Here is a 72,089-nt window from a genome sequence, read left to right as displayed (position 1 = left end):
TTCTAATTTTACCCATTCATGGGTAATACCCTTTAAGAGTGCACCCATATATAAATATGTATATATTTGTTCATGATTATAGTGTCTTCAGCACAGTGGAATATAATCATGATTATATGTTCAAAAGTTTAATTCCCATGATTTGTCAGTTCACTGGATTTAAACTGGCATGATAATCAGCGATAAGGTATACTTACACCTTGGATAAGTGTTATGTCCTTTCCAGGGTATTGGCAAATTTACCAGTATCGGATGTATGGAATATACATTGGAAAGGACCGATATTGATCTTACATAAGATATCATAAACTTACCGTTATATCTTTCTAAGTCAATATCAATGGTTGATCTTAGATCTATGGATCTTAATCTTGATATGGTTAGGTTCAATTTAGTTGTATTATTTATGTTCTTCAAGTTGTTCGTGGAAGCTAACCTATGGTTCTGGCGGATATTTATATCTTGGGAACATTGTAGTTCAATTGAGTGGGAGCGTTGATCATAGATATGGAATCTATAGCTTCTATAAGTATTTATAAGTGAACGATAATTTCCTTTGAGCTGGCTGAATAGAGATAAATGATTGAGATCTCATTTTAGTAATTTTATTAGTTTACGGAAATATCATTTATAGGTAGCTAAGTATTTTAAGGATGAAATACATTGAAGGGTGGAACGGTAAATTTATCCCTATTCAATGTAGATCATCTATAGAGGATCTTTGACAATTAGGATTGTAACAATAGATAATCATAATGTATCTATATTGTGGTACATATAGAGCGTTCTATATAACTGAGAGTGTATTCAATTCCAAATTTATAGTGGCGTAAGGCAGAATTATAAGTTAGAGAATTTACTTGGTGAATTCTAGTTCTACTTATTTAAAGCTCGGCTATATAGGCACATGGTCCCCTCACTAGTTGAGATAATAATGCTTGTAGACTCAGTCAATTGATTTTAATTAATCAATTATAATTCTAAAATTAGACTATGTCTTATTTGAGAATTTTCACTAAGCAAGGGCTTAATTGTGAAGAAAAGAGGTTTTGGGGTCAATTTGTTAACTAAGAGACTTTGTATGTTCTAATTAATAAATTACATAAATGATAATTTTATTAGTGATTAATTATAATTATTAAATAAATAGTTTTGGCATTTATAGGATTGAATTAGAAAATATGATATTATTGAAAGAAGAATATGTGGTTGAAAAAGTGGCAAAATTGTAACTAGAGATTGGTCCTTTATGGTCGGCCCTAGTGTTGAATTCTTGCCCAATATTTTATTCTTTTTCAATCCATATAATTTAGCCCTCAGCCCTAGTTGAAACACTATAAAACGAGCATGATGCTCTCCCTCATCCACTTGATGCCTTCAACCAAATCAAACCTAGTTGTCATTCTCTGACAACTAGTAGATGAGAGAGTTCCTTCTAGAGTGATTTTAGCCTCCTTCATTGTTCTTCCATATTCGAACCTTGAGTGATAGAGTGCCATGCCCACACATAGCAAGTCAAGTACTCAATCATAATGAGTAAGATGCCGGTAACCAAACCTGAAGGAGGGAAAGAGATCCATGTTCAGATCTTTCTAATGCTCTGCTACATAAAGGAATCAAGGGCTAGAGATCTTGAACGGAAGGAGTCATTATATTTCGCTGCAATCAATGTAAGGTTTTCGTAAAACCTTATGTGTTTAATTTCATTGTTTTAGAGATATTCATATTTAGGATGTTAATTCAACATACTTGTTAGTAAATCTAGATCATGGTAAAATATTTCCAACAGACATGACATCATCAAAAGCTTCTCTGCCATTGCTCATCCCCAGACGAATGGGCAGGTGGAAGCTATAAACAAACCCTCAAGGACACTTTGAAAAAGTGTATAGAAAAGGCAAAAGGAAATCGACTTGAATTACTCCCAGAGTACTCTGGTCACATAAGACCACCGAGAAGACGGCGACCAGGCAAACACCATTTGCATTAGCCTATGGGTATGAAGGAATGTTGCTCGTAGAATTGGGGCCACCATCTTATAGGAGGACAACCTATGACCAAGAGGTAAACAACACCCTATTGGTGGAGTCCCTTGACGAAATAGAAGAAAGGAGAGACCAAGCCAACCTTAAGTTGCATGCCTACCAGCAGAAGGTTGCCAAGTACATCAATAAATAAGTCAAGGAAAGGAAATTCTTCATAAGAGACTTAGTGCTCTTAAGAGTATTCTTGAATACCAAAGATCCTGAAGCAGGAGTGTTTGGACCAAATTGGGACGACCCGTACAAAGTTACAGAGATAACAAGCAAATGTGCATACAAGCTTGGTAGGTACAATGAGAACATGGAGTTAATTCTCCTACCAAGATATTGGAATGGGAAACATCTCAGAAATTACTATCAATGACCAACTTGTAAGAATGCCACTCTTCAGTAGTAATTTTGTCAACTCACTTATGAGAGTTAGTTTAAAAAGAGCTAAGTATTCATCACTCTTTAGTGATGGCCCCTGCCTGGTATGTCGGGTAGGGGTAGCCATAGAATGAGTTCTAGAAGTAGATTTTTTTTTTTATTTTGCAAGCTTTTAGAATCAATAATTGTAAATTGCACAACAACAAAACATATTTAAGACTAATTAATCAATAAAAATAATATTTTCAGTTCAATATTGTGTTAAAAAACTTGCTAACAAGATAACTTCTTAAAGTTAATCTTTAATTTTAGTTTCACATGTGTACAACAGGTCCCTCCAAAAAGATACACAGGCAAAGGTCTATAATACTTGATGAAATGTAAGTTACCAAGAGACCATAAGTCTGGTTGATCACTTGGGGGCACCCACACCGTACAAGCATCGAACAAGTACAACTAAACTTAAGCAAAATTTAAAGCTTTTTATAAGAGAAAAATTGAAAGCTAAGTGAAAGATGCATACTTCAGACGAGACATAAAAAGTAAGTCTGGACACTTATATGTCTAGCAAAAGAAGGTAAAGCCAGGATTAAAGATTGCCTGGTCGATCATATATCCAAAATAAAAGGCCTTAAGGCCATATACAAATAGTGTTCAAAAGTAAAAGGCGTACATGCCATACAAGAACATGCAAATGATGCAAAATAAAAGCATGAAAAAACTAACAAAAGTGCCTAAACATCAGCAAGTGCAAGTGGATCTAAGCTAGTCAAACCCTGAACAACGGTATCAGCCTGGGTGGAGCTTGAGAAGAAGGCTTTGCAGCCTGGCTGGCAACAACCTCAGTATGCTAGCTAGCCACAGCCTCAGTATGCTAGCTAGCCACAACCTTAGTATGCTAGCCAACAATAACCTTAATATGCTAGTTTGCCCCAGCGCTTAATCGAAGAGTAAGGATAGAGCGAGTGTATGTGGGTACCCTCTACAAGCGGTGACGAACATACCTGTGTTGGAAATTATTTTACCAAGATCTAGATTTACTAACAAGTATGTTGGATTAACAACCTAATATGAATTCTAAAACAATGAAAATAAACACATATAAAGTTAGAAAACCTTACAGTGGGTGCAGCGGAATAATATGACTCCTTCCGTTCAGATCTCTAGCCCTTGATTCCTTTCTGTCGCAGAGCATCACCAAGATCTGAACCTGGATCTTCTTTTCTCATTCTTTGATACAGAAATTCCATAGTCTTCCATACTATGATTGAGATACCACTTGATGTGTGTGGGCACTACTCATCTCACAAGGATTTCAAAATTTCTCTCTATTTTTCTCTCTCAATTTCGTGGCTTTTCATCCATGCAAAGATGTGCAAGAGCAGAGAACAAGGGCTGCTATATATAGGGAGAAGGGAGAGCACAACTTTCCAAATAAAACAGTTTCCTTAATTACTGTGTAATCAATTAACTGCCTTATTTAGTGTGATCAACCATTTCCTATTTTTGCTAGGCTTTGATTAGCAATTACATGGCAATTAAAATTGAAAATAATAATTGGGAAACAAGCAAAGAGGTGTCGGCCATAGGGTGATATGGGCCTCACTTGGATTTTACAGTTTCCTCAATTTTATTTCAATGCCATTTTTCCAATTCTAATCATTTAAATGCCAAAACTAATTATTTAATAACTAAAATAGATTATTAAATAATATTGTCATTTAAAATAATTATTAATTAGACATACAAAGTCTCTTAATTAATAATTAAACCTAGAAACCCTTTTCTTTACGATTTCATCCTTAAACTGTGAGAATTCATAAAGTAGACATAGTCTAACTTTTAGAATTATAATTGATTAATTAAAATCAATTAACTGAGTCTTACAAGCAGTATGGCCTCAACTAGTATGGGGACCATGGGTCTATATAACCGAGCTTCCAATAAGTCGAACCGAATTTACCAAGTAAATTCCCTAACTTATTAATTCCTCATTGAATCCACACTTAGAACTTGGAATTGCACTCTCGGTCATATAGAAACGCTCTATATGTTCCACGATATAGACACGTCATTAGTTATCCATTGTTATAACCCTAATGTGATCAATGATCCTCTATATAGATGATTTACACTGTAGAGGGATTAAATTACCGTAACACCCTACAATGTATTTTATCCTTAAAACACTTAACCCTGTATAAATGATATTTCACCTAAGTGAAATGAGATCTCCACCATTTATCTTCGTTTGGTTAAGCTCGAAGGAAATCATCCTTTACTTCTATTTGCCAAATAGAAGCTATAGATTCCATATTTATGTTAGCGCTCCCACTCAATTGCACTACAATGTTCCCGAAATGTAAGTATCACCCTGACCCAAAAGTAGGCTTAACTAACAAATTAAAGAACACGAGTAACACTCTTGAAATTGAGCCTAACCATATCAGGATTTCGATCATGTGATCTAGGATCAACTTATGATATTGAATTGACTAGATGTTTACGGTAAGTTTCAAAATCTAATTCAAAGTTCAATATCGGTCCATTCCAATGCATACTCCATGCATCCGATACTGGTAAACTTTGCCAATGTCCTGGAAAGGACATAACACTTTTCCAAGGTGTAAGAATACCTATCGCTGATTATACCATGTCAGTCTAAATCCACTGTTCTGACAAATCAGGGAATCTACTTTTGAACATATAATAAAGATTATATTCCACTGTGCTGACAACACTATAATCTTTAACCAACCCATATGTTCTGGACTTAAAAAGAATTCATACATTATATACATATAACCATAAAATAAATCATGTGAACCATGCAACATAAAATGTTATTTCTGATCTTTATTAATGAGTAAATCTGATTATATGAAATGAGTTTTATTTAGGGCATAAAACCCAACAAACTCCCACTTGCACTAATATAAAACAAAAAGTGCATTTCAAATAATCATTAACACCTTGATATACCAATCAAGTGTAATAGTAGTAAACTCCTCGTAATAGGATCTGACAGATTGAATTAAACACAATCTCTTCTCCACTATTACTCTTCCTTAATCACAAAATCCTTGATAATGTAAAATTCCTCTCTATATGTCTACTTTCTTGGGATACTGGATTCTATACTTTTGGGCAACTACTCTTTTGTTATACAGGAAGTAACCCTAGTAGTTAAGGCAAGTTGGAACACTGCCACAAATGTATAGAACTTTCCTTAGACTGAATAAGTATCTTTCCTGCAACTTTTAACATTCAGTCTCTCTCTGGTAGACCAAGAGATTTCAGATAGGTTTTTACACTTTTCCAAAATTGCTACTCCACCCCCAAAGTAATCACCATCTCATCAGCAGACTTTCTAGCACAAAGGCAAGTCTTGAAATCTGATGTGGTGTAGTCTAAGAGTTTTAAACAAACACCCTTATTGACTAACATATATTTCCTCTTCTTAATCTTAAGATTTACTTGATTGTCTTCCAATGTTCCTCTCCTGGATTAATCTGATACCTACTCATTACTCCCACTCAACAGCAGGTGTCTGGTCTAAGGCATACTAAAGCATATCTGAGACCTCTCACTGTTGATTTAAGAATTCTTTCATGGCTTTATCTTTTCTGGAATAGTTGAGACTTTTCCTAGATAAATAAAATCTATGTCTAAGAAGTTGTGAAGCTTCTATAGATTTCCATTGGAAAGAAAATGCATCAGCATCTCATGCTTGCATTAGAGTAAGTAATTACCAGGTATACCACAAGCCATAGGTTTAGATAAACTCAAACCTATAATACTAGGAACAGGAAGTTTTGTTAAGTCCATTGAATAGACTCATTAACGAAAATTTCCTTTCATGTCCTTGTAATAGAAAACTTTAGGTTACTCCATGTGAATGGATCAAACCATAGTTCTATTGGCTTTCTTCTTAGTTTCTTATCTTGACAATCCATTACTTGTTTAAACTCACAATGGATTTTAATCACTAGTGTCATCCAAGTCATAAGAAGGTGAGTTCCTAGAAACTCTCCCACTACAACAAGGTACCGTGAACTATGTCAAAGAAAACTAAATGGTATAGACCTCTTCAGTTGTGTTAAGACAATAGAGGCAGTGGGATCATCTTGTAACGAATAAGATGATAGAACACTTATGGAATCAAGAAAAAATATCTCCTTTATTTGCTACTTTACTTTCAGACTTAGTCATTTTCTTAGAAATGTAGTATTTGTTTAAACAAACACTTTCTTATCTAATGACTATGGGATGCTCCACCCCTAATCACTTAGAATAGCTAACAAACATGCAAACCAAGGTTAGCAGTTCTAGCTTTTCTTAAGATTTCGATTAGGTCATCCATGAATCTAGTAATGATTTACATTAAGTATACAACCATTACATCATTCTGAAATTTTATTACCATAGAAGGATTTAGGCAACGACTAGTAACTAATCATCAATATGCAACTCGAATTTCTGGGGAGGTAAGTTTGGATATTATTCAAAATCAAATTAATGATCTTTGAACTGCATATCTACTAACTTTTTCTCCACCCCTATCAGTTCGCAAGATCTTTAACCACTTACCTTCACCATTGCTAGAAATTCATGAAATTTTTCAAACATTTCAAATTTCTTTTGCATAAGGTAAAATTTAGAGTGATCGTTTTAAGAATACAACAAAAACTCATATCCACCCCTGAATGTACATCCATCTGCGAATGAGATGAAATTACTTTCAGTGGATATAGGCATATTAACTCTTTGCAGAGAATGATCTTGTCAAAACCACTATGAACAAGATACAAATGCCATAGATTTATAAAATATGTGGTTGTATCTTTTGATGACTTAAGTTTAGTTACATCAAAGAGTTCTTAGAATAGTGCAAGTGGATTCTGGTCACAGAATACTAAACTCATACAGTTTAAATCCATTGAAAGAAAATGGTTATTAAACACTTGTGAAAGTGTAACTGTATAATTAGTGATTCTCTCTTGGACCACCACTACTAATCTAACTCTATGATTTGCCTTTTACAAGTAGGAGATATCTAAGATTGAGGATTTATATCATTTAGGGATAGAATTCTGGGAATATAATCATATGCGTCATCTAATTTCTTAAGAGAAAATAAGACTTTATATGATTTATAGACCATTCATCCAATGATATGTCATTAAGCTAATTCGAAATGAATAAGCTAAGAGGAATTAGGATAATTTCGTTTTAAATAAGAATCCAACGATGCTCCGATTAGCGAGAGTCAAAGTAATCTTATTTATACAATCTTCTTGTTTCATATTGTAAAACACTAGTCGAAGGTGTCATCAATTGATGAACAGCTAGATGTTGCATTTACAATATTTATCTTTCGAGATCTAACACTATTATGTTAGTCTAATGGTGAAAATCCATTAGGGATTTATCTCATTAGAAAAACAAGTTAAGTTAGACCAACAATGAAGATTCGGAATTAAACTACAATTTAATAACAGAAAATAACATGGTTCAATAAAAATTCATACACAATTCAGAAATTATGAAGCACATAGCAAGTAGGAATGACAAGTGAAAATACTAAAACATACAATCCTAAATAATTTCCAAGGTTTTCAACAAACTGATATCAGTGTCCCGTTTAGGCGAGAGTCAAAGCTACCATCCATTGAATAGAGTTGTCAGCTCATCTAAAATGATCAACATTCTAGGAACCTTTTATTCGATCAAGATGTGAATCTGCGTTGTCCCGTTTAGGCGAGAGTCAAGGCTATTCTATTTATGAGCTTCCACCATTGTTTCATATTCTTGCAAGTCTTATACAGTCGCCACCATTAGGGTGATCATAAACTATATAAAAAACTTATAAGAATACTTATCTTTCGAGATTAAACGGTGCTAACTTGCTAATGAACGTTCCTCCATTAGGGAGGATTACTCACTGAAACAATAGTTATGTAAAACCAACAATAGAGATCGAATATCCTTATAACAAAAAGCTCATTATTTAATGAAGGGTTGTATTTTCTTCTAATATTTATTTTAATCCATTTATTTTAAATATATATTTATTTAATTAAAATTTCCAATTTAGAATGAAAAATTCTAAATATAAATTTCAATTTAATATTTATAAATTATACTTAGATGGATAAAAAATAACGTGAATTATTTCCATCTTAGTAATAATTTCCATAAATATTTAGAAAATTATTCAATTTAAGTTGTTTCAAAATTAATTTGAATTAATTTACAACTCAAATTTAATTTTCTATAAATATATATTGTATTTTGAAAATGCTTTAAAATAAAATAAAATAAATCCTGGAAAATTACTCTAATTTTATGTTGGCCCAAAATTAATAAAAATTAATTTTCAACAAAAAATATAATTTTCCTATTTAATCAAATATCTAAGAAAAATTTCAAATATTTAAGTATCATGATTAAAAAATCAACTTAAATATTAATTTTCTATTTGATTAAATACACTAGAAAAATACTTCAAGCAAAACAGATAATATCTATCTAGACTTTCATAGACTAATTAATCCAATTTCTAATTACAATATATTTTAGTTCATTTATTTTAATTAATCATTAAATGAAAAACTCAATGATTTAAGTTGGTCCAAAATTAAATAAATAATTTTCAACTTTAATCTATTTTTCAAATAAAATTCGAAATTTATGCATCAAGGTGATGCAATTTCGAAATTTTGGGAAATGATTAATAAAATAAAATAAAATATATTTTGAAAATTATTCAAGCTTAAGTTATTCTGAAATAAGATTCCAAACTTAAAATAATTTTCAACTTTAATTAAATAACATGAAAATAACAATATTAAAGTACCATGATGAAAATCAACTTAGATATTGAAATTTTCAATTTAATTAAATGTATTAAATTCAAGAAATAAATAATTAAGTAAAGAGGAAACTTAATTATTAATTCTAGTTTAATACTAGGAAAATATTCTAAACTTAGATTGTACCAAAATTAATTATGAGACAATTAATTTCACAATCAATGATATTTTCCTATATTAGAAATAATAACTAGTACTAGAAATAACTATCTAGAATATATCATTGACTAAGTGTTTTTCTAAAAATTAACTTTAAAATATTACATGAAAAATAAATTTCATATATTTTAAAAGTTAATTATGTTGCTAATTCAATTTTAATTAGGTTAGACTAATATAATTAACCTAATACAATTATTTAAATAAGGCAAATGGGCCTTCATAATTGGGGTAGTTCATGTGAGGGGGAGCTGGGTTCAGTATGTCGTACCCACTTCTATGGCCCCCAACTCTCACACAAGGCCCAAAAGAGAGGAATTTAACCTTAAAATAAACAATTGTTATTCATTGAATAAGCCCAAATCTAACTGGACCTAAATAAATTTCCTTATGTCAAAAGTTATTTTAGCAACCTAGTCCATTTACTTAGTAAAAACTTAAATGGGCTCCCTATATGTATCTAAGCCCAAAAGCAAACATATAGGCTCACACAGGTCAAATGATTTGGATGGACCCTATCATGTTACTAGGTTTACACAGATGAAAGAAGTACAAAATTTACCTGTTACAAATTATTTATAAGATCTATCGTCAATTGGACTATGATTAAAATCAGATCATTGGATCATGATCTGTCAACAAGTTAATCATAGCAATTTAGATCAGATAAATAATAGGTTTGTTAAAAAGTTTTGAATAAACAATATTAAATAAACAAACATTGTCCATGTAACAGATGTGAATCAAGATATTAATATAATTAAATTATTATTCTTAAACTAACCAAATAAAGGAAACTAATTTTAAAATATCTAGGTTTATTTGAATCAAATCAAATTAAATATCTAATAAGATCAATGATTTGAAAGGAAAGAATCTCCAATATCACTTTCAGATCTTATAATTTAATAAAATAAACCAATTTAAAATAGATTTGGTTAGATAATTATTATTTTAGGAATAAAATAATAAATGAATAATAATTACCATAATTATATGTCAAAATATCTCAAATTAAGCAATATTCAAATCTCTACAAAAATATCTATGTTATTTAAATATTTAAGATATGATTTATAAATTTCTAATAAGGAAAAAATGATATATATATATAGAAAAAATATCATTTTTATACTTATAATTTATAAATAATTAAATATTTAACAAAATAACAAATTTTTGAATTTGAAAAACATTGTGGTAAGTATATCTATAAAAATATCTATGTTAATTTCAAATTTATTAATTATTTAATTTGCCATTAAAGATAATTTTAATATAATATTTTAAATAAAAAGACAAAGTTATCTTTTAATTTAAAATATCTTAAATATCAAAATATCTAATCTTATAATTAAATAACAAATAAATATTAAAGAAGTTAACAAATTTTTAAATATGACCATAATAGGAAATATTTAAAAATTGGAAACAATCCAAAATAGAAATATTTAAAATTGGAAAAAATTCCAAATTGAAAATATTTAAAATTGGAAACATTTCAATTTAGAAATATTTTAAATTGGAAAAATAAATTTTGGAAAACAATCCCATGAAAAAATTGGATTTTAGGGGAAAAACCCCGAAAATTCGCAATTTGGGAAACTGCCACCCAGGAGGCTGCATGCAGCAGCCCAGGAGGCTGCCAGCAGCCCCTTACGCGCGCGGAGGAGGGGGTGACGCCGAGGAACTTCGGCGCCTGCAGCATGCCTGACCGAGAAAACTCGGTCAGCTGCAGGGTGCGCACGGGCGGAGGTGCAGGGTGCACACGGGCTGGATGCACAACCCACGCGTGCGATTGAGCACCCATACATACCCGAAATTCAATTTTTCCAAAAATCATAACTTTTTCTTTTTTCATCGGAATTGAGTTCCGTAAAAACGAAAATTGCTCAATTTTTCACAAGGAATCCAAATAAAATATTTTCAAAAATTGAAAAAAAATATTTCATGGAAAAATTTCGTACAACATTAACATTCATCACATAAGCACATAAACCAACATGAAACCATCCAAATCAACACAGAACATATCAATCATCGTTTTAATTCATATTACATGAAAGTAAATCATTACCATGGCTCTGGTGCTAGTTGTTGGAAATTATTTTACCAGGATCTAGATTTACTAACAAGTATGTTGGATTAACAACCTAATATGAATTCTAAAACAATGAAAATAAACACATATAAAGTTAGAAAACCTTATAGTGGGTGCAGCGGAATAATATGACTCCTTCCGTTCAGATCTCTAGCCCTTGATTCCTTTCTGTAGCAGAGCATCACCAAGATCTGAACCTGGATCTTCTTTTCTCCTTCTTTGATGCAGAAATTCCATAGTCTTCCATACTATGATTGAGATACCACTTGATGTGTGTGGGCACTACTCATCTCACAAGGATTTCAAAATTTCTCTCTATTTTTCTCTCTCAATTTCGTGGCTTTTCATCCATGCAAAGATGTGCAAGAGAAGAGAACAAGGGCTACTATCTATAGGGAGAAGGGAGAGCACAACTTTCCAAATAAAACAGTTTCCTTAATTACTGTGTAATCAATCAACTGCCTTATTTAGTGTGATCCACCACTTTCCTATTATAACTAGGCTTTGATTAGCAATTACATGACAATTAAAAAATAAAAATAATAATTGGGAAACACAAAGGGAGTGCTCGACCATAGAGGGAATATGGGCCTCACTTGGATTTTGCAGTTTCCTCAATTTTATTTCTATTTCTCCAAAAATGCCATTTTTCCAATTCTAATCATTTAAATGCCAAAACTAATTATTTAATAACTAAAATAGATTATTAAATAATATTGTCATTTAAATAATTATTAATTAGACATACAAAGTCTCTTAATTAATAATTAAACCTAGAAACCCTTTTCTTTACGATTTCATCCTTAAACTGTGAGAATTCATAAAGTAGACATAGTCTAACTTTTAGAATTATAATTGATTAATTAAAATCAATTAACTGAGTCTTACAAGCAGTATGGCCTCAACTAGTATGGGGACCATGGGTCTATATAACCGAGCTTCCAATAAGTCGAACCGAATTTACCAAGTAAATTCCCTAACTTATTAATTCCTCATTGAATCCACACTTAGAACTTGGAATTGCACTCTCAGTCATATAGAAACGCTCTATATGTTCCACGATATAGACACGTCATTAGTTATCCATTGTTATAACCCTAATGTGATCAATGATCCTCTATATAGATGATTTACACTGTATAGGGATTAAATTACCGTAACACCCTACAATGTATTTTATCCTTAAAACACTTAACCCTGTATAAATGCTATTTCACCTAAGTGAAATGAGATCTCCACCATTTATCTTCGTTTGGTTAAGCTCGAAGGAAATCATCCTTTACTTCTATTTGCCAAATAGAAGCTATAGATTCCATATTTATGTTAGCGCTCCCACTCAATTGCACTACCGTGTTCCCAAAATGTAAGTATCACCCTGACCCAAAAGTAGGCTTAACTAACAAATCAAAGAACACGAGTAACACTCTTGAAATTGAGCCTAACCATATCAGGATTTCGATCATGTGATCTAGGATCAACTTATGATATTGAATTGACTAGATGTTTACGGTAAGTTTCAAAATCTAATTCAAAGTTCAATATCGGTCCATTCCAATGCATACTCCATGCATCCGATACTGGTAAACTTTGCCAATGTCCTCGAAAGGACATAACACTTTTCCAAGGTGTAAGAATACCTATCGCTGATTATACCATGTCAGTCTAAATCCAGTGTTCTGACAAATCAGGGAATCTACTTTTGAACATATAATAAAGATTATATTCCACTGTGCTGACAACACTATAATCTTTAACCAACCCATATGTTCTGGACTTAAAAAGAATTCATACATTATATACATATAATCATGAAATAAATCATGTGAACCATGCAACATAAAATGTTATTTCTGATCTTTATTAATGAGTAAATCTGATTATATGAAATGAGTTTTATTTAGGGAATAAAACCCAACAACCTGACGTTCTAGGCAATGAAGTAGTTTTAAGAATACATCCCAACCTTCTACATGGATTTGCTTTGGTGTTGCCTAACCATTGGTACACCAATTGAATAAAATAGAAGTATCCAAACTGGGGTTGCTTTGGAATGGATTTTAACTTTAAGAAGTATCCAACCTCGTAGGGTGAGGGCTAAGGCCAACCCAACTCTACATAAAGAATAAAATGCGTCAAAAGGTACTTGATGCCTATTGGGGTGATCTGAGTAGGTCACGGTTCGAAGTAGTTGGCAATGTCCCTAAAATAAGGATGCAAGGGTAATACTGCCCCTTGCTCCAAATGAGGATTCGACCAAGCCATCTAGTTAAATGTCAAGCGATGGACCAACTGTGTAACACCCTAACTAGCATAGGCGTATTACGTGATTTGTAAACATGCTGTGCAGCTCGTTGCTAATCAACGAGATTTATGGAAAACGTGATTAATTAAAATTTTTGCTCTTTAATTAAACTTGTAAAATATTTATACAAAAGACTCGGGATCCCGATTACAAAATCATTTACAAAAGTTTACTCTTTATACAAAATAATTGTCGCCTAGCGACTAGTTACAAAAATAGCCCCGCTGTCCCGATGATCGTACGCTCCAGGCCTAACCGCCCCGACATGTACAATCCTCATAGGCTCGTTCACGGTCCATCAGCTTTAGCCTTGCCTTTACCTACACATAAACATAGCACTGTGAGTCAACAGACTCAGTAAGAAAAGCATAATAATACTCATACATAAATCCCGAGCATGATCAGATGCCCATAGCCCTGATCATAAGCCTAACTGCCGTGTCCAACACGATACTGAGTCCCCCTAACTGTCGTGTGCAACACGGTACTGAGTTCTGAACGTTCATATGGACGGTACTATTGACAAGTCACAGCCTGATCGGTCGAACCGGTCATACTCCGGCTGCTGGTCATACTCCAGCCTGTACCGACGTGTTACAGTATCAGCCTGATCGGTCGAACCGGTCATACTCCGGCTGCTGGTCATACTCCAGCCTGTACCGACGTGATACGTCAAATAGTACAGAACCACCAACCTAAGTTTCAGCCTAATCGGTCGAACCGGTCATACTCCGGCTGCTGGTCATACTCCAGCCTGTACCGACGTGACACAGTTGGATGGCTCGAAGCCAACATACATATCTAATGTAATCTAACAGGCTTCCTACATGCACGCTAAACATGTAATCTACATATGCATACTGTTATACTAATCTAACCTGGATTCCGAATTCAGGTGTGCGGCCAACTCCGACCGGAACTATCTACGCGGCTGACATGTGCTCCTAAACCATAAAAATCACAACACTATAAGTGATACGCTAAATCACTTCCTGGGGACTTAAACTAGGAACTAAAAGTTTCCCTATCGATAAAAAGCATGGCAATACCCCAAATAACATAAAACGAGGAGAACTAGGGTTTCTGAAAATCACCCAACCGGTAGACCGGTTGCCCAACCGGAATTCTGGTTCTGGGAATTTTCAGAATCCCATCCGGAATTCCGGATGCACAACCGGAATTTCGGTTCCTCGCAGGCAGAACTTCAAAAATTCATATCTCAACCAAAACAAATCCAATTAACCTCAAACCTTCAAGACCTGTTCTATATAACCCCTAGAACATTTCTAAAGCATCAACACAGCCCAAAAAGTACAGAAATGAAAATCACCATTAAAGCCCAAGCTTTGAGTTCCAAACTCAAACTTGGTTACTAACATCAACAAACATGCATCCAAACCATGATTCTAACTCATATTCAAGCATAATAACACTGCAGAAAACTAACCCTAATTCATGCAAACACTACAGCCACAAATTCACACAATTTCTCTTTGAAAACCATAGTTTTGAGCTAAAACTTCCAAGCTTGAAATCAAAGCAATTAACATGCATTATACTAGCTCTAAATTACCTAAAACAGCAAGATTAATTCTCTGAAACATCACAATAAATCGCAGCAACAAGAACCACAAAAACAAGCATGCAACAACACTTCTTTTTCATCAATTTTTTAAAAAAAAAACTAAAAGAAGAGCTAGAGAGAACATACCACGACAAGAGTTCACAAATTCGGCTAGAGAGAGCTTGAAAATCAAGGAAAACTCAGCCCTAGAATCCCCATGCAACCGAGAGAGAAAGAGAGGAGAAGAGAGAGTGTTTTCCAAATTTTTTCTAACTTTGAAATATTGAAATTTTGTAAAATAAAATAAGGGGTTTTACTTAATCATTTCAGCCAACAAATAATACCAAGTAAACATATATTTCCACTATTAAAATCACTAGAAGACAAAATAATAATGGGGCAAAAAGACCATATTGCCCCTCCACACTAAAATCACATAAATAACAATAAAGGGGTATTTTTGGGAAATTCTAAATTCCCGGCCATTCCCGACATTCCGAATGTCTAAGAAACTGTCCCAAACTATTAACATACTAAGTTGTGATTTTACTGAGCCAAACACCGAGTTCCATGATACCGGGCACCGGAAATGCAAAATTATGAAAACTACTAAATGACATAAAAATGTATCTCAGAAATCAATAATAACAGTATAATAATTATTTAAATAGCTATAAATAATTTTCATAATTAAACGTGATTAACTGCTAATTTCCAAATTAAACTAAGCGGTCTTTATAACTATTCCCCCCTTAAAAGGATTTCGTCCCCGAAATCTAACCTGAATAACTCTGGATATTGAGCTCTCATATCTGACTCTAGCTCCCAGGTGGCTTGCTCCACCTTGTTGTTTCTCAAGAGAACTTTGACCAATGCTATGGTCTTATTCCGAAAGACTTTATCCTTTCTATCCAGGATCTGCACTGGCTGTTCTTCATAAGTCATATCTGGCTGCAGTTCTAGGCTCTCATAGCTGAGTATATGAGAAGGATCTGAAACGTATTTTCTCAACATCGAGACATGGAATACGTTGTGAACTGCTGATAAAGCTGGAGGCAACGCTAACCGGTATGCCACTTGACCTATCTTCTCGAGAATCTCGAAAGGTCCTGTAAATCTGGGGCATAACTTGCCTCTTTTCCCGAAACATTTGATCCCCTTCATCGGAGATACCCGTAAAAACACATGGTCCCCTACTTGGAACTCAACATCTCTGCACTTCGGATCTGCATAACTTTTCTGTCTACTCTGTGAGGCAAGCATTCTAGCTTTTATCTTCTCTATTGCCTCATTGGTCCGCTGCACTGACTCTGGACCTAGGTATTTCCTCTCCCCTGTCTCATCCCAGTGGATGGGAGACCTACACTTCATACCGTATAACAGTTCATAGGGAGCCATCCCTATCGTACTCTGATAACTGTTGTTGTAAGAAAATTCTATCAACGGTAGATATTTATTCCAAGAGCCTTCAAAATCCATAACACAGGCTCGCAACATGTCCTCCAATATCTGAATTGTCCTTTCGGACTGACCATCTGTCTGAGGATGGAATGCTGTACTGAATTTCAACTTTGTACCCATTCCTCGTTGCAAACTCTGCCAAAATTTGGAGGTGAACTTCAGATCCCTATCCGAAACTATAGACTTTGGTACCCCGTGAAGTCTTACAATCTCTCTGACATACAATTCTGCCAACTGATCCACTGTAAATGTTGTTCTAACCGGTAGAAAATGAGCAGATTTCGTGAATAGATCCACCACTGCCCAGATGGAATCAAACAAACCCGTGGTCCTACGTAACCCGACCATAAAATCCATCGTGATATCTTCCCACTTCCATTCTGGTAGGGTTAGAGGCTGCAACAACCCTGCTGGTCTCTGATGTTCAGCCTTAATCTGCTGACAAGTGAGGCATCTCGATACGAATTCTACCAAATTCTTCTTCATACCACTCCACCAGAAGTACGGTTTAAGATCTTGGTACATCTTAGTGGTGCCGGGATGCAGAAAATAAGGGGTAGAATGGGCCTCCTCAATGAGTTCCACACTATTCGGAACACAAACCCTAGCTTTATACAGAAGCATCCCGTTGTCTGACACTGAAAAGTCCCTGGCTTGACCAGCCAAAACCTCATCTCTGATCTTCACTAACTCTGGATCAGTCATCTGAGCGGCTTTAATTCTTTCCAACAGATCAGATTGTAGCGTTAAGTTGTGAAGCTGATCTACCACAAACTCAATGCCGGATCTAACCATATCCTCTGCTAGCTGAGGCGAGATCTGAACCATGCTAGCTACTTGCCCGGGACCCTTCCTGCTCAGGGCATCGGCCACTACATTGGCCTTCCAAGGGTGATAAAGAATCTCGCAGTCATAATCTTTCACTAATTCCAACCAACGTCTCTGTCTCATGTTCAAATCTTTCTGAGTAAAGAAATACTTGAGACTTTTATGGTCGGTATAGATTTCACACCTTTCTCCGTAAAGGTAATGCCACCAAATCTTCAATGCAAAAACTACCGCGGCCAACTCTAGATCATGAGTCGGGTATCGCTGTTCATAATCCTTTAACTGACGAGAGGCATAAGCGATGACCCGATCGGCTTGCATCAACACACACCCCAGACCCTGTCTGGATGCATCGCAATAAACAACAAATTTCTCGTTGTCTGAAGGCAAAGCTAGCACTGGAACGGTAATCAACCTTTGCTTCAGCTCCTGAAAACTAGCTTCGCACTTGTTTGACCAGACAAACCGCTGATTCTTCTTTGTAAGTTCGGTTAGGGGCATTGAAATTTTTGAGAACCCTTCCACGAACCTACGGTAGTACCCAGCTAAACCCAAGAAGCTTCTAATCTCTGTCACTGTCTTCGGTCTCGGCCAATCCCTGGCGGATTCGATCTTCCCGGGATCCACCTTGATCCCATCTTTGCTCACAATGTGCCCTAAGAAGGACACTTGAGATAGCCAAAATTCGCATTTCTTGAACTTGGCATAAAGCTTGTGTTCCCGAAGCCGTTGCAGTACCATCTGGAGATGTAATTCATGCTCCTCTTCTGATTGAGAGTACACGAGGATGTCTTCGATAAACACAATCACACAGATATCGAGGAAATCCTTGAATACTCTATTCATCAAATCCATGAATGCTGCAGGAGCATTGGTTAGTCCGAACGACATAACCAGGAATTCGTAATGTCCATACCTAGTGCGGAAAGCCGTCTTCGGAATGTCCTCCTCTCGGATTCTCAACTGATGATAACCGGAACGGAGATCAATCTTAGAAAAGACCGTCTTCCCCTGAAGCTGATCGAACAAATCATCCATTCTAGGTAACGGATATTTATTCTTCACTTTCAACTTGTTCAATTCTCTGTAGTCGATGCACATCCTCATAGTTCCATCTTTCTTCTTGACGAATAAAACCGGTGCTCCCCAAGGTGACACACTAGGCCGAATAAACCCTATGTCAAGTAACCCCTGGAGCTGAATCTTTAATTCCTTAAGTTCAGCTGGAGCCATTCTATAGGGGGCTTTGGAAACCGGTTCCACCCCTGGTGCCAAATCTATCACGAAGTCAATCTCCCGCTGAGGTGGTAACCCTGGAAGTTCTTTGGGAAAAACGTCTAAAAATTCCCGAACTACCCTGATGTCCTCTGGCCGAATGGTATCTGGCCGAGTGGTGTCCACTACCACGGCCAGAAACCCTAAGCATCCACCATGCAATAATTCTCTAGCTGACATGGCCGAAATCACCGGGATCCGAGATCCCTGAACTGAACCAACAAACACAAAAGGTTCCTCACTTTCCGGTTGGAAGATCACCATCTTCCTTTTGCAATCAATGCTCGCCGAATATTTAGATAGGAAATCCATTCCTAAAATAATATCGAACTCTACTAAGCTCATTTCTATCAAGTCGACACTTAACTCTCTACCATCTATTCTGATCGGCATAGACCTAATCCACCTTTTGGAGATAACTAACTCTCCGCCAGGTAATAGGGTTCCAAACCCTGATTCATATCTATCATACGGTCTATCCAGTTTACTAAAGACTCTGGCTGCTACATAAGAATGTGTAGCCCCAGAATCAAACAGTACTGAGTAAAGCGAGTTATTAACAGAAAGCTGACCTGTCACAACTGATGGGCTGGCATCTGCATCAGCCTGAGTGATGGCGAACACCCTAGCTGGAGTGGGTATCACCGGAGCCCTTGGTGCCTCTGAGCGGAGCTAGGGACAATCCCTCTTGAAGTACAGTGAAAGCATCCCTGACCCTTGCATTCACCCCGATGGTGCCTTTTGCAGCTGGGGCACTCGGGATAGGAGAACCGGGTCTCTGCACCACCAGGACGACTACCTCTATTCTGGTTCCCCCAGAACCTCTTGTTCTGACTCGAGCCTCCGGATACAGTGGATGCTCTTCTCTTCTGGTCCATGGCCGAACCACTACTCCCCCTGCTAAAGCCTGATGCAGGAGGGGTAGGAGCCCCGCCACTCGCCGGAGTACTGGTCGACTCCGACATACACCCAACTGCGCCCTCAGCTCGCAGTGCCTTCTCCACCATCTCGGCATTGGTGGTCTTGTCGTCGGTGGTGATCATCAAATCATGTTTAATCTTCGCATTTAACCCGTCCAGGTACTTCTCTTTCTTGCTGAAGTAGGTTGGCACTATTCCCGAGGCTAACCTCGCCAACCGGTCAAACTGAGTAGTATACTCGGTCACGCTCATATTCTCCAGCTGGGTCAGGTGAGCGAACTCTTTCCTCTTGGCGCTTCTAACTGCCTCATTATAATACTTGGCATTGAAGAGTTCCTAAAACCTTTCCCAGGTCATGGTGGTGACGTCGTGAATCTGAGACACCATGTCCCACCAGACCAGAGCGTCCTCCTGGAACTGGAAAGTGGCACACACCACTCTGCCATTACCGGTGACACCCATAAAGTTCAGGATTTTGGTGATCACCGTCAGCCACTGCTCGGCCTTCATTACATCTGGTCCTCCCAGAAAGACCGGAGGTGCTTGCTTCCGGAACCGTTCATACAAAGGTTCCAATCTGTTGGCCGCCACCACTAATTCGGCCTGAGCAGCAGGGGCGGGTGCCACTGGAACTACTGGCATGGGCACTGCAGGAGCCCCCTGCTGCCTCAACCTCTGTATCTCGAGGTCTTGCTCTTCAATTCGGGCTTGCATCTCAGCAAACCTAACCTCCCAATTCTGGGCTCCCTGATCGGCTTGGGGAGCCTGGGCAGCCTGTGGCGGGTTCTCATCACCCCGACCACGAGCCCTGCCCCGGGGACCTCTACCTCGGCCCCTAGCTGGCGGGGGAAACTGAGCTCCCTGACCTTGGTTCGACCCCACTGAATTGCACTGGCTCCTGGTAGTCCGCCTGGCGTCCATCTAGTCAGAACCGCCTGCGAAACCAAGAGTTGGCGTATCAGGTCGTATTCAAGGAGAGCTTACTAATGCCGCTTAATTTGGAAATTAAAAACGAAACATGCGCCTATTCTACTATCAGGCAACTAACATGCTTCCTATAAGGCATTTCTTATTCATAAAATAAATAAATAAACTACTAAAGCAATAAAGGCTTACTGAACCGTGGAACGAGCTAACTGCTGATGATGATTGTACATGTCGTGACGATCTTCGGAAGACAACTTGGCGGCTCTGATACCAAATTGTAACACCCTAACTAGAATAGGCGTATTACGTGATTTTTAAACATGCTGTGCAGCTCGTTGCTAATCAACGAGGTTTATGGAAAACGTGATTAATTAAAATTTTTGCTCTTTAATTAAACTTGTAAAATATTTATACAAAAGACTCGGGATCCCGATTACAAAATCATTTACAAAAGTTTACTGTTTATACAAAATAATTGTCGCCTAGCGACTAGTTACAAAATAGCCCCGCTGTCCCGATGATCGTACGCTCTAGGCCTAACCGCCCCGACATGTACAATCCTCATAGGCTCGTTCACGGTCCATCAGCTTTAGCCTTGCCTTTACCTACACATAAACATAGCATTGTGAGTCAACAGACTCAGTAAGAAAAGCATAATAATACTCATACATAAATCCCGGTCATGATCAGATGCCCATACCCCTGATCATAACCCTAACTGCCGTGTCCAACACGATACTGAGTCCCCCTAACTGCCGTGTCAAACACGGTACTGAGTTCTGAACGTTCATAGGGACGGTACTATTGACAAGTAACAGCCTGATCGGTCGAACCGGTCATACTCCGGCTGCTGGTCATACTCCAGCCTGTACCGACGTGTTACGGTATCGGCTGATCGGTCGAACTGTCATACTCCATTCTTGGTCATACTCCAGCCTGTACCGACGTGATACGTCAAATAGTACAGAACCACCAACCTAAGTGTCAGCCTAATCGGTCGAACCGGTCATACTCCGGCTGCTGGTCATACTCCAGCCTGTACCGACGTGACACAGTTGGATGGCTCGAAGCCAACATACATATCTAATGTAATCTAACAGGCTTCCTACATGCACGCTAAACATGTAATCTACATATGCATACTGTTATACTAATCTTACCTGGATTCCGAATTCAGGTGTGCCGGTCAACTCGATCGGAACTATACGCGGCGGATTACAGGCTCCCAAACCATAAAAATCACAACACTATAAGTGATACGCTAAATCACTTCCCGGGGACTTAAACTAGGAACTAAAAGTTTCCCTATCGATAAAAAGCATGGCAATACCCCAAATAACATAAAAATGAGGAGAACTAGGGTTTCTGAAAATCACCCAACCGGTAGACCGGTTGCCCAACCGGAATTCTGGTTCTGGGAATTTTCAGAACCCCATCCGGAATTCCGAATGCACCACCGGAATTTCGGTTCCTCGCAGGCAGAACTTCAAAAATTCATATCTCAACCAAAACAAATCCAATTAACCTCAAACCTTCCAGACCTGTTCTATATAACCCCTAGAACATTTCTAAAGCATCAACACAGCCCAAAAAGTACAAAAATGAAAATCACCATTAAAGCCCAAGCTTTGAGTTCCAAACTCAAACTTGGTTACTAACATCAACAAACATGCATCCAAACCATGATTCTAACTCATATTCAAGCATAATAACACTGCAGAAAACTAACCCTAATTCATGCAAACACTACAGCCACAAATTCACACAATTTCTCTTTGAAAACCATAGTTTTGAGCTAAAACTTCCAAGCTTGAAATCAAAGCAATTAACATGCATTATACTAGCTCTAATCTACCTAAAACGGCAAGATTAATTCTCTGAAACATCACAATAAATCACAGCAACAAGAACCACAAAAACAAGCATGCAACAACACTTCTTTTTCATCAATTTTCAAAAAAAACTAAAAGAAGAGCTAGAGAGAACATACCACAACAAGAGTTCACAAATTTGGCTAGAGAGAGCTTGAAAATCAAGGAAAACTCAGCCCTAGAATCCCCATGCAGCCGAGAGAGAAAGAGAGGACAAGAGAGAGTGTTTTCCAAATTTTTTCTAACTTTGAAATATTGAAATTTTGTAAAATAAAATAAGGGGTTTTACTTAATCATTTCAGCCAACAAATAATACCAAGTAAACATATATTTCCACTATTAAAATCACTAGAAGACAAAATAATAATGGGGCAAAAAGACCATTTTGCCCCTCCACACTAAAACCACATAAATAACAGTAAAGGGGTATTTTTGGGAAATTCTAAATTCCCGGCCATTCCCGACATTCCCAATGTCTAATAAACCGTCCCAAACTACTAACATACTAAGTTGTGATTTTACTGAGCCAAACACCGAGTTCCATGATACCGGGCACCGGAAATGCAAAATTATGAAAACTACTAAATGACATAAAAATGCATCTCAGAAATCAATAATAACAGTATAATAATTATTTAAATAGCTATAAATAATTTTCATAATTAAACGTGATTAACTGCTAATTTCCAAATTAAACTAAGCGGTCTTTACAAACTGGTCCCTGGTAGGTCTGTCACAACAGACTCCTCCAATGAGTCCTCCTCTCTTGATCTCATCAAGTGTTCTGCCCGACAGAGATAATGGAGGGGATATCCATCTCTAATGATCCCCCTACTTAAGAACCTACAGCTCGGGAGCCTCATGGTCTATCCCAACCTCAGATGGGTGACCAAGAGCATTTAATGGCTACTCGATTTCATCATAAGACCCTAGAGGGTTGTTCAAAATCACGGTGCAAGTCTTATATTGCCTCTCAACAGTACCCAGCCCTACACCAAGTATAGCCTCTTTAACTTCAAATACACTATCTATTCTAGTCAAAGCCTCATCATCTTGGCTAGCCATGGGCTGCTCGGCCACAGGTTCTTTAACCTCACTTGCCCTTGGGTGATAAGTTTGAGGTTGTTCAACCTCCTCAACAATGTGAGGGTCATAAGGGGGTGCCCTACGACACGTCTGTTTGGTCCTAGCCATGACTAGTTCGAAGAGTCTAGCAATAGTAATCGCAGTCTTTGTAGTAGGAAGATCTCTAACTGATGGAGTTTCCTAACGTGTGGGCAATGTATCGGGCACACCTTCCCAAACAATGTAGGTCCACGAACTAGGGAAGAACTGTCATCGACCGTAAAATTTAGTGCCTATTTTCTTTGAACAGCAATGATGCTAGACTTCAGGTTTTGAGGAACCGCTGCTAAACTCAAAGTCACTCGAGGGGCTACCCGAAGAACTCTCAAAAGGAGAATTAGGTAAAGAAGTTGGACGGTGGTCTTTAAAGAGAAGACTAAGTAAGTCTTCGTTGATTCGGTTATCACCTCCCCAAAAGTTGCGCTGGTTCATCTGCATACAAGACTCAAGTGGAGGTGAGCAACCAGACAAAATGAAAAGACTTGGACAAAGTACAAGTCAACTAAACCTAAGGGTACTAGCAAAATATTAAATGTACAAAGTTGTAGATCAGTAAAGTACAAGTTCTAGGTACAAAAAGTTGAATGGGCTTTGAGTCTTAATTTGTTAATTGACTAAGATAGACTCACCCTAAAGTATGCCATATAGAGTTCCTACAGGAATTAAGTATTAAATGATGTTTAAACGAGTTTAGAAGGTCGTGAGGAAGTCTTTGCTATAGTCAAAAGAGGGCCAAAACTGGCCAATGTGCTGGGATCAACGCCATATGTCGACCAGGGTCCCAAGACACAAAAACATGTCGGGTAGGGTCCCATGACCAAAGTAAGCACTGGCCAGGTTCCCAATCTAGAAGCCTAGAATTGGCCAGGTTCCAAGATTGGCCCCATGTGCTGGCCAGGGCTATAAACAAACTGTTGGGTTTTATGCCCTAAATAAAACTCATTTCAATATAATCAGATTTACTTATTAATATAGATCAGAAATAACATTTAATGTTGCATGGTTCACATGATTTATTTCATGATTATATGTGCATAATGTATAAATTCATCTGAAACCCTTTTCACATACTTGATCCTGTTTATTGTGCCGTCAACACATTGGAAAGTAAACATGACTATGTGAATAAAGTTTCCTAGATTTATCAGACATAGGGTTTTACTGATATGATAATCTACAACAAGAGTTTACTTGTATTTGGAGAAATACTATGTTCTTTCCAGAACATTGGTTAAAGTAAAGCTCAGGTTGGATGCATGGAGTATGCATCGGAAGGGACCGATATTGAACTTTGACTTAGATTTATTAAACTTACCGTAATATCTATTCAAGTCAATATCGCCTAGTTGATCCTAGATCAAATGTTCTTAATCCTGTTATGATTAGGCTCAATCTTGAAAGGCTATTCGTGTTCTTTGATTTGTTAGTTAAGCCTACTTTTAGGTCAGGGTGATACGTACATTTTGGGAACACGGTAGTGCAATTGAGTGGGAGCGCTAGCATAAACATGGAATCTATAGCTTCTATCTGGCGAATAGTAAGCAAAGGATGATCTCCTTCGAGCTTGACCAAACGAACATAAATGGTGGAGTACTCATTTCACATAAGCTGAAATATCATTTATACGGGGTCAAGTGTTTTAAGGAATAAATACATTGTAGGGTGTAACGGTAATTTAATCCCTTTACAATGTAGATCATTCATATAGAGGATCATTGATCACATTAGGATTATAACAATGGATAACTAATGATGTGTCTATATGGTGGAACATATAGAGCATTCTATATACTGAGAGTGCAATTCTAAGTTCTATGCGTGGATTCAACGAAGAATTAATAAGTTAGTGAATTTTAGTGCTAAATTCTTGATCTACTTATTGGAAGCTCGGTTATATAGACCCATGGTCCCCCCACTAGTTGAGATAATATTGCTTGTAAGACTCATGTAATTGGTTTTGATTAATCAATTATAATTCACAAGTTAGACTATGTCTATTTGTGAAATTTTCACTAAGTAAGGGCGAAATTGTAAAGAAAGAGTTTATAGGGGCATATTTGTTAATTATGATACTTTGTATGGTTCAATTAATAAATATGATAAATGACAATATTATTTAATAATTATTTATAGTTATTAAATAGTTAGAATTGGCATTTAAATGTTTGAATTAGGAAATTGGCATTTTTGAGAAAATCAGATACAAAAGGTGTTAAAATTGCAAAATTGCAAAGCCCAAGGCCCAATCCATTAAAGGCATGGCCGGCCACCTTTGTAGCTATTTTAAGTTGATTTTTTCATTATTTTAATGCCATATAATTCAAATCTAACCCTAGTGGAATGCTATAAATAGATAGTGAAGGCTTCAGAAAAATTAGACTTTTCTTCTGACACTTTCTGAATCAGAAAACTGAGCCTTCTCTCTCCCTATCTTTAGCTACCACTTCTTCTTTCTTCTTACTTTAAATTTCGAAATTACTTTAGTGTAGGAGTAGTGCCCACACACATCAAGTGATACCTCAATCATAGTGAGGAAGATCGTGAAGAAAGACATTCAGCAAAGGAGATTCAGCATCAAGGATTCAGAGAAAGAGATCCAGGTTCAGATATTGATAATGCTCTGCTACAGAAAGGAATCAAGGGCTAGATATCTGAACGGAAGGAGTCATTATATTCCGCTGCACCCAATGTAAGGTTTCTTAAACTTTATATGTGTTTAATTTATCGTTTTAGAAAGTTCATATTTAGGATGTTAATAAACATACTTGTGAGTAGATCTAAGATCCTGGTAAAATAAATTCCAACACAAACCCTATGTGCCGACAAGGGTGTTTTATGGATTAGAAATTTAGCTTTTTAAAAAATCGAACGAGTTCTTAGTGACTCAAAGAGTAAAGAATCCAAACAAAGCTCAAAATTCGATCTTTTTCATTAGGAAATCATACATTTTGTATCCAAAAACTATCATGTGGATTATAATGTGAAAAAGACTACAATCTAACGTAAGAATCAAGTATTTAAAAAACTTGAACTCAATAATGGAGGATTCAAGAAACAATGAGAAAATGAGATTTTAAGACTTATCATTAATGGCATCCACTGTAGAGGCTCATGGGAAAGTCAAATCGTCAAAACAAATAAAAAACCCAAGAGAATGGAACCTTGAGGCATTGGCTTGCAAGAGGAAAGTGAAGAGGTTTTTTCTTCTAATCTTGAACGGAATTCAAAAAAGAGAAAGAGAGATTAAAGTGAAGAGGAGGGTTTGATAAAATGAACATTATATAGGTTCTGATACCCTCTTCTTTCCATGAAGTAGTGGGCGGTTACTCTCCTTACAAAATTTCCACGCAAAATTCTAAGAGTTTGAAAGTGGGATCCTATGCAGCATTTTTTTTAAAAAAATCCCTATAATGATTGGCAAAAAAGTCATTTTTTGTCATGAAGTGTATATATGAAAGGGAAAATATTTGATCAAACAATAACTACTCGGTTAAGATTTTAATAGTTAGAGCAAGAGTTGAAAAGTCATTATTCGTACAAATATCTGCATAGGGACTTGGGGGAAGTTATCCAAATTTCGCCCACATGATGTGGCATGTCCACATAGGTAAGAAAAAATCCACGTGGAGTATAACATGTTTATTGATGAGGGATCCAAATACTCAGTGAGGATGAAGTTACATGAAAATGGCAAACTAAGAGGATTTGGTCGGACCACCCCTAACCGGCCAAGGAATGCCATGTGCTGGCAGCCCCAAGTAAAGGGTAGACCGACATGCACACGTAAAGGATGCTAAAGAGAGGCATAAGTCCATGGATACTTTTGCAGACTTTACCCTACACGGGTCACTACACGAGGATACCTATGAAACAACACCAACAACCCTAGAAAATGGGGTTTTAAACCTTAAAATCTGCCTAACTTTTAGGGATTCTAATCAGTTATTTTTATAGGTTAAATATATGTTGAAAAGGGAAATATATCCTATATTTAAGGGATATTAACCTAGTTGAATTAGATCTTTTTGTAAGCTCTAGCTATATAAAGAGCATTAGGCTAGATGGTAAAAGACCGAAGTTCTAAGTCCCGAAAGCCCTAAAGCACTTTTGCCCTCTCTCTCACACGCCACCTCCATTCCTTAGACACTAAGTCTGTTTCTCATCTTACTTGTTTGAGATCTTTCATACATTATTTTCACTATTGTAATATTCATAGAGAGCCATACTAGAAATTACAAGGTAAAAGCCTGTAATCTGTGTGGTATAGTCTCTTGAATCAATATAACTAAAAGTGGAGTAGGTCATTACCCGCTAAACAAGGGGGCCAAATCTCTATAAATTATCGTGTCATTCTCTTTACTTGCTTTTTATTATCCTAGTTTTTGTCCTCATGATGTGGCATGCTTACGTGGACAGATTTAGTGCCACGTGGTAGTATAGCTCACTAAAAGGAAGGTCAAGTTAGCACTTGAGCAAACAAAGATCCACACTCAAACAGGGATCAAGTGACAGACCAGCTCCCTCTTAGGAGCTGGCCAGCCACCCTTTGCCAGCCCCATGGCCGGCCAGCCCAAGGCCAGACTGGCCAGCACAAGGGCCTGGCTGGTCAAAGAATGCTCTACAGGCCCCACAGAACACTCTTGCACATGGACAACATGAATGGGCTGCAAATTTGGCCCCAAAAGCCCAACAGAATAGCTGAATAATATCTAGAATCAAAGGCATTTTGGTCTTTTATAAATATCCAACTAACTATACGATTTCCCATGCATTTGAATTGTAAACTTAGGGTTTAAGGCTTCCTATATAAAGGTCTTAACCTCTGACTAAAAACCTAAGTGCGTAAGCTGCCTCTAAGCTAGAAACCTGATCTCAAGTGTCTGATAAACTATCTCTCTTCCTCACTCTCTCCCACACGCCACCTTAAGGCTGTCCAACACCCTAGGATGTCCGACATTTGATTTTTGCAAGGCATTGATAATAATATAATCCTAAGGGTACTATAGCAAATCCCACCTATAGCGATCTGGATAATAATTTCCTCGGTATAATACAACTAAAAGTGCAGTAGGCCATTACCCGTTATCATAAGGGAGCCGAACCTCTATAACAAATCCTATTATTTATTATTTTTCATTCTTATTTGTGCACACACGTGGCAAGCATCAAATTGCATGACCCCGCTGTCGGTTGATCACTTTTCGAGGTCAACACTTTTATTACTTACATGTGGTACTGTCAATCATAAATAAGGCCCCACTATTAGTTGACCAAATCTGTGGTCAGCATAGTGTTATAACTGAAGCCATTTAATCATTTATTAAAATAAAAAAAAAATATCTAATTTAATTTAAATTCAAATGTAAACATCTAATAACTGATTTACAAATATCAGTTAAACCTTTATTTTATTATTATCTTTTTAATTAAATATATTATCCAATAATACATAGAATTCAATATTTAAAAGATAATTAATTAATTTAATTTGAATTATTTTAACCAATAAAATAATCAAATAAAATTAATATGGGCCTATATACGTCACTCTACATCTGTGCGCCATATTTTAAGGTCCAAAAATAATTTCTCAATTTTACCATCAATAAGACTTATTATTAATTTTGTCAATAAATAATAATTGATTAATTCTCATTAATCTCTTTTTTCATAAAGATTAAAATAAATTATTATTTTTCAAAAATAATATATTTCTCTCTTTATTATTTAAGAATAATATTATATTTAACTAATTTATATAGTGTCATCTAATAAAATTAAATAGTTAAATACTATTAATTATACAATTTATAATTATCATAATTAATCAAAATAATAATTTTCCAAATTACTATTTTGCCCTTAAGGTTTATTTCTCATAGAAATTAATTGTCACTTGAAATTTACTCATTAAATAAAACTTTCTCTTGTACAGTGTTGTATAGAGGTGACTCGGGGACCATGGACCTATATTTTGAAGCTCCAATAAACTTGATTATTATCGATCTCATTAATATAATAATTAAATTTATTAATTCCATTATTACTCAACTATGTAGAATTATGTTTACAGAATTCTTACTTGTAGTCTATTGATATAATCAATATAAGTAGTTCCCCCTCCAATTATTAGTTCATTATTAGAGTTGGTAAAAATTACCATTTTACCCATCTAATTATCTCTTGATTCTTTGTGTACCATTAATTCAATGTGAACAGTTAATCTATAACTTATTATAGATTTGGATCCAATATTATTAGCACTCTGAGAATTAAAACTATAAGAAAACTAATATTCGATCTATTAGAAAAGCTTGGATTCCACTATTGTATAACATGTTCCCAGCCACTCATGTTATTGAGCTCCTGAAACAGAGGTTGTAAAAATCATTTTCCCTGAGAAACTTTAATGAGTGCATCAAAGAACTCAATGAATACAAACATGAGTTCATATATACTCAAGATTCAGGCTTATTTACTAATGATCATCATTGTGATATTAACTACTCTTTCATGGTAAACGACATGTTAATAAAAGATATTTATTACATATCAGTTCAGTCATGCATGATCAAATTATACCCAACACCTTTACTACATGTCTATCTACATATGTGATTTGAATCAAAATCACACACACTAGAAGTATAGTGTATAGTAAATTATACTTAGCAGTTCCATATTAAAGATTCCCATTACTTTAATCACTACCGACTTGTTTTATTCATATCGTATAATCTTAATTCTCTTGTACATCCTTACAAGATTATACCTTCTCCATATGATTAAGGATTTTTTAAACATTTATTAATTATACTATTATAATAATTGTATCATTTATCTTATAATTATATATCATAGAATATATTATCCATCAACTACTTGCTTTTAGGGTATAAATCCTAAGAGCAGGCTGCAAATGTGCATTGCCCCAGCTGGAGCTTCAAGTTGCATATACCACTGAAGAGCAGCGTGCTTTTGCCTAAACGAAAATTCTAATATCTCATCTCGCAACTAATTACATTCATTCATGTGATGACTGTAATAGTTGTGAGAGTAACATAATTTATTCATGTCTCTTTTCCCTAACTCTTTGAAGGGAAAAGGTTTGTGGTATGACACTGTTGACTGAGTTGCCATATATATTTCCTCTCTTAGGGCTTTGAGAATTGAGTAGGTGGTGAAACAAAGTTCGTACTCTCGAATCAGGCTGTTCCTAGTTTTGGCTTTCTTTCCGCCAGGGGAGTTACCTTGTTTCCCTCTATTGTTAGCTCTCTTACCCCCATTCGATCCTCTTTTTTTCCCATTGGCGCCCACGTTACAGTGTCAGAGGTTGAGGAGTCTAACGATTTCTTCTTCTTGTTATTTGAGCTCTTGGCTCGAGTAACAACTTCCTCAAGCTTGATAAAGCCATCTGCCCTATGAAGGAAAATGTTCATGGTATAAACTGACTTTAGACAAAGGTCAAACCACAGAGGACTAATCTGCTTGAGTCCAGCTACAAGTGCCATTGCCCTTGCATCCTCACTAAGCATTTTAGTCTTAGATGTTGCCTCTAAGAACTGTTGAATGTAGTCCTTAAGGGATTCATCTTCTAGTTGCTTCACATCTACCAAATTATTGGGTTCAATTTGGTGCTGTCGTGAAGGAACAAATTGATTGTCGAATGCGTCAACTAGATCTTTCCATGAGTTAATAGATCTAGGGGGAAGCTTGAGGTATCATTGCTAAGCTAAGCCCGTCAGCTTGACAGGGAAAATTCTACACCAAACATTATTCCTTACTCCTTGTAGATCAGTTTCCACTTCAAAGTAATGAATGTGGGACAATGGGCCTTTTTATTTGGTGTACTGATGCTAGGAAAGATTCTTGATATTTAGACGGTTGACAAAGCTTTGATTCGGTTTGCGAGATTCGAGCATCACCCTCTATTTAGTTCTAATTCTAACAACTTTGTAGCCATGATTCCTTTTACCAAGGCCACTAGATCCTCAAAGTCTTTCCTATTAACATCGTGGGTGGTGGTTTGCGTCCCATTTAGAACTTCTATTGACTGATAAGTGTCACCTTTAGAAGCTCTCGCTTCCACCAACCGTCTTTTGGTTAAGGTGTCACGCAAGTCTCTTTGTCTTCCAAGTCGATCAAAGGCACCAGTCCATTTGGGTCTGGTTGTTGTCTCCTGACCACGGGGTCGTGAAGGCGACACCAGAGACTTCTCGGGCATAAAGGCCAAATCGTCATGGGAGAAAGCATTGCAGGAGCGGTCGTCTGGAACATTGTAGTGGCTATTTCCTTCAAAATAGTCTCCAACAGGATCGCAAGTGCGAAGAGAGTTGAATTGATTGCTTAGGTTCAATTCTTCTCCATGCACATGAGGGAAATACTCGTACTACTGGTTGTCAGGGTCGCGAGCAAAGTACCGACATAACTCACCCCTATCATCTCGAAAGTACTTATGAGTGTGAAGTGGGTCGTTAGTCTTTACTCTTTGAAATTCATAACCTCTAATTTCAAAGTATGGTCTTGGTCTACGCCCTTCAGTATCAGTCGCAAGTCTTTTCCCTTTGTAGGGTCACGAGGCTTGGTGTCATTCGACCGGCGAGGAGAACATTGCGAAGGAGGAGCACGTGGTCGCTCAACATCAGGTGGAGGACCCATTGGTTGTCGCACCTGAGTTTTAGCTCTTTCAAAATCTCACTCAAAGTTTGCTTCCCTCCGAGGAGCCTAAGAACCTGTAGTGTAATGAGTGTTTGCACAACTACTAGGCATGGTAGAAGTGTTGCATGCATTGAGAGTTTCCCCTTGAGTGTTATTTCCCACATGGACAGTTGACCGACGAGGTATCTCTCTTTCTAGCTTAAAAGCTCGCCTTAGGGAAGTTGTTCCACGACTAGAGCGATAAGCTTCCCAAATTCTCCATGAGCCATTTTTAGAACAATTCATCTTCCTTATTGAGAAAATCACATAATTGTTGTTGCAGGTCAGCCACTATTTGGCTAAGCTGCTCAACCCAAGGATCGGCCTCCTCGGGTTCTTCTAGTTCCACAAGCGGTTCCCTAGGTGGACTCTATTCACTGGTCTCATTCCAGTAGCCGTTGGTGGCCTTGGGGGACGAGTTGTGGAGCTGGTTTCGAGGCCTCCACTTGACATCTGAGATGTAGGTGTAGTCCCATCACCAGTTCCAGTGACTAGCGTGGCCCTAGTCTACTGGCTAGTTGTTATAGATCTTTCCACACTTGTAGATCGAATTGCAACCATCTTGTAAGTGACTTCTTGAGTTGTAGTTCTCAATGAAAACATCAAAATATTTGACGCAAAAATTAGGCCAACTTTCATCTCATCAATACATACAAGCAAGTTGGCCAGATTTCTAAATTAACATATAATATATATACATATGTTGTAACATCTATTTAACCAACCTCTTATATTATTCTTATTCTTGTATTATATTTTACAATGAAATTGTAATACATTTTAATTTGAACATTGATTGCTCATCTTTGGGTCATTGGACAATTTTGACACTCTGGCCTCAATTTTAGAATTTTCTCTCTTTACGATTTTAATTAAAAATGAAACATTTAATTAATTTAATAAAACATTGAGAGTATGCATGTAAATCTTTATCTAATTAATTAATTTTTTTTTTATTTTGTGACAAAGTGATTAGAATCACTCATGAATTTACGACGCCCACGTCCGCCACCGGCGCTGGAACCTCCTCGAACCAGGATAGCTCATCGTCTAACCGCAGAGCATGCTTTGCCAAGCCATGGGCCGCTAAATTCTCAGAGTGAGCCACATGGGACAAAACTGCCCCCGGAAATTTAGACAATAAAGCTATAACATCTTCAAACAACGCTCCTAACTTGTTGAAATACATCTCCCCATTGTTGATAGACGTCACCAAAGCTAACGAATATGAATAAACTGAAAACAAATCAAAAAACCAAAAAAATTTATTAGAAAATAATCAATCCGATCAAAACACTCAAAACTCAAAAATTGAAAAACTAGATCCCCATATAAAATACTATAACTAGCCAAAGGGAGACCCTTTGGCTAGTAGCAACTTAACTCTTGTATTTTACTTCTTCATCATCTTAGGATTACTATCTCTTACTAAGACCCTAAAACCTAAAATTTTTGATATGTAATCTGATAATAACAAAAATCCTACAATGCTCCCATCCATAGGATATCAAAAGTTTGCTGTAAAAATTATCGCAATAATAAAGTAAGCAACGAATAATGTACTTCAATAACCTTGATTATTAATGATTAATGAAACAAAATAACCTTGATTATTAAGCATTAAGGATCCATTAATTCCATAATCCTTCCCAAAATAGACAAAATCAACCATATTAATGTCCCCATTTCTAAAATATTACAAATTCCTTTATTGTACTTATCCCAAAAAAGCAATTTTTATACATATTTATTTATGGTAAAACTTTATTATAATTAAATCAATCTATATTGAATTGAAATTACTTAAAATAATCCAATTTAGTTATCATGACATAATTATTCCTATTTTAATTTCCAAAAGACAAGTAGTAAAATTTCCAAAAATTGTATCCTTTTAAGTTACCATAAAAACATTTATAATGATACCTTTCTATAGATTACAAACCAAATTCCATAAAATTTGAACACAATAAATTCACAACAATTAGTATTCCCACCTCCTTTTATTACAATATCTTCGTATTTATTATTCTTTAAATTACTTGATTAATTTTAAATAATAATATTAGAATCTGAATACTAAATTCCATCACTTTTCCTTTTTGCTAATAATTCCTAAAAAGCTATTATCGTTTAAACTTAATCTTCCTTAAACCTTATTTCACTTAAAAATATTTTTAAAATATCATTTTAAAATTTTCTTTACATCATACCTTAACTTAAATAACCCTTATATTCCAACTAGTAAAATTTGTCTAGTGCATAACTTGTTTATTTTGCAATTTTATTGTGCCAATATTTTATTATATTTTCAATACAAGAAGCCGTGAAAATTTTAAACAAACTACCCTAAATAATTAGGGGCCAGCCATATAATAGGCGCTATAGCCTTGTAAGGCGCCAAAGCCATAAAAATGGCGCAAATATAGAACAAACCAATAACAAAAAGATTACAAGATATCCCATTATAACAATTCAACTTTACAAAACAAGAAATTTTCGGACAACAAATTCTTTGAAGAAAACTTCATAGTTTCCTCCGTACTCTTTCCTCTTACAACTATCAAAACAAGATTATACAAGAAAATAATAAAAATAAAAACAAAATATACAAAATTAAAATGCAAAAGAAAAAAATTGATGGTAGATCTTATAAGAAAACAACACCATATAAAACTTGAAAGATTTTCTTCATATATTTTGACATTGATTATAACAGAACAAACCTACACGATTTCATTGATGAAAAAAATGACAAAAAGACTAAAGAGAACTTAACTCTAATCTTATTATAGAGAGAACAAAATAAAAGAATGCCGAATGAACTTTACCTCCGGTGCTGAGAAGAAGATATCTGTCACCAATTTTTATCTAAGGTAACGTGTAAAAATTCTTCTAGACTGATTAGAAAATATTTTGATTTCTGATGATTATAGATACTTTTGGATCAGGCATGTGATAACGCATATAGAGAGAAGACCAAGAATTTAAAAACCATAATTATCACCATCACCATGTGGCAATGCTCCAATATTAGAATCGCGGGGCTCCCATTCCCGGTGAAATGATCTTCATCCCCTTCTATCTATATATATTTAAAAATAATAATAGTGATGATGAAACTAAAAACAAAAATAATGAGGAAAACCCACTAACCTTATCTAATTAATATTTGATTTAGCAAAATAACTAGGATATTGGATGTTTCCATAACGGTCTACCAAATGTCTTACTTGCACAAATTATTTACTAAAAACAGAAATAAAAAGTATTTTATTTTTATTTGTGTTCTGGTTATAAAACCCCCTAAAAATAATTAATACTTCGAAACAACATACGGTTACTTTCCCTTACTTTTCTTCCGAAAAGATTTTGATTCTGATGAGCTTATCCAATACTCTGGTGATGTTTGCTTGTCTCTCTATTCTATTATATCTTATCTTATAATATATAATAATAATAAAAACCCAATAAAGACGATAATAAATGTCTGCGCCAACCGAGTTCTAGTTTCGATTGGAACTATATGAATCCTACGAATTTCTATGATCGGCCAAGTGGGTTTGTAGATATTGCTTCGAAGCATGTAATCCGAGGTGGGTTTTGTAAAATGTTTCAGTATCGGAGAATTTTGAGGTTTATGAGATTAATGGGGATGGAGTCGGTCTGAGTTGGCAATTTTCTGGTAAGTTTACTGTATTGGAGGTTCATATAGCTGTCAGTATTGAACTTTTAAATAATTTTGTTCCAGGACTTTGAGCTTGGGACGATCGCGATTTTGTTTCGGGTAAAGTGTTTGGGGTTTTGGGTTTTTAGTTGAAAGCAATTTTGGGGCATGATCTGTCAGATTTGGTTAATGTTAGTTGAATGGTGTTCTATTAGGTAATCCGTATTTAATTTTAGTATTTAAGTGGTGAAGAAGTTAGGTACTATAACTATAGGAGGGGATACTAGCGGTGAAATCTATGTTTGTGGAATTGAACGCTCAACTTGATTTTTGTGAATGAATCATAAGGGAATTAGTGATTAATCCATGGGTTGATGTTGATTGTGGTGTCTGTTAAGTTAAAGTTTAAGAAATGTAGAGTTGTAGCAAGTTTATTTGGTTATACTTTTTTCTTCAGTTGCACTGCACGTGAGATGGCTTTGTCAAGCAAAACCAGAAATATGCTAGAGAATCTGGTAAGAGAAGGATCATTTAAATGGTTACTTGGCAGCAGAAGTTCTTTCAATGAGGAGTTCGAGGAGATGGGAAGGTCTCCTTCTGCCCGAAAGAATTGGATATCGGAGCTCTCTCCTATTGCGAACATTGTTGTTCGAAGATGCTCAAAGTAAGCTTACTAGTTTGTGTCTTCTAAATTTATTTGGTGCATTTTCCTTGTAAGCATCTAGATCAACTGGTTTCAAACTTTGTTAGAAATACATCTTGCATTTTTGCTACTGTTATGGCTGTTTTGCTTTCTTCAAATTATGATAACTGTTTTCAGAAATAATTCTGATGCAGAATCCTTTCTGTTCCTACAACCGAGCTTCAAGAGAGCTTCAATGCAGAGGCATCTCATTCTGTAAAGCATCCATCACGATATGCTAGGAACTTTTTGGAATATTGTTGTTTTAAGGCACTTGCTCTGTCAACACAAGTTTCTGGTCATTTGGCTGATAAGAAGTTCCGACGTTTAACATATGACATGATGGTAGCTTGGGAGGCTCCAGCTGCCGACAGCAAACCTTCAGTTGATGTATGTTTTTGGCCTGGGTTTTGTAGAGTTGACAATAAAATTCTTATGAATGTGTAGATACAATTAAACAGGAATCTTACTGATGACCCTTGAAGGTTACTTTCCTATTCCGAGTTGTATAGAGAGAGAGTTCAATAATTTGAAAACCCAGTAGTATAGACCTTTGAAGGTTACTTTCCTATTCCGAGTTGTATAGATATAGAGTTCAATTGTCCTAGACTCAAATGCATATTGCTGCTGTAATACTTAGTAGGTTAGCATCCGCAAACGTGAAACTCTTTCATTGTCATTAACATTTCCATAAAGTAAAAGCTAACTATAGAAGTACTTTTCTTTTCATACCTTATTATAGGTCGTAGACTCGCTTAAATGGGTCCTTTATTCCACATTTGTAAAATAGTCCAAGGTTTAGTCTTTATGGTTTTCCATGTAGTTTGTAGATAGTCACTCTGGTCATCTTTATTGCAGAAATTAGATGAGGACATTTCAGTTGGGATAGAAGCTTTCTCTAGAATTGCTCCAGCAGTTCCTGTTATTGCAAATGTAATCATTAGTGAAAATCTTTTTGAGGTGCTTACAACATCAACTTGTGGGCGACTTCAGTTTTCCATCTATGACAAATACCTCAGTGGACTAGAAAGGTAATCCAGCTACAATATGCATTACATTTACCACATCATATCATGCCTACTTTGTTACTTTACTCATTTAATTATGTGGTTGCTCTAATAAAGCTTAGAAAAAGTCAATTGAACAGTATAAAATTGAATTCTCAACTTGTTTGAAATGGTCAGCTTGTATTATTTCCATTGCATAATCATTATTACAGCAGCTTGGGAATTGTTTACTGAGATTTTCGAAATCTAATTAAATGTAAACTTTGGAAATTAAATAATTGATAAGTAACTACGACGAAGGATTTTTACGTGGTTCGGACGTTAATTATTCTTAGTCCACGAGTCAGTATATTGGTCTTATAGGCTTTTCAAATGTATTACACGTGATGTTTACAACATAGAGCCCTAACTCTGTCTCTCTAAGTTTCTCTCGAAAAAGATGAAAGCTTAGAGGATATTTTGGCAGAGCTTCGGCTATTTTTTTTTTGATCCCCCCTTATGAAGAAATGAAAGGGTTTATATAGGCTAAAGTCCGGGTTCGGGCATACCCGTGACCTGTTTATGGTTTTGTCAAAAGCCTGCCCACTATTGGGGTAAAATACATTATATACATGACTATTGGGCCCCTTAGAAGGTTTCTTCTCGTGGAGCTACGGTTCCGTACATCTGGGACCACTGTTGGTGTAGGGCACTTGTCGAGTAAAGGTCACGCCTAACAGACAGTGCTCAAAGGAGCCGTTGGACAAAACGGGGTATTCAGAAAACACACTACCATGCTCTGACACAGGAGACAAGATTTGATCCTATGTCTAAAAAGGTAAATACGTCGAGGGAGACATCCGATTTCCATTTCGTAGTAGGCTTTTAACATTTCTTGTGCATACGATATCCGTCTTAGACTCTTCAAATAGCTCCCAAGTATCTTCCTGTAGACTTAATGGATTTAATCTTCTTTGGGTCTCGGAAGGTTGAGAAAACTTCCGGGTCCTGGACGGTTGCTTGGTCTTGTGACGAGGTGATAAACCTTCCCTAGACCTAGGCCTCTTCCAGGCTAGCTAAGTATTTCCGCAACCTTCCGCAATCAAAGAGACTTAGACGATAATTGCTTAGACAATCACCTCCTATCTTTTGCCATGTGTGTTTACTCCGAAAACATGGATAACATTTACCCTAAAGCTTCTGGAACTCTCGAGTGGCGGAAGCTTGCAGTCTCCTTCCGGATCATCATGGGACACTTGGACACAGGGGCAATTTTAAAGATGTGGAATCGTTTCTTTTCATCTGGCATTTGGCAATTGATGAGTCAAGAACTTTGGTGATAAACAACTGGAAGTGCGCATGTGTCGCCCAACCTTTGGATCCGTGAATGCCATACACTCAAAGGGGGCGTGTTTGTTTTAGAGAAACGAAATGGGGCAGAGTTATGATTTAATGACTATTAGATGTGAATGTAGGGCCCGAGGCGAATAAATATGATGAAAAATACCTCGATTCCACTAAATGGGATTAAAAGCAGTCTTTTTAACTACCCATCCGTTGGATCACTTTTGTGTTTTTTGCCGAGACAATCCTGGCCTTTGATTTTGAATCACGTGGATCAACATCTTTCACTATAAGTAGGTGTGAAACGGCTAGTGTTCTTCTTTTTAGCATCTTCGAGCTTTTGAGCAATAGCCTTCTCTTTACCAAAGAAGAAGAATTGTAAAGAAAAAATCCCATAAAGCCAAGTCTCATTCTTTGGTGAATGAGTGAACTCTGCGACGTTGTCATCTACCGTTTACTGCGAATTCGAGTGAGGGAATTTCCAGAAGCACCGCCTCTGAACCTGTTTGTGAGCCATCTCCAGTCGCTTGAGATCATCGGCGTTCAAGCAGGCTGTGACCCAGTCCTTCGCTGGGCTCTCGATTTCAAGGCTAATTACTGTTTTCCTCCTTCATCCCTGTGTCATACCACAAGTAAGTTTTTTCAAATCTTCGCCCCTCCTTTTCTTTTTACATTGTATTGCGATTGGAATTTAGACTTGAGTATCAATTTGATAGTTTACATGTTCGTACATGAGTGTTAGCATGATAGAGTAGGCATTATTGGGCAGTCTGATGATTATAAGCCTGTTAAACTGCCAATGCATGTTACTTTTTCCAGGCACAGTAGCTTGGTAATTTCTTGTCTGTGTAGATGAGTTTTGAATTTGGTTAGATTCTAGATCTTCTCTAAGAGCTATTAGGGCGTCGAATGAGGTTGTGTTCAAGTTCATTATTTTTTAGTAATTCTTTGTGGGTTCCCGACTCAGTACTTGGAGGTATTGTTCTGTGAGGGTCATGCTTCTGGGTAATGGGTCCGCAGGAGGGGACCTTTCCAAGAAATTTTTGGGGAGACCTTCCCCAATACCCTCGTTGTCCTTAAGATCTAGTGTATTTAATTGCTTAGGTTGTTCTCTTCTTTTCCAGTGGCCAACCTCGACGATGAATTCCACCTCAAGGTCATGAACCTCGAGGAGACCAAGGTTAGGGCTTCGGCTGAGGAGCCCCAAAAAGATACTTTGTCGAAAGTTGATTCGAACTGAAAGTAAGAGAAGGCAGAGGCTCCACCTCTAGCTCATGTAGTATACAACTCGTCCATTTAGGAGATGGACCAAAACGTCAACTAGTTTCGAGCATACGACATGCTAGAGAATCTGTCTTCTGCTGGAGGAGTCCGCAATATCCCAGGATTGGTCTGGAACAGACTGTCGTTCGCTGGGCAATATGCTTCTCGAAGCACAGACGGGTTCAGTGTCTGCAGCTGGGTTCATATCTGAAGTGGGGCACATCTACCTCTGAGGACTTACTTTGCGAAAAACTGCGCAAAGATTGGAACTTTCAACTTATTTCACCCTCCTACAAGCTATTGTCAAGGTGGTATTTTTATGCAAAATGCAGATATTCGAATGCCAAGTCCGGAAGAGATTCTATACTGCTACGCCGTTAAGCCTCAACCAATGTGCGCCAACAAGCGTAAAGTTGGATTCTATAGGCTGGAAAGGTATCCAGACGTTCGCTGCCCTTACAGCATTACTCGACATTCCTCTGATCTCCGGGAATACTAGTTCTTCTCATCTGGCTTTCCCGTGAAGAGGGTTCCAAACCTTTCGCTAGACTTCAAAATCCCAAGTAAAAGCATTTTCTTTTAATCCTTCTTTTCTGACTTTTCTTTACTGGTTTAGACTTGTGACTGATGGAGTTTTTCTTATTTGCCACAACCTCTATGGCTCGGACTTCCATAAGCAAGGAATTGATGAAGAAGTCAGGGCTGCTGCAGGGGGCCAACTGCCTTCAAAGGTTGCCTAATGCAAGGGCAAAGGCAAAGGCAAAAGCAGAGCCAAAAGGGTCTATAAGCCAAGGACACCTAATACTCCTTCCTCTTTCGCCACTCCACCTGCTCTGCGAGTAGAGAAAGTCACTGTTGGAGTGGCAGAAGCTTTCAGAAGCCAAGCAGCCCTAACTAATGATGAAAACCTTGAAGTTCAGCCTATCCAGCAACTTCATCTAGCTCCAGGCAAGGTTTCGTCCGGGATGCCTGCTCCCAAGGTACCTCAAGGTGGTACGGAGGCCACCGTTTGGTCAGATGAAAACGGGGAAGGCTTCGGCTTTCTTGAGAAGGTCGCTTGCCAACAAACGCTCCCTTCCTCCTAGCTCGGAGCCGGAGGCTAAGAAGGCAAAGGGGGTAGAAATGAGGCAAAGGTCTCTGATAGGCCACCTATTACTTTTGTTTACGCTTGCAGGCCCAAGAAAACTACTGTGAAGAATATTACATGAGATAGAAAGGAGTGAGCTGGCAAAGAGTTAGTTAAGAGATTTTGTTAGGGTGTGGGTGAGTTGTCCTACACTCGGTTTTAGTTTGAATAAAGTGTGGGTGTGTGTTGAGAAAGGGGTGGATATTTTGTACAGGTTTTATGACAGTTTGGAGAGAAAACCCAGCTCTCGAACTTTGGGATAAGTAATACAATCAATTTTCATCTACAATCTACTCTGTCTTCTTTGTTACCATTTAATTTGTTAGGAAAATTCCTACCAGTCTCCCGGAGTGGAGGGAGATTTGAGGCGGGCCCAAACCTAGCAACGATTAGGCCAGTAGCAAGAACAACAACACCAACAAAAGTCACCACCGCAACAACAACAGCAGCACACCCAACAAATACAATTACAACAAAAACAACAACAAGTACAATAACAACAAAAACAACAACAACAACAACAACCACAACCCCTGCAACCACCACCACAACAGCAACAACGACCACAACCACAACCTCAACAGCTACAGCCACAAACCCAGCAGCAAATCCAAAAATCCCCACGACAAAAACAACAACCGTTACAACCTCAAAAGCATCAGCAGCAGAAGCAAACTCCCATTCCTCTCCCATATATTCCTCCTCTTAATTTTGACTGGCCTTGCGTCCCAAGGTGCTCAAAGTGGACGTTCTGTAGAAGGAAGAGGAAGTCAATCTCTACCTAACGAGGCACCACGAGGAGATGACAGATGTCCAAAGACAATCTACGTTGCTCCAATCGAAGAGGCAAGCGGAGATAGCTGATGGAGGATGCAGAAGAGGTCTCGAGCCGATTGTGGATTGCGCCGCCTTGAGTGAGTTCTTGGCACCCAAGGTTGGAGGCGATGTGGTGCCTTTTGCCTCGGAGATAATTGACCAGACTTCGAACAACATCTGCGAGTTGACAACGGAGAAGTGGGTAGTGGCCAGCAACTCTGATCATAAGCCATCGAGTACGGCGTGTGCCCCCTTGAAGTTCTTTCTGTCGTTCTATACGCCCAAAGGACTCTCGAAAGCTCCTCTGGCCAGTGGGCTTTGTCAACTTGAAGTTTTTTCTTCAACGTAGTTTTCAAAATCTTGTTTACGGCTTCCATTTGGCCATTAGCCTGTGGTCTGGCCACGACTGAGAAGCTTTTAATAATTCCGTATTGGAGACAGAAATTCGTAAAATGCACGCTGTCAAATTGCTTCCCATTATCTGAGACAATCTTTTGTGGAAGTCTGAAACGGCACACGATGTTTTTGATGACAAAGTCCAAGGCCTCTTTGGAGGTGACCGTGTTCATAGGTTTCGCTTCTACCCAGTTGAAGTTGTCTACAACAACTATAGCATATTTTACTCTCCTTTTTCCAGTTGGCAGAGATCCTCAGCTCTCAATAAAAACACCAAAATATTTTCTGAAATTTTCGGAAATTAATTAAATGTAAGTTTTGGAAATTAAATAATTGACAAGTAATTACGACGAAGGATTTTTACGTGGTTTGAGCGTTAATTATCCCTAGTCCATGAGTCAGTATACTAGCCTTATAGGCTTTTCAAATGTAGTACAAGTGATATTTACACATAAAGCCTTAACTCTGTCTCTCTAGGTTTCTAAAAGAAGAAAGCTTAGAGGATATTTTGGCAGAGGTTCGACTATTTTTTTTCGATTCCCCCTTATGAAGAAATGAAGGGGTTTATAATGGCTAAAGTTTGTGTCCGGGCATGCTCGTGACCCGTTTAGAGTTTTGTCAAAAGGCTGCCTACTTTTGGGATAAAATACATTATATGCATGAATATTGGGCCCCTTACAAGGTTTCTTCTCGTGGAGCGACGATTTCGTACAACTGGGACCATTGTTGTTGCAGGACACGTGTCGGATAAAGATCACGCCTGATAGACAAAGTGCTCAGAGGAGCTGTCGGACAAAATGGGGGTGTTCAGAAGAGGTGCGCACACACAAGAGACAAGATCTGATCCTGTGCCAAAAAGGTAAACACACCGAGAGAGACGTCTGATTTCCATTTCGTAGTAGGCTTCCTGCATTCCTCTTAGACTCTTTAGATAGCTCCCAGGTATCTTCCTGGAGACGTAATGGATTTAATCTTCTTCGAATCTCGGAAGGCTAAGAAAATTTTCGGGTCGTGGACGGTTGCTTTGTCTAGTTGCAAGGTGATAAACCTTCCCTTGTTCTAAGCCTCTTCTAAGCTAGCTAAGTATTTTCGCAACATCCCGCGACCAAAGAGACTTAGACGATAATTGCTTGGATCATCATCTCCTATCTTTTGCCACATGTCTTTACTTCGAAAATACGGATAACAGGACTATCGGTCTAGAATGTACTGAAGTCTATGTGCAGAATTCGTGTTACTTGGTGGGAGAAAGTAGTAGAGTAAAGAATACGTACATCTTTTAATAATTTAAGAGTGGATCAACGAATCGCATGGAAAAAGGAGTCTCTTGTACAAACGAGACTCGTTTATAGGAGTTTATTTTTGTCTCTCTTGAACACACACCAAAAAATACATAAAATATTAAATTGGTTGAAGAGGAAGAAGAAACAAACACACGCGCATAAGAAGGGAGCACACAATGTTTATGAACCTCTGTCAGTTTGGTTAGAAATTGTTCTACTGAAAAAGGATATTAGGATTTCACGGTGGTTCTTTTTCCCTTTTAATTTTCATTTCCTTTCAACAGATTTTGTTTGATTATATTTTGTCAACTAATAACAAACAAATCCTAAGAAGGTTTTAATAAATGAAAGTAATACTTATGGTGACATTTAAACCTGTCTTTGTTGGTTCCTTCCCATTTCTCTCCTTTCTATCTGCTTCAGTATGTGTGAGAGAGCTCGTTGCCATTTTGAATCACACTATGACATTAAGAATATGGAAACTTTTGTGGTTGTAGCATGTTAGTTTTCTATAATTTTATTTCAATGGCATTGCACATATTATCTTAAGGTGGTAGAAGATAAATGTATTGTGCTTGGAGTTATGAACTTGGTTCTAGTCAATTTGAATTATTTATCTTACAGAGCAATAAGGAAAATGAGGACACAATCAGACTCATCCCTTCTTTCTGTAATTCGGTCATCAAAAGGAGAGAAAATTCTGGAAATGGAAGGAGCAGTTACTACTCAACCTGTTCTAGAGCATGTAGGAATTTCTACATGGCCTGGTAGGTAAATGGGGGTTATTGATATCTGTAAATTGTTTTCAATTGTACCTAAACTTTGTTTAGATTGTTTTCTAATCTATTGAAGCCGGCCTTGTTTGAATTGAGCATGAATATTAAAGTAAGATATATTTAAGTTATTACACATCATCTTCTTCAATTTCTATTGTTGTTTTCCTCATTAATTTTTGAAGGATATTATTAGCTCTTTTTTTTAATTTGATTGGGTATGTTGTTGATTTACTGGCTTTTCTAAAGAACCCTCATTTTCATACATCTGTATGTGCTTATGCTTTCATCAATAATTTATGATGTTTCCAATGAGAAGAAAACAAATAATTTCAGTTGAAAGAGCTTCGAACAAGAAAATTCTCAACATCAAGACTCCATTTTTGTGCTGCATAACTTTTTTTATTGAACATGAGGTGTTGCTAGTGTCACAATGGTTATGGGTATATTTCACTAGTTGACTGACAATTTTTTGCTTACGTATTCTTGCTTACAATCAGGGCGTTTAACTCTGACAGACCATGCACTTTACTTTGAAGCTCTCCGGGTTGTATCCTATGACAAAGCAAAGCGATATGATTTATCGGATGATTTAAAACAGATTGTTAAACCTGAGTTGACTGGACCATGGGGTACTCGACTTTTCGATAAGGCTGTATTCTATAAATCTATTTCATTGTAAGTTATCTGCTTGCCTTTTCACTTGAGCTTGATGTAATATTTTGTTTAGTAGCTTTCTGAAATTTTCCTTTTCTTTTCGTCTGTCATTAGTCCTCTGATTTCTTGGGAATGAACTTGTGCTCTTATTCTCTTATGTAGATCAGAACCTGTTGTAATAGAGTTTCCTGAGCTGAAAGGCCATACACGTAGGGATTATTGGTTAGCAATCATCAGAGAGATTTTATATGTCCACAGATTTATAAATAAGTTCGAGATCAAGGGAGTTAAACAGGATGAAGCAGTTTCAAAAGCTGTGCTTGGTATTCTGCGATTACAAGCCATTCAAGAAATTAGTTCTGCGCTCCCTCTACGTTATGAATCGCTTCTTATGTTTAATCTTTGCGACCAACTTCCAGGGGGAGACTTGATACTAGAAAACCTGGCAAATATGTCAAGTTTAAAAGAAATAGATTGTTATAAGTCTCAGTCTGGAAGTGGTATGTATTCAATCTCAGCTTTAGACATGGTTTCTAACTTGGGCTTTGTTTTCAACACAAACTCGAACAATCCCAATGAAGATGGTCTTGTTGTTGGGGAGATAACTGTGGGAGAGATGACATCATTGGAAAGAGCAGTCAAGGAATCTAAAAATGATTATGAAAAGGTTGTAGTAGCACAACAAACAATTGATGGAGTAAAAGTTGAGGGAATTGATACGAATTTGGCAGTGATGAAGGTAATTTCAGATGAATAATGGCGTTGTGGGCTGTGTTTCTCATTTCCTTTTTGTCACTTTAGCTTCCAACTAGTTGCCCGTTCCATGTTTCTTCCCCACCATATCCTGCTCCTTGTTTTAAGGCTTTGGTTTATTTAAACAATGCACTGACAACAGGAACTTGGTTGGTCTCATGTAGATGGGAAGTGACCACAAAAAATCTCTCTGAAAATAAAAATAATTTATAACGTTTTCAGATTATTCTTTCTATTGTGAGAGTAACGTGAAAGAATAAGTAGTAAGTACATAAATTATTAAATAGTTTGTTAAATTCTCATTTTAGTGAGTAACTCATTTCTGTCTCTCAAATTATGAGGAGTCCTGTCCTGTTTTTGTCTACTTCTAAAATTTCTAAATAAATGCTTGCAGGAATTACTCTTTCCAATGATGGAATTGGGAAAGTGCCTTCATTCCTTGGTGTATTGGGAGGATCCCCTCAGGTCCTTGGGATTCTGTTCCCTTCTTACATATATCATTTTCAGGTACAATCCGTACTTGAAACTCTCATTCATTAATTTCATCATGCATTTGTTGTGATGTATCTAATGAAATGAGGCTGAATTGTGACGTCAACAACCTAGTACAACAAATATTTTTTATTTGTCTCATCTTGAGTCATTCTAATTATTAAGAATGAACAGACTAAGTACCAAAGTAATGAGAGGGGTATCTTGTTTAATAGAAGGCAGTTTAGAGACATTAGAAGAAATAGTGACGTGGTTCCAAGACAAAGTGTAATAAAATCTGTTTGGGCAAGGGAAGAGAAGAAAACTTTAGATTACCTGACACATGTAGTAATATGATAATCCTCTTATTTGTATTTCCATATTTGTACTATTACTACCATGACAACTTAGATTTATTAAAGAAACAAAACTTAGATTTATTAGTGCACGGAGAAAGATATTACTTTAGAATGGTTGTATGCGCCTGAGACTGTTGCCCCGGATTACTTTTTTGGATTTCTGTTGTTTATAGTACTATTCTGGTTTTGCACACTAGTCTTATTTAAATTGTTCATTTCAGGCAGTGGCTAGGTTACACCGTTGCACTGATGCTCATCTTTACAGCGATCTTTATGGTGTTGACAAGAATTTTTAGCCAAGAGAATCCTGTTGATGAGGTAAAGGTGTTAGCTCCCCCACCAATGAATACAGTGGAGCAGCTTTTAGCCGTCCAAAATGCAATTTCACAAGCGGAAGAGTTCATCCAGGATGGAAACGTAGTCCTCCTGAAGCTACGTGCTTTGTTGCTGGTGATTTTCCCTCAGGTCTTCCTTCTTTCCTTTTCCATGTCCTTGTACTTTTCATTTGTATATTATTACGCTCTTTGGAACCCAGGAATGAAACATACTGAAATAAGGCAAAGTAGAAAAAATAAATCACCCAAACGAAATTGATAGTAACTATTGAGATGCTTTACATGTTGATATTTGTTCCATTTCAGCCTCTTAATTTGTTAGACTTGTTTTTGGTAATGATCAGGCCAGCGAGAAATTTGCGATAGCGCTTGTGTTAGTGGCTTTGGTTTTTGCCTTGCTGCCAAGTAAGTACGTTATTTTGTTCCTGTTTTTGGAGGCATTTACAAGGTATTCACCACCAAGGAAGGCAAGCACAGAGAGATGGATGAGAAGATTGCGGGAATGGTGGTTCAGCATTCCGGCAGCCCCTGTTCTTCTTGAGATAGAAAAGGAAGATAGAAAGAGGAAATGATCCTCGTAGGTTTTGATATTTGTATATATGAATGTTTATTTAGTGAGTTTATTCCTCATATTTGTGGGAGTGTAAATGTCAACAATGCAAGACAAATCTGAATATACAACAAATAAGAAAGTAAGATGAAAAATGAGTTTCGCCTTAATTAATTTTCCTGTTCTTTTAGGCAATTCTCAGAGAGAGAGAGAACTAAATTATATTCACTTTCATTTTCTTGGCACTTGTCACTTGACACATGTGAATATGAATTAATGGCCGAACAGCCGAAGTTGGATTAAAATGATGTAAATATTAGTATTATTAACTAATATTTGATGATATTTGATATTTTACCTGTTTTTATAGTTCTCTTAGTCTTAATAATCGTGTTGATACTTGGAAACTTTTAGATAGAATTTTTGATTTTGCTCCTCAAGCTCTTTGGGCTATTATTGGTGACTTTAATGCTTAATTAACTTCGTATAATAAATATAGTGATGCTCCTCCTTGTTATACTACTATAAATAAATTTAATAACTTTCTTATGATACATTTCTCGAATCCTTTATGTTATATTGGTGAGTTTTTTTTTTTTTTTTGAATAACAAGCACACTTTTGAATAACTTAGCTGATGTGTTGACAATGATAATTGATATCTATTAAACTTATTTTATCTGATGATACCCTTTCTGCTGTTAATCTCAAAAGGAAATACAAGTTTACGTTCGAAAATCATTGACTTGATGATGCTTCTTTTTATGATGTGGTTAAGGATACATGTTCTTTTGCCTGTAGAGACATTTCTAATAGAGATAGTATTAAGTATTTTTTTTTATCTTTGCAGAATTCTATTACTAATAGTTTAAAAAATTGGAACAATAATTCTCTTTGGGCTTTCAAATCCAAAATAATGGGAAACTTACTAAAATACTGGAATTTGAGTTAACTTTTATAAAAATACTGTCAGACGGAAATTTTTTCAAAAATACTGTGTTTTTATAAAACACCAGTAAAATACAAAGCAGAACAACTCAAAACAACAATAGAACAACTAAAAAACACTTGTAGAACAACAGTGAAAACTTAACACAGTACACTGCAGTATAAAACTTATAAAAAAATACAGTTAAAAGTAAAAAATACAATCTAGCAGTATTTTTGTTCAAAAATGGCAAAAGTTAGTATACCATATAAATTTCCCAAATAAATTCTATTCAAGATAAGCTTGATGGTTATCAATTTAAAATTTATCTGAATTATGTTGATCTTATTAATTAGAAGAACCTTCAATCCCAACTTGATGTTGTGCTTTAGAAAAATAAAACTTATTGGCATCAAAGATCTATAGTAAACTTGTTGAAGGTTGGTGATAAAATACCAAAAAAAAAAAAAAAAAAAAAATCATGAAAAAGTTAGCTCTAGATATAAAAATAATGGGACTTTTTCACTTTTACATTTCAAAACAATTTTTTTTTTTTTTTTTGTATTTTTATGGAATTCTATATAGAAATTCTTATTGCAACTAGCGCTGCAACTTAAATTGCAATAAAAAATCGTATAAAAACTCCTATTGCAACTAGTGCCGCAACTACATTAATAATCCAAACCGTAATTTTTTTTAAAAAAAAAAATTAAAAAAATAGTATATGAGGTAATTCCCCAAAAATAATTTCATTAGGAAGCTTGAGTTAATGGTCAGTTTCTCTCTTCTCTTGATGCTACAAGTAATGTTTGTGATGTTTTTCTCTGATTTGTTTACTTTTTAAGGTGTTGACCATAGTAGTCTCTCTCTCTCTCTCTCTCTCTCTCTCTCTCTCTCTCTCTCTCTCTCTCTCTCTCTCTCTCTCTCTCTCTCTCTCTCTCTCTCTCTCTCTCTCTTTGAATAAATAGCGTACTCTGATAAATAAACCGGTTAGACCTCACGGTTGTTATACAAAATATTTGTCGAAATGGAGTTTAACGGGATAACCCCACACCTCTTGTGGGTAAACGCGTACTTAGGCACATTATGAGCGGCAAAATTACAATCCCTGTTAATATCTTTTTTGATAAGAACTCTACTATTGATGAGGTTAGGGTAGAAAAATTGGGAGACTATTGGAAATGAATTTACTAATGCTATCATTGATATTCTTAATAGTAATAGTGACATTTCCTATATTAACAAAACACTTATAGTTCTTATTCCTAAAAATTTAATGATGTTCATCTTAGAGATTTTAGACCCATTAGTTTATGTTCCACTATTTATAAAATTATTTCTAAGGTGATTGTTAATAGATTAAAGCATGTCCGTATCTCTCTAATTTCAAATTGTCGAAGTGTTTTTTGTCGGATCATGCTATTTTTAATAACATTCTTATTATTAATTTATTCATGCTATCAATAATAAAAGGAATGGTAGGAAGGTTTGGGTTGCCTTAAATTTGATATGTCTTAGGCTTTTGATAGGTTGAATGGTTTTTTGTCAAGTCAGTTATGAGTCATATGGGTTTTCCTGTTAACTTTGTCAATCTAATTTTTTGTTGTATTTCTACTATTTCTTTTTCTTTCTCTATTAATGTCTACTATTTGTTCTGTCTCTCTTTCTATAGGTATTAGTGTTGGGTTTTATGCCCTAAATAAAACTCATTTCAATATAATCAGATTTACTTATTAATTTAGATCAGAAATAACATTTAATGTTGCAAGGTTCACATGATTTATTTCATGATTATATGTACATAATGTATGAATTCATCTGAAACCCTTTTCACATACTTGATCCAGTTTATTGTGTTGTCAACACTTTGGAAAGTAAACATGATTATGTGAATAAAGTTTCCTAGATTTATCAGACACAGGATTTTACTGATATGATAATCTACAACAGAGTTTACTTGCATTTGGAGAAATGCTATGTTCTTTCCAGAGCATTGGTTAAAGTAAAGCTCAGGTTGGATGCATGGAGTATGCATGGGAAGGGACCAATATTGAACTTTGACTTAGATTTATTAAACTTACCGTAATATCTATTCAAGTCAATATCGCCTAGTTGATCCTAGATCAAATGATCTTAATCCTGTTATGATTAGGCTCAATCTCAAGAGGCTATTCGTGTTCTTTGATTTGTTAGTTAAGCCTACTTTTGGGTCAGGGTGATACGTACATTTTGGGAACACGGTAGTGCAATTGAGTGGGAGCGCTAACATAAACATGGACTCTATAGCTTCTATCTGGCGAATAGTAAGTAAAGGATGATCTCCTTCGAGCTTGACCAAACGAAAATAAATGGAGTACTCATTTCACATGAGCTGAAATATCATTTATACGGGGTTAAGTGTTTTAAGGATAAAATACATTGTAGGGTGTAACAGTAATCTAATCCCTTTACAATGTAGATCATTCATATAGAGGATCATTGATCAAATTTGGATTATAACAATGGATAACTAATGATGTGTCTATATGGTGGAACATATAGAGCAGTCTATATACTGAGAGTGCAATTCTAAGTTCTATGCGTGGATTCAACGAAGAATTAATAAGTCGGTGAATTTTGGTTATAAATTCTTGATCTGCTTATTGGAAGCTCGGTTATATAGACCCATGATCCCCCCACTAGTTGAGATAATATTGCTTGTAAGACTCATATAATTGGTTTTGATTAATCAATTATAATTCTCAAATTAGACTATGTCTATTTGTGAATTTTTTCACTAAGTAAGGGCGAAATTGTAAAGAAAGAGTTTTAGGGGTATATTTGTTAATTATGATACTTTGTATGGTTCAATTAATAAATATGATAAATGACAATATTATTTAATAATTATTTATAGTTATTAAATAGTTAGAATTGGTATTTAAATGATTGAATTTAAAAGTTGGCGTTTTTGAGAAAATGAGATGCAAAAATGATAAAACTGCAAAATTGCAAAAAGTGAGGCCCAAATCCATACTGTATAGGGCCGGCCACTTTTATAGGATTTTTCATCTGATATTTTTATTAATTTAATGCCAAATAATTCAAACCTAACCCTAGTGGAATGCTATAAATAGATAGTGAAGGCTTTAGGAAATTTACACTTTACTTTCACACTTTTCCTTCAGAGAAAAACCTGAGCCTTCTCTTTCTAAACCCTAGCCGCCATTTCATACTCTTCTTCTTCCTTGAAATTTCGAAATCACTTAGTGTTAGAGTAGTGCCCACACACAGCAAGTGATACCTCAATCATAGTGAGGAAGATCGTGAAGAAAGACTTTCAACAAGAAGGAGTTTCAGCACTAAAGAAGGAGAGAAAGAATCCAGGTTCAGATATTGATAATGCTCTGCTACAGAAAGGAATCAAGGGCTAGATATCTGAACGGAAGGAGTCATATTATTCTGCTGCACCCAATGTAAGGTTTCTAATATTTTATATGTGTTTATTTCATAATCGTTTTAGAAGTTCATATTTAGGGTGTTAATCAACATACTTGTTAGTAGATCTAAGATTCTGGTAAAATAATTTCCAACAACTGGCCTCAGAGCCATGGTAATTGATTTGCTTGCAAGAAATTTGGACTTAAAACGATTTGTATGTGTTTTGGATGGTATCATGTTGTTTGATAATTGATTTATGTTTGTGAATTTTCGTGAAAAATAATTTATTTTTATTGAATATTTAATTTATAAAATAACATTAAATTTTTAAAAGTAGTTAGCAAATTTTGAAATGATATTTAGGTTAGTTGAAACCTAATTTTTTCAAAATTGTAGGTTTCATTTTAAATATTATTTTATGAATTTCAAAAATATATATATTTTATTTTATTATTATTTTTTTTTTCAAAAATATTTTTTTTATTTAATTATTTTTCGAAATTTAATTATTTAAAAATTAAATAAATCCTACATCCAACTATCCAGCTAACCTTGTTGTAGGAGTATATGTTTTAACTTGTTTGTAAGTTTTTAAAACCTATTGTTGCTTGATTGCAAATAGCCATGGTTAACTTGTTGACAGATCCAATGATCTGATTTTAACTCATGGCTCCCTTGGTCAAGTAAATAATTTGTAACAGGTAATTTTCACAATCTTCTTTCATCTGTGTATGACCTAGCAACATGATAGGATCCATCCAAATTGTGTGCATGTGTGAGCCTATATGTTTAATTTTATTATAGATGCATATATGTTCTTGTTGCTAAATAAAATATCTTGGTTTTTTGATAGATTTTATTTAGGCCCATTTAGTTTTGGGCCTATTCAATTAATAACAGTTGTTCATTTTAAGGTTAAATTCCTCTCTTTTGGGCCTTGTGTGAGAGTTGGGAGCCATAGAAGTGGGTACGACATACTGAACCCAGTACCCCCTCACATGAACTACGCCAATTGTGAAGGTCTATTTGCCTGATTTGAATAACTGTACTACGTTAATTAAATTAGTTTAACCTAATAAAATTGATTAGCAACATAATTAATTTCATTTATTTTGAAATTAATTTAAGAAAACCATAGTTTAAAAAATTTTATATTCTAAGCTAAACTATATGTATTTTCTTGTATTTAATTAAATATAGAATTATAACCATCTAGATTCTTTCTGAAGCTTAATTTAAATTTTTCATTAAATATTCCTATTTAAGTTGATATTTAGTTATCTATAACTAATCAACTTAAATCTGAATATCTTTTGGATTTAAAATTTTAAAATTAAGTTGAGGAATTTTAGGAATTGGTTATTAAGATTCTTTAGATATTTTTTAAGTTGATATTTTTTCAAATATTAACTTAAAATGAAATATTTTTAAATTAAGTGGTTATAACTTAATTTTAAATTTAATTAAATCTAATTTAAAAGATAATTAAGTTGATCTTTTAGATTCTTCTAAAACAACTTAAATTAGATATTTTTTCAAATTTTGTGGAAAAGATACTTAGTCAAATAAGATATTTTCTAGATAGTTATTTCTAGACTACTTATTATTTCTAATATTAAATAGGAAAATATTATACATTGTGAAATTAATTATTTAAATAATTAATTTTTGTACAATTTATTTTAAGTATATTTTTTCGTAGTATTAAACTAGAGATTAATAATTAAGCCTTCTCTACACTTAATTATTTATTTCTTGAATTTAATACATTTAATTAAATTGAAAATTAAATATCTAAGTTGATTTTCATCATGATACTTAAATATTTCTTTTTCATGACACTTAATTAAATAGAAAATTATTTTTAGTTGAAATTTATTTTTTCAACTAAATTTAAATAATTTTCAAAATATATTTTTTTCTTTATTTTATTAATCAATTTTCGAAATTGCATTTCATAATGCAAGATGATTTTGAATTTATCTTGAAAAATAGATTAAGTTGTAAATTAATTATTTATTTTAATTAATTCTTGGACCAACTTAAATCAATGATTTTTTCATTTATTGATTAATTTAAAATAAATAAATTAAAGTATATTATTAGAAATTAAATTAATTAGTGAAAGAAAAATCTAGATAGGTAATTTTTTTGCTTGAAGTATTTTTCTCAGTAATTATTATTTAAGTATTTCGAAAATATAAAGTTTTTATACTTTCTTTTTCAAAATACAATAAATATATTCTCATGAAAATTTATTTTGAGTTGCAAATTAATGTAAATTAATACAACTTAAATAATTTTCTTAATATTTATATATCAAAATTACTACTGAGATGGAAATAATTCAATTTATTTCAATCACCATCTAAGTATAATTTTATAAATATTAAATTAAATTCTAATTTAGAATTTTAATTCTAAATTCGATACTTAATGAATATATTTTATTATAAATAATAATGAAAATACATTTCAAAGAATGAGCTTTATCATTAAGATATTCGATCTCCATTGTTAGTTTTACATAGCGTTTGTTTTAGTGAGTAATCCTCCCAAATGGAGGAACGTTCATTAGCAAGTTCGCACCATTTAATCTCGAAAGATAAGTAGTTTGTAAGTGTTTTATATGATATGGATCACCCTAATGGTGGCGACCATATTTGACTTGCAAAATATGAAACAATGGTGGAAGCTCATAAGATAGACTTGCCTTGACTCTCGCCTAAACGGGACAACGCTGAATTCCAATCTTGATCGAATAAAAGGTTGCTAGAATGTTTATTTTAGATGAGCTAACAACTCTTTTTAATGGATGGTAGCTTTGACTCTCACCTAAACGGGACACTAATATCAGTTTGTTGAAAATCTTGGAAATTATTTAGGATTGTATGTTTTAGTATTTTCACTTGTCATTCCTACTTGCTATATGTTTAATAAGTTCTGAATTGTGTATGAATTTATATTGAACCATGTTATTTTCTGTTATTAAGTTGTAGTTTAATTTCGAATCTTCATTGTTGGTCTAACTTGGTTTGTTTATCTAATGAGATAAATCCCTAGTGGATTTTCACCATTAGACATACATAATAGTGTTAGATCTCGAAAGATAAATATTGTATATGCAACATCTAGCTGTTCATCAAATGATGACACCTTAGACTAGTATTTTTACAATATGAAACAAGAAGATTGTATAAATAAGATTACTTTGACTCTCGCTAATCGAAGCATCGTTGGATTCTTATTTATAAACGAAATTATCCTAATTCCTCTTAGCTTATTCATTTCGAATTAGCTCAATAACATATCATTGGATGAATGGTCTATATATCATCTCATGTCATTCTATTTTTTCTCTTAAGAAATTGAATGACATTTTTTGATTATTTTCCCGAAATTCTATCCCAAAATGATATAAATCCTCAATCTTACATATCTCCTACTTGTATGGGCAAATTTGACTTAGAGTTTAAATTAGTAGTGGTGGTCCAAGAAAGAATTACTCATTATATTTGGTATAAATTTAAGTCTATGACTTTAATTTTAGATTCCAAACAGAAATTTTCTTATATTTCTATTTCCAGAATACAATACAGTTACACTTTCACAAGTGTTTAATATCCATCTTCTATCAATGGATTCAAACTGTATGGAATATGAGTTTAGTATTCTGTGACTAGGATCCACTTGCAATATTCTAAAAACTCTTTGATGTAACTAAACCTAAGTCATCAAAAAGATACAACCACATTTTTTTTAATCTAGGGCTTTTGTATCTTGTTCATAGTGGTTTTGAGAAGATCAATCTCTGCAAAGAGTTAATATGCCTTTATCCACTGAAAGTTGTTCATCTCATTCGTCGATGGATGTACATTCAGGGGTGGATATGAGTTTTTCGTTGTATTCTTAAAACGATAACTCTAGATTATACCTTATGCAAAGAAATTTGAAATGTTTAAAAAATTTCTGATTTCTAGGAATGGTGGAACACCATTAAGGTAAGTGGTTAAAGATCTTGCGAACTGATAGGGGTGGAGAAATAGTTAGTAGATATGCAGTTCAAAGATCATTAAATTGATTTTTGAATTATATCCAAACTTACCTCCCCATAAATTTTGATTTGCATATTGATGATTAGTTACTAGTTGTTGCCTAAGTCTTTCTATGGTAATACAATTTCAGAATGATGTAATGCTTGTATACTTAATGTAAATCATTACTAGATTCAGGGATGACCTAATCAAAATCTTAAGAAAAGCTAGAACTGTTAACCATGGTTTGCATGTTTGTTAGCTATTCTAAGTGATTAGGGGTGGACCATCCCATAGTCATTTGATAAGAAAGTATTTGTTTAAACAAATACTACTTTTCTAAGAAAATGACTAAGTCTGAAAACAAAGTAGCAAATAAAGGAGATATTTATTTCTTGATTCCAAAAGTGTTCTATCATCTTATTTGACATATGATGATCCCACTGCCTCTGTTGTCTTGTCACAACCGAAGAGGTTAATACCATTTAGTTTTCTTAGACATAATTCACGGTACCTTGTAGTAGTGGGAGAGTTTCTAGGAACTCACCTTCTTATGACTTGGAAGACATTAGTGATTAAAATCCATTGTGAGTTTAAACAAGTAATGGATTGTCAAGATAAGAAACTAAGAAGAAAGCCAAGAGAACTATAGTTTGATCCATTCACATGGAGTAACCTAAAGTTTTTTATTACAAGGACATAAAAGGAAATTTCGTGTATAAGTCTATTCAATGGACTTAACAAGACTTCCTGTTCCTAGTATTATAGGTTTGAGTTTATCTAAACCTATGGCTTATGGTATACCTGGTAATTACTTACTCTAATGCAAGCAACTTACTTTAGTAATCTATAGAAGCTTCTCGACTTCTAGGCATAGATTTTATTTATCTAAGGAAAAGTCTCAACTATTCCAGAAAAGATAAAGCCATGAAAGAATTTCTTATATCAACAGTGAGAGGTCTCAGATATGCTTTAGTATGCCTTAGACCAGACACCTACTGTTGAGTGGGAGTAATGAGTAGGTATCAGACTAATCCAGGAGAAGAACATTGGAAGACAATCAAGTAAATCTTAAGATTAAGAAGAGGAACTATATGTTAGTCAATAAGGGTGTATTTAAAACTCTTAGACTACACCACATCAGATTTCGAGATTAGCCTTTGTGCTAGAAAATCGTTCTGATAAGATGGTGATTACTCTGGGGGTGGAATAGTGATTTTGGAGAAGTGTAAAAACCTATCTGAAGTCTCTAGGTCTACCAAAAAGGGACTGAATGTTAAAGTTGCAGGAAAGGTACTTATTCAGTCTAAGGAAAGTTCTATACAACTTTGGCACCATTCCAAATTGCCTTAACTACTAGTGTTATTTCAACCAAAAGTAGTGGCCAAAGATATAGAATCCAGTATCCCAAAAAGAGTAGACATATAAAGAGGAATTTCACATTATCAATGATTTTGTGATTAAGGAAGAGTAATGGTGGAGAAAAGGTTGTGTTTAATTTAACTTTTCAGATCCTATTACGAGGAGTTTACTACTACTACACTTGATTTGTATATCAAGGTGTTGAGATTATTTGAAATGCACTTTTTCTTTTATATTAGTGCAAGTGGGAGTTCGTTGGGTTTAATGCCCTAAATAAAACTCATTTCAATATAATCAGATTTACTTATTAATATAGATCAGAAATAACATTTAATGTTGCATGGTTCACATGATTTATTTCATGATTATATGTACATAATGTATGAATTCATCTGAAACCCTGTAATAACAAAAATATTCAGGTATTATTTTTTTTTTCTATGCTAGTCTTAATATCTCGATGTGGAAATAGTGATTTCATAAAATATGTTATTGACTATGGTATCTTTCAAGCTATAGGAATTATGTTGATATTATAGTTGGACTATAGATTAAGTCGGATATAATTTTAATTTTTGGTTACTATTTGACTATTATAGATAACTATGGTGGATGCTACAAATTTAGTGATAAAATATTTTGCATAAATATATGCATGTGTGGCATGAGGAATTGAAGAAATAAATAGTTTGTATATGAAGCATTGAGAAATAGTTAAGTTATAATTTTATAAGTCTTAAATAATGGGTCTTGATGAGTAGTTTTGAACTATTCATGGAATGAGGTGTCAAAATATAGTTACCCTAATGTTCATATAAGAAACGTGTGGCACATTGTTGGAGAAATATATGGGAAGCTTTCAAAATTTAAACATGATACATGTACAAGCATAGTTGTAGATACTTTTTTTGAAACAATTTGATTTAAATAATACTTAGTACACGTGTGATGAAAGGTTTAAGAAGCACTCAAACCACACAACAACTAGAGACCAATAATAAGCCTAGGATTCAAATATAATAATAACTACTCCTCTAGTCTAAGTGGACCGAGTATAATGAAGTGAGAGAGTGGAGTTGGAGTTCAAGTTTGAAGTATATTATCACCTACATAAAAAAAAAAGAAATCGGAGTTATAGTTCCCTTTTGACCAAGTATGGGAGAAAAAGATTTGAATTTAGGTATTTTATTTAGTATTTAATTAAGTTAACTATAGCAAGCTAAATGAGAGGCTCGAAATTAGTGAGTTTAGTTAAACCTTGAGGCTATAAATAGGAGCTATCATTCTCACATTTCTTCATTCACTAAAAGCCAAATAGCTATTTACTATACTCTCTCTTGCCCCTCTTCTATACTGAAGTTATTTTATTCTATCTTTTATAGCCACTCACTTGTTTTTCCAAGAGCCAAGATAGCCATACACACCATCATAATTACTACAAGCTTTAAACACCAACATCCTCTCTTAAACATCACTATCATTCTCCCATACGTATATATATGTCCTTCATCATATCGACATCATCATCACCACTATTTTTACATTCAAGTTTTAGTGCTATGCTAGTTTTCTTTGGAAACTAAGGTATCATCTTATAATTTTAGATTTTTAGATTCAAAGTTAAAATTTCATATATATATATGTATATACCATTACGATAAATCCTAATTAATGAGTATGAACTTTAGGTTTTTCGTAAGACAATTATTTCTCAAGAAAATCACTCTCATTGCAATCAAGGCTAGGACTCCACATTCGAGGTAAGGAAATTAAGTAGATAACATAAGTTTTCTGTATGTAATAACATTCATAGAAAGAGTGGGAATAGTAAAAGAGAAGTTAACTAAGGTCTTCTGCCTGACTCTTTATTGTTTGTTATTTATTGTACTGTATAATATATATTTAAATAATATGTTTATAAGATTCATGTTATTTATGTATGTTTACAGTATTAGAGCATGGCCATTGCTAAAGGTATATATTTAAATAATGTGTTTATAAGATTCGTGTTATTTAAGTATGTATGTAAATAGTGTGTTTATAAGATTCACATTATTTAATTATGATTGTTATGTTATTTAAATAATGTATAGTAGTTTGACATTATTTAAATTAGGCAGATTATAATTTATGTGACATGATTTGACCGAGAAGATAATGGTTAAATACTTGACTGTTGGGTCTATATGGTAGATAGGGGGCCATTTAGTAGTGGGTACGATTTTACCGAACCCAGCCCTCTGCCATTTAGTCCAATAGCTCGAGTTTATTTGCCCAAATTGGACTCGGACGTAATCATTATTATGTGATTTAGCTTAGAACCTAATTATTAGTGACTAGTGATATGATTAAGTTTATGTTTTGCTAGTTGTTTATATATGTGCATGTGCATTTTGAGTTAAGTTTTATTTTTTATTTATGTGACTACCTGACACACATTTCCTTACTGAGTTTAGTAGCTCACCCTTATCAAATTACCGTGTGCAGACCAAGGTAACTGAAAGTTTAGAAAGCCGGTGGCGAGTGAAACTTTGGATGCTTGTGTGTGTGAACTCGCTGAGGGCCATATAACTGCGGGCGGTCTAGGGCGCTCTATTTATTTATTTACGTTATTAAACTTATGTCGCAATTATTTTAGTTATTAATTATTATGTCTTTGGTACGAAAACTGGCCAGTTGTGAACATTTTCAGGTATTAAATAAAAATGCGACATTATGATTTTCCGCGTTTAACGCTTGTAAACAAAATTAATATTTTTATAAAAGTACGGGCGTTACAGTTTGGTATCAGAGCCACAGTTATATCGGTCCCGAACGTTCTCACGAGTTACACACATCAGCCAAAAAGTTTCTACTTGCCACCAATTAAGTCCATTATATATGCTTGCATTTTATGTGTATTTTTTTTTTTTTTTGTAATTTCTAAATTGGCATTTTACTTTTTTTTTTTTTTTTAAAAAAAAAACCTTAGTACCAATATCCAAGTTTAGGTACTACCCATATGAAATATTTTTTTTTTTTACATATAAATATATTTCAAGTTAGTTTAAAATAAAATTTTTGGGTAAATTTTAGAACTTGATGTTAGATAGCACCATATGACTCTTGAAAAAAAAAATGTGTGTCTTATTATTTTATGTGATTATTTATTTTATCTTTGAATAAATAGAAATTATTTGTGAACTAGTTATGTAAGTATGGGCATTTTTTTTTTGAAAATAGTGATATCTTATTTAAGTTTATCTTCTTTTAGAAATTCTTAGAAACAAACAAGGAACATTAGGAAATAATGTCTCTAAGAAGATCAATTCGAATCAACGGCAATAGAAACATCCACGTGGATGCAGCTCCAGCACCCGCAAGGGGCGAAGGCCGAGGTGATGGTCGACGCGGAGGCCGACGTGGAGGCCAAAGCGATAGGGGAGGTAGACAAGGAGCATCGGTAGCACCGGTAGATGAAGTAGCACTCGAACAACAACAAGCACCTCCCAATGCTCAAGCTGAGATACTCCGAGAAAACGCTCGTATACATGAGGAGCTAACTCAAGAAATTGCAAGGCTACGAGCTCAGAATGAGGAGTTACGCCGGAATCAAAATCCACCCGTTAGAAACCTAGCTCTTCAACCAGCTGCATTGAATCCAGAACCAATGCAACATTTTGAACCTGTGTACGAGCGATTCAGGAAACAACAACCACCAATATTCAATGGAAGCTCGGACTCACTTGAAGCTGAGGAATGGTTGCGCTCAGTGGAGTCCATATTAGAATATATGGACCTCAGTGATAGGGAAAGAGTATCCTGTGCTGCCAGCCTACTTAAAAAGGATGCACGGATCTGGTGGGAAGTAGTAAGACAAAGTCGCAACATAACAATTATGACCTGGTTGGACTTTGTTGATGTGTTCAACAGGAAATACTACAGTGCCGCCATACTGGCTGCAAAAGAAGATGAGTTTATGAATCTGAGGCAGAACAATCTCACTGTCACGGAGTATGCTAGGAAATTTGACCGTCTGGCAAAGTTTGCACAAGAGATCGTACCAACCGAGGCCCTTCGGGTCAAAAGGTTCTTGAAGGGGATGAACCCCATGATTAAAAAAGATGTGAAAATCATGGTGGGGACCAACACAGTTTATGCTGAGGTGTTAGAAAAAGCTCTTGAAGCTGAGTTGCTCGAAAATGATATAAAGAAGGAGAATGCTGCTAAGTGGGAAGCCCGAAGAAACAATGGAGGAAATCAAGAGAATAAGAGAAAACACGAGGGAAATCACAGTAATGATCGTGATAAAAAGGGGAAAGCAGTGGTCCAAAATAACAACAATGGGGTGAAAAGGTCCTATGTAGAATTCCCAATTTGCCCCACATGCAATAGGAAACATCTTGGGGAGTGTAAGATGAAGTCAGGGGTGTGCTACAATTGCGGGCAGCCAGGCCATCTGAAGAAAAATTGCCCAAAGGGACAAAAGAAGGAGAACCAAGTCGCTCCTGCTCGAGTGTTTGCTCTCACCAGAGGAGAAGCGGCCACAAGCAACACTGTTGTCTCAGGTCAGGTTTCTATTTACGGATTGCCTTATAATGTTCTCTTTGATTCTGGAGCTACTCATTCTTATATAGCTACTAGGGTAATTGATAGTATAGATAAGCCATGTGACCTACTTAGATGTGGTATTGTGACGGAATTACCCTCGGGAGAAACCATGTTATCAACAAGAAGAATGCGAGATGTACCTATCATAATCGAAAGCAAAGAACTTATGGGCAACCTAATAGAGCTGGAAATGAAGGAATATGATGTTATACTTGGGATGGATTGGCTATCTAGTCACGGTGCGACAATCAATTGCCGAAAGAAACTGGTCGTTTTTGAAACAAAGGCTGGGGATCGGTTTACTTTCAAGGGCGACAAGCTGGCCTTGAGGACTCCATTAATCTCTTCCCTAAAAGCTAGTCAGCTAATGAAGGCGGGGTGTCTGGCATTCTTGGTCAGCGTAGTGGATCAAGCAATAGAGACGCAACTATATGTGGAGAATGTGCACATAGTCTGTGAATTTCCAGAGGTCTTTCCAGAAGATTTACCGGGACTACCTCTAGACAGAGAGGTGGAGTTCATCATCGAATTAGCCCCAGGGACTAATCCAATTTCAAAGGCTCCATACAGAATGGCACCTAATGAGTTAAAAGAGCTTAAAATACAACTACAGGAGCTCTTAGACAAAGGGTTCATTAGACCGAGTTACTCACCTTGGGGTGCGCCTGTACTCTTTGTCAAGAAGAAAGACGGAAGTATGAGGATGTGCGTAGACTACCGTGAGCTCAACAAGGTGACCATCAAGAATAAGTATCCTTTGCCAAGGATTGATGATCTCTTTGATCAATTGCAAGGTTCGGCTGTGTTCTCAAAGATAGATCTAAGATCTGGGTATCACCAACTGAAGGTCCGGAAGGAAGACATACCCAAGACAGCATTCAGAACACGGTATGGACACTATGAGTTCTTAGTAATGTCATTCGGACTAACTAACGCCCCAGCAGCCTTCATGGATATGATGAATAGGGTGTTCAAGGAGTACCTAGATAAGTTTGTTGTTGTATTTATTAAAGACATTCTTATCTACTCCAAAACTATGGAAGAACATGAGGAGCACCTGAGGATGACTCTAAACCGACTTAAGGAGAACCAACTATACGCCAAATTCAAGAAATGTGAATTTTGGTTAGAGAAGGTGGCATTCCTAGGCCATATAGTTTCCAAAGATGGAGTCGAGGTGGATCCTACAAAGATCGAAGCGGTCAAGAGCTGGCCAACACCTAAGACTGCAAGTGAAGTAAGAAGCTTCTTGGGTCTAGCTGGTTACTATAGACGTTTCGTTGAAGGATTTTCCAAGATCGCAACTCCTCTAAACAACTTGACTCGAAAGACGCAGAAGTTTTTCTGGTCAGAAAAGTGTGAGGGTAGCTTCCAAACACTTAAGGAGAAACTAATAACAGCCCCTGTATTATGTGTTCCCAATAACAAGGATAAGTTTGTGGTGTACTGCGATGCATCGAAACAAGGGCTGGGATGCGTGCTGATGCAAAATGACAAAGTAGTAGCGTATGCCTCAAGACAACTTAAGGAGTATGAACAGAGGTACCCAACACACGATCTGGAGTTGGCAGCAGTAGTTTTTGCGCTAAAAATATGGAGGCACTATCTCTACGGGGAGAAATGTGAAATTTATACCGACCACAAGAGCCTGAAGTACTTCTTTACGCAAAAGGAACTCAACATGAGGCAGAGGCGATGGCTAGAGCTTGTTAAGGACTATGATTGTGAAATCCACTACCATCCGGGAAAGGCCAACGTAGTAGCAGATGCGCTAAGTAGACGCAGTTATGCCAGCTTGGCAATACTGGCACAAATGGAAATGCCACTACAACAAGAACTCCAAAGAAGTGGTATAGAGATCATTACACAAAAGCTAGCTAACCTAACCATTGTCTCGACGCTGCTACAAGAACTTAAAGATGCACAGATTGTTGATGAGTTCTTACAGAAGAAAAGAGCAGGCATGCCAGAGAAGGAGGCAGAGGATTTCTCCGAAGGTACAGACGGCATGCTAAGGTATAAGGGAAGAGTGTGTGTAGCCAATGACATAGAGCTTAAAAGAAAGATCATGATGGAAGCACACACTACACCCTACTCAATGCATCCAGGGTCAACCAAAATGTACAATGATTTAAAAACCTTGTATTGGTGGCCAGGGATGAAGAAGGATGTAGCTGAATTCGTAGCTAGATGTCTCACTTGTCAACAAGTTAAGGCTGAACATCAGAGACCAGCAGGGATGTTGCAACCCTTGGAAATCCCAGAATGGAAGTGGGAAGATATAGCCATGGATTTTGTGACAGGACTACCCCGAACAACCAAGGAACACGACTCAATTTGGGTAATTATAGACAGACTCACCAAGTCAGCACACTTTGTTCCAGTAAAGTCTACTTACAACGCAGCGGTATGCCGAATTCGTACGTGCAAGAGATATTGAGGCTGCATGGAGTTCCAAAGACGATAGTCTCTGATAGAGGTTCAATATTCACCTCTAAGTTCTGGGAGAGTCTACATAAGGCAATGGGGACGCGATTGAAATTAAGTACAGCATTTCATCCCCAAACAGATGGACAATCTGAACGCACCATCCAAATACTCGAGGATATGGTTCGAGCGTGTGCACTGGACTTCACTGGTTCGTGGAGCAAGTATTTACCTCTAATGGAGTTCTCCTACAATAATAGTTATCAAGCCACAATCGGAATGGCACCATATGAGATGTTGTATGGACGAAAATGCAGGTCCCCGCTTCACTGGGATGAAGTTGGAGAAAGACGCTACTTAGGTCCAGAAGCAGTAAGAGAAGCTTCAGAAGCAGTTGAAAAGATACGGCAAAGGATGCTCACCGCCCAAAGTAGACAAAAAAGTTATGCAGATCTGAAAAGACGGGAGGCTAAGTTTTAAGTAGGGGACTTAGTGTTCTTGAAGGTATCACCTATGAAGGGGATTATGCGTTTCGGAAAAAGGGGAAAGTTAAGCCCAAGATTTATAGGTCCTTTTGAAATACTGGACAGAATTGGTCAGGTAGCTTACCGTTTGGCCCTACCGCCAACATTAGCAGAAACGCATAATGTTTTCCATATTTCCATGTTACGGAAGTATGTACCTAATCCGACACATGTGCTTAAATACGAGAACTTGAACTTGCAGCAGGACATGAGTTATATGGCACGCCCTGTGCGCGTGATAGAAAAAGGAACAAAAGTCTTACGAAATAAGACTATACCTTTAGTCAAAATCCTGTGGAGTGGTAGTTCTGATAGAGAAGCAACATGGGAGTTGGAGAAGGACATGCAGAATCAGTATCCAGGGTTATTCTCTAGTAAGTAAATTTCGAGGACGAAATTCCTGTAAGGAGGGTAGATTGTAATAACCAAAATATTCAGGTATTTTTTTTTTCTATGCTAGTCTTAATATCTCGATGTGGAAATAGTGATTTCATAAAATATGTTATTGACTATGGTATCTTTCAAGCTATAGGAATTATGTTGATATTATAGTTGGACTATAGATTAAGTCGGATATAATTTTAATTTTTGGTTACTACTTTGACTATTAGAGATAACTATGGTGGATGCTACAAATTTAGTGATAAAATATTTTGCATAAATATATGCATGTGTCGCATGAGGAAGTGAAGAAATAAATAGTTTGTATATGAAGCATTGAGAAATAGTTAAGTTATAATTTCATAAGTCTTAAATAATGGGTCTTGATGAGTAGTTTTGAACTATTCATGGAATGAGGTGTCAAAATATAGTTACCCTAATGTTCATATAAGAAACGTGTGGCACATTGTTGGAGAAATATATGGGAAGCTTTCAAAATTTAAACATGATACATGTACAAGCATAGTTGTAGATACTTTTTTTGAAACAATTTGATTTAAATAATACTTAGTACACGTGTGATGAAAGGTTTAAGAAGCACTCAAACCACACAACAACTAGAGACCAATAATAAGCCTAGGATTCAAATATAATAATAACTACTCCTCTAGTCTAAGTGGACCGAGTATAATGAAGTGAGAGAGTGGAGTTGGAGTTCAAGTTTGAAGTATATTATCACCTACATAAAAAAAAAAGAAATCGGAGTTATAGTTCCCTTTTGACCAAGTATGGGAGAAAAAGATTTGAATTTAGGTATTTTATTTAGTATTTAATTAAGTTAACTATAGCAAGCTAAATGAGAGGCTCGAAATTAGTGAGTTTAGTTAAACCTTGAGGCTATAAATAGGAGCTATCATTCTCACATTTCTTCATTCACTAAAAGCCAAATAGCTATTTACTATACTCTCTCTTGCCCCTCTTCTATACTGAAGTTATTTTATTCTATCTTTTATAGCCACTCACTTGTTTTTCCAAGAGCCAAGATAGCCATACACACCATCATAATTACTACAAGCTTTAAACACCAACATCCTCTCTTAAACATCACTATCATTCTCCCATACGTATATATATGTCCTTCATCATATCGACATCATCATCACCACTATTTTTACATTCAAGTTTTAGTGCTATGCTAGTTTTCTTTGGAAACTAAGGTATCATCTTATAATTTTAGATTTTTAGATTCAAAGTTAAAATTTCATATATATATATGTATATACCATTACGATAAATCCTAATTAATGAGTATGAACTTTAGGTTTTTCGTAAGACAATTATTTCTCAAGAAAATCACTCTCATTGCAATCAAGGCTAGGACTCCACATTCGAGGTAAGGAAATTAAGTAGATAACATAAGTTTTCTGTATGTAATAACATTCATAGAAAGAGTGGGAATAGTAAAAGAGAAGTTAACTAAGGTCTTCTCCGACTCTTTATTGTTTGTTATTTATTGTACTGTATAATATATATTTAAATAATATGTTTATAAGATTCATGTTATTTATGTATGTTTACAGTATTAGAGCATGGCCATTGCTAAAGGTATATATTTAAATAATGTGTTTATAAGATTCGTGTTATTTAAGTATGTATGTAAATAGTGTGTTTATAAGATTCACATTATTTAATTATGATTGTTATGTTATTTAAATAATGTATAGTAGTTTGACATTATTTAAATTAGGCAGATTATAATTTATGTGACATGATTTGACCGAGAAGATAATGGTTAAATACTTGACTGTTGGGTCTATATGGTAGATAGGGGGCCATTTAGTAGTGGGTACGATTTTACCGAACCCAGCCCTCTGCCATTTAGTCCAATAGCTCGAGTTTATTTGCCCAAATTGGACTCGGGCGTAATCATTATTATGTGATTTAGCTTAGAACCTAATTATTAGTGACTAGTGATATGATTAAGTTTATGTTTTGCTAGTTGTTTATATATGTGCATGTGCATTTTGAGTTAAGTTTTATTTTTTATTTATGTGACTACCTGACACACATTTCCTTACTGAGTTTAGTAGCTCACCCTTATCAAATTACCGTGTGCAGACCAAGGTAACTGAAAGTTTAGAAAGCCGGTGGCGAGTGAAACTTTGGATGCTTGTGTGTGTGAACTCGCTGAGGGCCATATAACTGCGGGCGGTCTAGGGCGCTCTATTTATTTATTTACGTTATTAAACTTATGTCGCAATTATTTTAGTTATTAATTATTATGTCTTTGGTACGAAAACTGGCCAGTTGTGAACATTTTCAGGTATTAAATAAAAATGCGACATTATGATTTTCCGCGTTTAACGCTTGTAAACAAAATTAATATTTTTATAAAAGTACGGGCGTTACAAACCCTTTTCACATACTTGATCCTGTTTATTGTGTTGTCAACACTTTGGAAAGTAAACATGACTATGTGAATAAAGTTTCCTAGATTTATCAGACACATGGTTTTACTGATATGATAATCTACAACAGAGTTTACTTGCATTTGGAGAAATGCTATGTTCTTTCCAGAGCATTGGGTAAAGTAAAGCTCAGGTTGGATGCATGGAGTATGCATCGGAAGGGACCGATATTGAACTTTGACTTAGATTTATTAAACTTACCGTAATATCTATTCAAGTCAATATCGCATAGTTGATCCTAGATCAAATGAGCTTAATCCTATTATGATTAGGCTCAATCTCAAGAGGCTATTTGTGTTCTTTGATTTGTTAGTTAAGCCTACTTTTGGGTCAGGGTGATACGTACATTTTGGGAACACGGTAGTGCAATTGAGTGGGAGCGCTAACATAAACATGGAATCTATAGCTTCTATCTAGCTAATAGTAAGTAAAGGATGATCTCCTTCAAGCTTGACCAAACAAAAATAAATGGTGGAGTACTCATTTCACATAAGCTGAAATATCATTTATACGGGGTTAAGTGTTTTAAGGATAAAATACATTGTAGGGTGTAACGGTAATCTAATCCCTTTACAGTGTAGATCATTCATATAGAGGATCATTGATCAAATTAGGATTATAACAATGGATAACTAATGATGTGTCTATATGGTGGAACATATAGAGCATTCTATATACTGAGAGTGCAATTCTAAGTTCTATGCGTGGATTCAACAAAGAATTAATAAGTCAGTGAATTTAGGTTATAAATTTTTGATCTGCTTATTGGAAGCTCGGTTATATAGACCCATGGTCCCCCCACTAGTTGAGATAATATTGCTTGTAAGGTTTTGATTAATCAATTATAACTCTCAAATTAGACTATATCTATTTGTGAATTTTTTCACTAAGTAAGGGCGAAATTGTAAAGAAAGAGTTTTAGGGGTATATTTGTTAATTATGATACTTTGTATGGTTCAATTAATAAATATGATAAATGACAATATTATTGAATAATTATTTATAGTTATTAAATAGTTAGAATTGGTATTTAAATGGTTGAATTTAAAAATTGGCGTTTTTGAGAAAATGAGATGCAGAAATGATAAAACTGCAAAATTGCAAAAGTGAGGTCCAAATCCATACTGTCTAGGGCCGACCACTTTTATAGGGTTTTTCATCTGATATTTTAATTATTTTAATGCCAAATAATTCAAACCTAACCCTAGTGGAATGCTATAAATAGATAGTGAAGGCTTCAGGAAATTTACACTTAACTTTCACACTTTTCCTTCAGAGAAAAACTTGAGCCTTCTCTTTCTAAACCCCAGCCGCCATTTCATACTCTTCTTCTTCCTTGAAATTTCGAAATCACTTAGTGTTAGAGTAGTGCCCACACACAGCAAGTGATACCTCAATCATAGTTAGGAAGATCGTGAAGAAAGACTTTCAACAAGAAGGAGTTTCAGCACTAAAGAAGGAGAGAAAGAATCCAGGTTTAGATATTGATAATGCTCTGCTACAGAAAGGAATTAAGGGCTAGATATTTGAACGGAAGGAGTCATATTATTCCGTTGCACGCAATGTAAGGTTTCTAATACTTTATATGTGTTTATTTCATAATCGTTTTAGAAGTTCATATTTAGGGTGTTAATCAACATACTTGTGAGTAGATCTAAGATCCTGGTAAAATAATTTCCAACAATTAGGCAGGGTGACCATTTATCACCATATCTCTTCCTGCTTTGTTATGAGGGTCTTATTGATGCCTTAATATTTAAGAAAGTTGAGGGCTTGCTTAACTGTATTAAAATCTCTAGGTATGCTATTGAAATTTCTAACCTTTTATTTGTCGATGGTAGTTTACAATTTTCTATGGTTGATTTTTATTCTAGTGTTACTATTAAAGAAGTTTTACTTTGCTATAATAGGGCTTCAAGTCAACTTGTGAATTTTAATAAGTCCTTTGCCCTTTTTTCCTTTAACACCCTTGATTATGTGTCTCAATCCTTTTTAGATACCTTAGGACTGGATAACAAACATTTATAAGTAATTACTTAGGCCTTGCTCAGCGTTTTGGTAGATCTAAGAAATACTCTTTTAATTTTATTATGGACAAAGTTAAAATCTTTCTAACTCTTGGAATTGTAAATGTTCTTCTAAGGAAGGTAAGGAAGTTTTGTTGAAAGCTGTAATTCAGGCTATCCCTTCTTTTGTCATGTTTTGTTTTAAAATTCCAATAGATACTTGTCAAAAGATTGAGTCGCTAATGGCTAACTTTTGGTGGGGTTCTTTCAGTTATAGGAATAAAATTCATTGGAAAAATTAGTCTTCTCTTTGTAAATATAAATTTGTTCGACGTCTTTGGTTTAGGTCCCTATCCCATTTCAACCAAACAATGTTAAATACTCTTACTCCTTTTGTTCGATGTTGAATAAAAGATTTTGATCCGCCTCGATGATTATATGGTACTTTAGCTTTATTTTTAGCTGCCGCAACTGAACGTTTCTAAATAAAGTAAAAATAAATGACAACATATGATGTTAATACTATATCATTAATAAACATATAGAAAGTATAAATTATACCTGCCAGTTAGGATTACCAAAGATATTGTCACACAGCCAGTGCCAATCTTGGTCCGTCATTCTATGATTTAAAGGTCGATTAGCCAGTGGATCCTTTCCTTCTTTGACAACATCTTTATAATGAGCATGAAGTTGGTTTCTATAATTTTTGTAACGATTTGAACAATGTCGTTCAATGACGTCATGCATGTGTCTTTCTTCCTTCGGATCAATTTTGAATTTCTCCTACATAAATAGATTAAAATAATTTCAATATTTATTGAAAGATAAATGTTATGTAAAAGAAATAATAAAAAGAATTATGTAGGAAAAAAATTATTTTTGAATAAGTTAAGTAACCTTAATACGAGTATGAATAAGTGCCTTATCCTCTGGTGGGACATTCTTCCACCCTTTATATTTAAGAGGTGCATGATTTCTTACTATAAAACCAATTTCTGATGCTAATTTTGAAGCATTGTCTCCTACCGGGTGAAGTTCTCCCTTTCTAGCTGTTACTGGCAACTTACTTTTTGTATCCGCAACTACTTTACTTGTGCCTTTACTTCTATTTTGGCCACGAGTTCTTTTCTTGGTTGGGGCTATAAAAATAAATACAAAATGTCTCAGAGAAATATTTGATAAAGATATATTAATACAAATTTATTAATTTACAAATTAATTAATAATAATAATTATATAAAAAAAAAAGCATACCAGTAGATTCTAAATCCTCTTGTTCATTTTGAGTACTCTCTGTTGGTTGTGTTGTAGTGGAATAATTAACTCTTGAAACTGGTAAAGACGGAGTAGTAATGGGAATCTCAGATGATTGTTCTGAAATATTTCGCGTTGATCGGGTTTTATTAGGGATATCAATTGCTTTTTTTTTCGGTCCCATGTTCCTATAAAATTCCAAATAACTAATAAATTTGAAGTGGTACTAAATTAAATAAATAAAAATTAATATAAAAAAAACTATGCAATAATATAAAATTACTTATAAACTGTCATCACTTTCATCTGTAGATGAACATTCAGAATGTTGTAATTTCTTATCAATATCCCCTATATCAGTCTCAGAATCTGATATATCATGATCGCTTTCCCTTACATTACTTTCATTCAAAATTTGATCACAATTAATTATTTCAAAATTAATATGTGATGAGTTAATTTCTATCAATTCTGCATTTGGATGGTTAAGAGGAATTTCGACGTTTGACTCATCAAATGTTATGTCAATATCATTTGATCTCTCTTCTTGATAAGCTTCTGTATAACTATTGGAACCATCTTCTTCTGCATCTACACTTTCAAGTATTACTTCTGGAACGTCCCATAAGTGGCGTTTATTCACCTTATCAACCACTCTCCATTTCGAACCAAACTTATCATCTTCCAAATATAATACCTGATTTGCTTGGTCGGCA

The 72,089-nt window shown here is 35.4% G+C and overlaps 2 protein-coding genes across 5 annotated transcripts; both read left to right on the top strand.

Annotated features, from left to right (window-relative positions):
- The first annotated feature begins 35,747 nt into the window (after positions 1 to 35,747).
- Positions 35,748 to 48,329, top strand: LOC115709162 (uncharacterized). Of its 3 annotated transcripts, none has more exons than XM_030637202.2 (10): positions 35,748 to 36,201; positions 36,641 to 36,847; positions 37,021 to 37,255; positions 37,724 to 37,896; positions 44,704 to 44,846; positions 45,353 to 45,530; positions 45,672 to 46,248; positions 46,657 to 46,769; positions 47,314 to 47,557; positions 47,772 to 48,329. In XM_030637202.2, exons 2-10 carry the CDS (start codon positions 36,657 to 36,659, stop codon positions 47,997 to 47,999), a joined length of 2,082 nt encoding a protein of 693 aa, XP_030493062.2. In that variant the 5' UTR covers positions 35,748 to 36,201; positions 36,641 to 36,656; the 3' UTR covers positions 48,000 to 48,329. The 3 variants fall into 3 exon arrangements, with proteins under 3 accessions (XP_030493062.2, XP_030493061.2, XP_030493063.2); XM_030637201.2 differs by having other exon boundaries at positions 35,812 to 36,112; XM_030637203.2 differs by lacking the exon at positions 35,748 to 36,201 and having other exon boundaries at positions 36,708 to 36,847; positions 37,004 to 37,255.
- Positions 48,330 to 60,834: 12,505 nt separating this feature from the next.
- On the top strand, positions 60,835 to 67,949 carry LOC133035702 (uncharacterized). 2 transcript variants are annotated; one of them, XM_061111817.1, is made up of 2 exons: positions 60,835 to 62,267; positions 67,761 to 67,949. In XM_061111817.1, exons 1-2 carry the CDS (start codon positions 61,010 to 61,012, stop codon positions 67,772 to 67,774), a joined length of 1,272 nt encoding a protein of 423 aa, XP_060967800.1. In that variant the 5' UTR covers positions 60,835 to 61,009; the 3' UTR covers positions 67,775 to 67,949. The 2 variants fall into 2 exon arrangements, 1 of the variants encoding a protein (XP_060967800.1); XR_009686834.1 differs by lacking the exon at positions 60,835 to 62,267 and adding an exon at positions 66,226 to 67,035.
- The last annotated feature ends 4,140 nt before the right edge of the window (positions 67,950 to 72,089 follow it).

Source organism: Cannabis sativa, chromosome 3 (assembly GCF_029168945.1).
Source record: "Cannabis sativa cultivar Pink pepper isolate KNU-18-1 chromosome 3, ASM2916894v1, whole genome shotgun sequence".
Lineage (NCBI taxonomy): Eukaryota > Viridiplantae > Streptophyta > Magnoliopsida > Rosales > Cannabaceae > Cannabis > Cannabis sativa.
This window is presented reverse-complemented; position numbering and strand designations above follow the sequence as displayed.

What these genes read in the sequence shown, in the direction of transcription:
- LOC115709162 (XM_030637202.2), top strand. Translation starts at nt 36,657, where the DNA reads ATGGCTTTGTCAAGCAAAACCAGAAATATGCTAGAGAATCTGGTAAGA. An exon ending in TACCTCAGTGGACTAGAAAG is followed by an intron (nt 37,897 to 44,703) that starts GTAATCCAGCTA and finishes TTTATCTTACAG; the next exon opens with AGCAATAAGGAAAATGAGGA. An exon ending in TTCTATAAATCTATTTCATT is followed by an intron (nt 45,531 to 45,671) that starts GTAAGTTATCTG and finishes TCTCTTATGTAG; the next exon opens with ATCAGAACCTGTTGTAATAG.
- LOC133035702 (XM_061111817.1), top strand. Translation starts at nt 61,010, where the DNA reads ATGTCTCTAAGAAGATCAATTCGAATCAACGGCAATAGAAACATCCAC.